The 70,621-nt window shown below is 34.2% G+C and overlaps 9 protein-coding genes across 15 annotated transcripts; 4 read left to right on the top strand and 5 right to left on the bottom strand.

Annotated features, from left to right (window-relative positions):
- Window positions 1-13,045: 13,045 nt before the first annotated feature.
- LOC139900144 (uncharacterized) lies at window positions 13,046-13,860 on the bottom strand. The gene is made up of 2 exons (XM_071882942.1): window positions 13,789-13,860; window positions 13,046-13,672 (listed from the first exon to the last, which is right to left on the bottom strand). Exons 1-2 carry the CDS (start codon window positions 13,858-13,860, stop codon window positions 13,046-13,048), a joined length of 699 nt encoding a protein of 232 aa, XP_071739043.1.
- Window positions 13,861-19,661: 5,801 nt separating this feature from the next.
- LOC139896411 (probable disease resistance protein At5g66900) lies at window positions 19,662-23,442 on the bottom strand. The gene is made up of 5 exons (XM_071879047.1): window positions 22,436-23,442; window positions 21,699-22,099; window positions 21,122-21,483; window positions 20,664-20,875; window positions 19,662-20,587 (listed from the first exon to the last, which is right to left on the bottom strand). Exons 1-5 carry the CDS (start codon window positions 23,067-23,069, stop codon window positions 19,758-19,760), a joined length of 2,439 nt encoding a protein of 812 aa, XP_071735148.1. The 5' UTR covers window positions 23,070-23,442; the 3' UTR covers window positions 19,662-19,757.
- An 833-nt stretch (window positions 23,443-24,275) lies between these two features.
- LOC139900608 (probable disease resistance protein At5g66900) lies at window positions 24,276-29,176 on the bottom strand. Of its 5 annotated transcripts, XR_011777642.1 has the most exons (5): window positions 28,414-29,175; window positions 28,117-28,322; window positions 27,418-27,650; window positions 26,693-27,041; window positions 24,276-26,216 (listed from the first exon to the last, which is right to left on the bottom strand). XR_011777642.1 is itself a non-coding variant. In XM_071883374.1 (3 exons), exons 1-2 carry the CDS (start codon window positions 28,997-28,999, stop codon window positions 28,126-28,128), a joined length of 783 nt encoding a protein of 260 aa, XP_071739475.1. In that variant the 5' UTR covers window positions 29,000-29,175; the 3' UTR covers window positions 27,073-27,650; window positions 28,117-28,125. The 5 variants fall into 5 exon arrangements, 3 of the variants coding, with proteins under 3 accessions (XP_071739475.1, XP_071739476.1, XP_071739474.1); XR_011777643.1 differs by lacking the exon at window positions 24,276-26,216 and having other exon boundaries at window positions 27,030-27,044; XM_071883374.1 differs by lacking the exons at window positions 24,276-26,216; window positions 26,693-27,041 and having other exon boundaries at window positions 27,073-27,650.
- On the top strand, window positions 24,277-26,442 carry LOC139900607 (pentatricopeptide repeat-containing protein At4g37170). Its single transcript, XM_071883372.1, has one exon. It carries the CDS (start codon window positions 24,311-24,313, stop codon window positions 26,378-26,380), a length of 2,070 nt encoding a protein of 689 aa, XP_071739473.1. The 5' UTR covers window positions 24,277-24,310; the 3' UTR covers window positions 26,381-26,442.
- Window positions 29,177-48,429: 19,253 nt separating the features above from the next.
- LOC139896410 (autophagy-related protein 101-like) lies at window positions 48,430-52,570 on the top strand. 3 transcript variants are annotated; one of them, XM_071879045.1, is made up of 7 exons: window positions 48,430-48,559; window positions 48,718-48,754; window positions 49,170-49,255; window positions 51,524-51,619; window positions 51,741-51,903; window positions 51,998-52,148; window positions 52,251-52,570. In XM_071879045.1, exons 1-7 carry the CDS (start codon window positions 48,527-48,529, stop codon window positions 52,324-52,326), a joined length of 642 nt encoding a protein of 213 aa, XP_071735146.1. In that variant the 5' UTR covers window positions 48,430-48,526; the 3' UTR covers window positions 52,327-52,570. The 3 variants fall into 3 exon arrangements, with proteins under 3 accessions (XP_071735146.1, XP_071735147.1, XP_071735145.1); XM_071879046.1 differs by having other exon boundaries at window positions 51,995-52,148; window positions 52,259-52,570; XM_071879044.1 differs by having other exon boundaries at window positions 51,995-52,148.
- A 367-nt stretch (window positions 52,571-52,937) lies between these two features.
- Window positions 52,938-54,499, bottom strand: LOC139900143 (GDSL esterase/lipase At2g23540-like). Its single transcript, XM_071882941.1, has 5 exons — window positions 54,217-54,499; window positions 53,930-54,060; window positions 53,596-53,844; window positions 53,257-53,512; window positions 52,938-53,174 (listed from the first exon to the last, which is right to left on the bottom strand). The coding sequence occupies exons 1-5, from the start codon at window positions 54,497-54,499 to the stop codon at window positions 52,951-52,953; spliced, it is 1,143 nt and encodes a 380-aa protein (XP_071739042.1). The 3' UTR covers window positions 52,938-52,950.
- Window positions 54,500-57,390: 2,891 nt separating this feature from the next.
- On the top strand, window positions 57,391-59,827 carry LOC139896409 (uncharacterized). Its single transcript, XM_071879042.1, has one exon. It carries the CDS (start codon window positions 57,399-57,401, stop codon window positions 59,730-59,732), a length of 2,334 nt encoding a protein of 777 aa, XP_071735143.1. The 5' UTR covers window positions 57,391-57,398; the 3' UTR covers window positions 59,733-59,827.
- A 1,364-nt stretch (window positions 59,828-61,191) lies between these two features.
- On the top strand, window positions 61,192-62,584 carry LOC139896408 (B3 domain-containing transcription factor VRN1-like). Its single transcript, XM_071879041.1, has 4 exons — window positions 61,192-61,313; window positions 61,400-61,790; window positions 61,882-62,006; window positions 62,199-62,584. The coding sequence occupies exons 1-4, from the start codon at window positions 61,227-61,229 to the stop codon at window positions 62,445-62,447; spliced, it is 852 nt and encodes a 283-aa protein (XP_071735142.1). The 5' UTR covers window positions 61,192-61,226; the 3' UTR covers window positions 62,448-62,584.
- A 138-nt stretch (window positions 62,585-62,722) lies between these two features.
- Window positions 62,723-66,791, bottom strand: LOC139896407 (extra-large guanine nucleotide-binding protein 1-like). The gene is made up of 8 exons (XM_071879040.1): window positions 65,268-66,791; window positions 65,029-65,166; window positions 64,779-64,883; window positions 64,510-64,695; window positions 64,233-64,395; window positions 63,904-64,145; window positions 63,643-63,806; window positions 62,723-63,562 (listed from the first exon to the last, which is right to left on the bottom strand). Exons 1-8 carry the CDS (start codon window positions 66,582-66,584, stop codon window positions 62,962-62,964), a joined length of 2,916 nt encoding a protein of 971 aa, XP_071735141.1. The 5' UTR covers window positions 66,585-66,791; the 3' UTR covers window positions 62,723-62,961.
- Between the last annotated feature and the right edge of the window lie 3,830 nt (window positions 66,792-70,621).

Below are 70,621 nucleotides of genomic sequence, written 5' to 3'. Positions count from 1 at the left end.
GAATAAACTCCTAGAAAAGGATGCGCCATTCATCTTTTCAGATGAGTGTATCAAATCTTTTAATATTCTTAAAGAGAAACTCACTAATGCACCGATCATGATAACACCAAATTGGAATCTACCATTTGAACTAATGTGCGATGCAAGTGATTTTGCAATGGGAGCCGTTTTAGGACAAAGGATTGAAAAACGATTTCAACCTATATATTATGCTAGTAAGACGTTACAAGGAGCACAAACAAACTATACAACTACTGAAAAAGAACTCCTTGCTATTGTCTTTGCTTTTGACAAATTTCGATCATATCTCGTTCTAGCAAAAACGGTGGTCTATACCGACCATTCTGCTCTTAGATACCTATTTTCAAAACAAGATGCTAAACCAAGATTAATCCGTTGGATCTTACTCTTACAAGAGTTTGATATTGAAATCCGAGATAAAAGAGGAGCAGAAAATCTCGCCGCTGATCATCTTTCTCGTCTTGAAAATCCCGAATTAGAAGTTCTAAATGAATCAGCCATACAAGACAACTTTCCTGATGAATATCTATTGAAGAAAGATTATAAAGAAATCCCATGGTTTGCAGACTATGCAAACTACTTAGTTTGTGGATTCCTTGAAAAAGGATTATCGTACCAAAGACGAAAGAAATTCTTCAGTGATATAAAACACTATTTCTGGGAAGATCCACATCTGTTTAAAAGTTGTCCCGATGGAATAATACGCCGATGTGTATTTGGAGATGAAGCTAGTAAAATTTTAAACCATTGTCACACAGGACCAACAGGAGGGCATTATGGGCCTCAACTAACAGCAAGAAAAGTTTATGAAGCTGGATTCTATTGGCCTACAATTTACAAAGACGCACACCTTCTTTGCAAATCCTGTGATGCATGTCAAAGGGCCGGAAAAATAAGCCAACGTGATGAAATGCCACAAAATGTCATCCAAGTATGTGAAGTATTTGACATTTGGGGTATTGACTTTATGGGTCCATTTCCAAAATCTCATAATAATCTATATATACTCGTAGCCATTGATTATGTATCTAAATGGGCGGAAGCACAAGCTCTCCCAACTAATGATGCACGAGTTGTAGTCAACTTTTTAAAACGTCTTTTTGCAAGGTTTGGAACACCGAAAGCTTTAATAAGTGATCGGGGTACTCATTTCTGTAATAATCAACTTGAGAAAGTTCTTAAAAGATATGGAGTAACTCATAAAATCTCCACCGCATATCATCCACAAACAAGTGGACAAGTTGAAAATACCAACCGAGCTTTAAAACGTATTTTAGAGAAAACCGTAGGATCAAATCCGAAGGAATGGTCCATTAAATTGGAGGATGCACTCTGGGCTTTTAGAATAGCCTACAAAACTCCAATTGGAACCACACCTTTTAGACTTGTTTATGGAAAAGCATGTCATCTTCCAGTAGAAATTGAACACAAAGCATTTTGGGCTTTGAAGACATGTAATCTTGATTTACATGAAGCCGGACGTCTACGATTAAGTCAACTAAACGAATTAGAAGAATTAAGACATGAAGCATACGAAAATTCGTTAATCTATAAAGAAAGAACGAAGAAATGGCATGATAAAAGAATCAGAAGTTCAAAAGAATTTAAAGAAGGAGACAGAGTTCTTCTTTTCAATTCACGATTCAAGCTATTTCCTGGAAAATTGAAATCAAGATGGTCTGGACCATTCATAGTCAAAAGAGTTTTCCCATACGGAACGATAGAATTAATAAATTCAAATGGGATTGAATTTAAAGTTAATGGTCACAGAGTTAAACACTACATAGATAGTCCGATGGAATTCGACAATGAAGTTAATCACAATTTCGATACCACAACTAACTAAGTGTGGGGAGAATCAAGTCTTTAAAGGATAATATGTATTTCTGTTAGAGTTAGATTGTCTGTTTTCGTGTAGTTCTCGAAAATGGAACCCGAATGGTCTTTCCCTAGCAGACCCTAAAGAACTAGTCTTCTCCCCCCATTCTGAATTTTTATTTTTTTTTAGGTTTTTACAAAATGAAGACTGCCTGTGAACTAAACCATGGTCTAATGCTACACGCTTTGATCACTAAAAGAAATAATGACATACTCCCAAGTGAAATAGTATCAGTAATCAGAGAAAGAATGGACGGAGTTAGAAAAGAATCCAGATGCGAAGATAATAAGTTACAATTTGGTAAAGGAAAATCAAAATCCGCAGCGAAAAGAAGAGCACGACACCTAGAAAGATGTCACAAATGCGGAAAATGGTCACATGGAGGTAAATGTTCAAATAATCAAACCTATTCAAATACCGAATTTGTTACTTTATGCAGAGACGGACCGTTCATATGTTTAGAAGAAAAGATACTGAATGCTCGAGGTTACGCCTATGTAGCCATGGAAAACCAATTAAACCGACTATCTTATGAATGGGATAGATCATATAACTAAGAAATCTATTTCACAGGTATGTCTGTACAGTTTTTATTTTTTATTTTTATTTTTAACCTTTTGATAATAAACGCTAATTTGTTCGCTAAAAAGTATTAAATTGGTATTGAATAAAATTAGGTTTGGCGACCGAAATTATTGATATCATTCAAAAATTTATTACATCACTGCGAAATTTAACGTTTATTCTTAAGGTATAAATATCTTTAAACAATCAACCCAAAATATTTCAAAAATTCGTCATGAGTTAAATTAGGTCTTGGAACCGAAATTACTTTACCGAAAAGAGGGGCGCATATTTTTGATAATATTTGATTGATTAAAGTGGGATAAAAAGACAAAAAGATTTTTAAATTTATTTTTACCATGTTTTTAAAATTAATATTTAAATCTTAAATTAATATTGTAAACTTTGTAAAAACAATATTTTTAAAATTATAATTATTTGATTTTTTAAATTAAGTTTGGTGTGAACTTTTAATTTTTAAAATATAAATTCTTAATTTTATGCATTTTAAATTTTAAGTTTGGTGTGAATTTTTAATATTAATTTTGAATTTTATATTTAAGTTGTGTGAATTTAAAAACAAAAATTTACTTTATCTCATTAAGTTAAGAATATGATTTTTAAAATTCATCGTAAGTTGAAGACTAGGTCTTTGAACCGAAATTGCTTTACCCGAGGGAGGGACGAGAACTTTTATTATCATTATTTTTAATCTTATTGAATTAAAGTATGCCAAAAACATTGAAAAAACCCAAAAATCTTAGCTTTTAAAACAATCGCTACAAAAAGACAAATTTTAAAATTTTGTCGAAGGACGGACTAGGACATCGATCCGAAACGACCTCGTCCTAAATAACAAGGGAAACAAAATTTTAAAATTAATTACTTAATTGTTTTAATAAGTTAATGATTATAAAAAAAAAAAAAAATACCAAACTCCGCGAGTCGCGGAGTTTGGAGGGTAAATCCCCGCGACTCGCGGAGGGGTCGGAAATCATAAAAAAAAATAAAGAGCTGAACGATCAGTTTCAGTCCCCAACCCAAAACTCAAAAAACTGCTGCGAAAATAGCTCCGGAAATACACCCAAAACACCACAAAAATCCCAATTTTTAACCGTTAATCACCAAATCTTTTGCTAAAATCATGTTGAGAAGGATGCTATCTAAGAATTACTCAAGAAAAACGGTAAATTTCTACACCTAAACACCATTTAATCCGAAATTTGGTGTTCTTGAGCAAATTTTTCCCCAATTTGATTTTGATGCTTTTTAGTGTAATTAGGCTTAAATTGTTTATGTATTATGCTTGTATAACCTAGATTGATGCTGTTTAACATGATTAGAAGCCTTAAACTTCAAATTTTGAATAATCTAGGGTTTGTGTTCTTGAGCAAATTTGGAGCTTTTTGATATAAACAGGTTATGGCCGATTTTTGTCATGAATTGTTGCTAAATTGAGTAGTGTAACATGTCTAGGTAGTTAAATGATCCAAACTTTGAGCCTAAACATGATTTTGAGAATTAAAGTGGACTTTTTCAAGTCTAAAATTCATGAACTTGATTTTTGAAAGATAATGCCATTTAAGACTTGTTTGATTGCTAGTAATGATTATTTTGACATGTTATTTGAGTTGAATGCTTATGAACTTGGCGAAAATTTTTGTATATGCTTATTTGAAAAAATGTAGATTTGATAAAAATGTGAAAATAAGCTTAAGTTTGATATAAATTGATAATGTCATTGTAATTATTTTGATTGATGATTTTGCTGACACTAATGCATATTTGAATGCACAAAAATTGTGTTTGATGTGTTTTGCAGAATGAAAGGGGTGAATCTTCATCCCAAGCCCGCAATGCTCCTGCTGAGAATTTGGAACAACAGGAGGTGGATAACTACTACAAGCAGGATATACCTCATCCAGTCATGACCTTTTCCGATATGCACTTGGAAGAGTTGCACCCGAACCTGAGATTTGACAGACTTTGGATAGATTATCCAAAATATCAAAGGGGTTTGCATACTCTTCATTCTAAGGTTGTTGAGGTACTGAGGGTCATAGAATGGGGACCCTTAGAAGCTGTAGAATTGGCCGGGCCAATTAGGGAATTACTTGTACAGAGGTATGGTAATTCTTCTTTTAATGACTGGATATGTTTATTCACCATACGTAGACCTGTATATAAAGTATGGTGTGAAGAATTGTTATGTAGTATAGAGTTGAATGATCGGGTAGCTAGTTTAACCGATCGTTCTTTTATTAGATTTTTGTTAGGCGGTTCGATGCGCCACATGTCTTTACTGGACATGGCTCAGGCTTTACGTATATATACGCCTGAGGAGTTAGCGTCTGCCGATTGTAGAGGATTGATACTAAACGGTAGAAAGATAGATGAGAATTTTGATACACACGGTGTGTGGAGTCAAATGACAAGCCATCACCGTTTCAAAGGGGGAAATTACTCTTATTTGGATATAGATAGAGCCGAATTAAGAGTGATACATAGGTTTTTAGCTAATTCGATTACACAAAGGGGTAAGAACAAAGAAAAAGTAAATGAACAGGATTTGTTTTACCATATGTGTATTCGAGACCCACAAAGCGCTGTAAGTATACCATATTGTGTGGGTTATTATTTATCAGCTATGGTTCGGGGGATGCGACCACATAGCATAATAGGAGGTGGTATTTTTATTACTTTGATTGGTGAATATCTCGATGTGGATATAAGTCGGGGGGGATTATTAGTAGAAGAGCCGGAACCCCGCGATACTATAGGTTTAAATGTATACCATGGTGCGAAAGTTTTGAAGAGGCGAAATAACGCCGCAGTACGATACCATGGTAGACATCCACAGGTGGAGAGAAACCAGCAGCAAGGTAATGTAGGAGGGGGGAATGAGATGCAAGAAATGCATAGGTTTATAGCTTCTCAGGAATACGAAAATGCTAGACAGAGAGCATTTGAAGATTGGCAAGTTCATCAGAACCAGATCATAGCTCATTGCCAACATATAGGTAGAAACTATATTCCTACACCGAAACCCATCTTCCCTCCTTGGTCTATAGAGATGCAGCCACCATATCCTACGTATGACCCTGCCGAAGCATTCTATAGCACTTATGGTTATGCCTGGAACCCCTATTGGTACCAATATCATCCTTAGTTTACTTATTATTTTTTTTTTTATTTTGTAATTTGTAATTATTGATACGTTTAATACTTTTGTTAATATTGTAATCATTTTTATAATTGTCTAACTTTTATTCTTAGATTTTAATAATTTTTGAATGTGGGGTAATATACCAAACTTCAAAAATATGTATATATGTTTGGAGTTTATCTTATGTACACAACAGGGTAAAACAACGCATTTTCAATGACTGGCATTAAGTTCAGCAAAAGCAACTAATTTTGACGACAAGATGCAAAATATATGTGAAATAACAACAAGACGGAATGAACAAATGATGTGCACCATTTATCATTCAGCAAACAAACGCCAATATATTTGGAAACTTTGGTAAAATTTAATCATTTTCACACTAATCACCCTCAATAATTTAAATTGTTACTGATTTCTTGCAAATGAGGGCATTGCAAGATCTTAAGTGTGAGAAGGGGTTAAATTCTTTCGGATTTTAAAAATTTTTATCTTAAACACTTGGTTACCATTAAAAATACTAGTAAAGCAGTAGTTGTATTAGAATCTAGTGCTCTCTGATAATAAAGAACAGCCCTAGTCTTATATACTGACTACCCAATTCTAGTAAAATTTTTCAAAATTTTCAATTAAATGAATTCAAAATCATGTTTATACATATTTATGAACGATAAAACTAGGTTTTAACACCGAAATTATTGTTACCTCGGAAAGGACATAAATTAAGAAACAAACTAAAATGTTAAAATTCATTTAAAATGGAATAGAGGACGATAAAAAGGAAAATAAAAGCCAAGTGTGGGAAAATTTACCAAGTTATCTTAAACATATGTCACATATATCTGTAACAAATAACTGAAAATACTTTTGCTTTGGACTAAACTAAACTGTTTTACCCGATGAAAGAAAAGAAGAGATGGATCTACACGATGAATCAATTCCATCATTAAAAGGAAGTAAAGTCTTCCGAAAAAGACACGCGCTTCTTGATTTAGGTCATGAAGTTGTCGTCCAGACCAGCTGTAGGTTGACGAAAAATCTAGAAAAGTCATCACTAAAATCAGCAGGAAATCCACGGACCTCAGCATTAAACAGGGTCGCCATGTGGTCAGATTTATCCTAACCATGAGAAGGATTTATCTCGTACAATGGGGGGGCACCGTGCAAATTAGCTTGATAAGACTAATGAATCAGATCCCCAAAAAGGATAATCTCCTTAAAGATTAAAAATCAGCTTTTAAGACTGATATTACTCAATCCTAGAGATTGACCTTAAAGATTGAGAATTACAAACTCATGGAATTCAATGATATCTAAACTCGAGCTTAAACGAGAAAATATTTTGATCAAAATTACAAACCGATTTGTTTTCTGAAAGCCCTATTTTCAATACGTTCATTACCATTGAACATAAAATCCTAGGAATTCACCTGGAATTCATTAGGTCACCTGAACCAAATCGGGTGTCAACCGTAAGAACGGTGGTTGCATAGTGGTCAAAGACAGGACCTTGTGCCAGACCGAAAAATTATAAGGGTGAGCTTTACTATTGCTCCTACCAAGGATAGTAATTGCGTCCGACACGTTATAGACCATAATCAAAAGCATGTCACGGGACATTGCCTTAACAGTTGCTTGTTCAACGCTTTCCTTTACAACCGGACGGTAGTTTGCCGAAAGGTAATATACGAAACAAGTAAACTGGACGTGTTGCTTTCCTAATACAAGGTTAGCAAGTGGGTGACACAAAACAGCAAGTTTTGAGCTAAAATTTTCAATTCTGAACCCCACCAAACCCACAAAAATATTTTGCAAACACCGGTAAAGGGTTATCCCGGAAAACTTATCTAGGGTAAAAACTAGATTTAATTTTCAAAAGATCAAATGTTTTCATAAAGATCCAATTTCCTTAATGGATCTAAATTTTTATAGTCATGTGGGACTGTAAACCATATCGTTACTACCATTGTTTATACCGCCGTATAGAAATCACTGATGTACAAAGAGTGAAGAATAAAGAAGTGATTCTAGTATTTCAAGACAATATTGCTTGAGGACAAGCAACGCTCAAGTGTGGGAATATTTGATAATGCTAAAAACGAACATATATTTCATAGCATTATTCCTCAAGAAAGACAAGCTTTTAGTTGCAATTGTTCTATTTACAAGTGATATTCGTTTAAATAATAAAAGGTGAAGACAAAAGACAGATTCGACGAATTGAAGACGCAAACGACCAAAAAGCTCAAAAGTACAAAAGACAATCAAAAAGGTTCCAATTATTGATAAGAAACGTCTCGAAATTACAAGAGTACAAGATTCAAAACGCAAAGTACAAAATATAAAATTGTACGCAAGGACGTTCGAAAATCCGGAACCGGGACCAGAGTCAACTCTTAACGCTCGACGCAACGGACTAAAAATTACAAGTTAACTATGTATATAAATATAATATAATATATAATTAATTATATTAATTATATATATATTATATATATATTATAAAACCGTCGGCAGAGAAAGACTCCAAGGGTGTGAGCTGTAAATTCATTCTCCGCGACTCGCGGAGTTTGAAGAGGATTTTGCCGCGAGTCGCGGAGCCCCAAAAATCGACTCTGCCTATAAAGCAAACCGAATTCTGATCATTTTTGATAATCTATTTCTCTCTTCTCTCATATATACGATATATATATATATATATAATTTATATTTTAATTTTAATTCTAATAATAAGGGTATGTTAGCGAATGTTGTAAGGGTGTAAGTCGAAATTCTGTCCGTGTAACGCTACGCTATTTTTAATCATTGTAAGTTATGTTCAACCTTTTTACATTAATGTCTCGTAGCTAAATTATTATTATGCTTATTTAATCCGAAGTAATCATGATGTTGGGCTAATTACTAAAATTGGGTAATTGGGCTTTGTACCATAATTGGGGTTTGGACAAAAGAACGACACTTGTGGAAATTAGACTATGGGCTATTAATGGGCTTTATATTTGTTTAACTAAATGATAGTTTGTTAATGTTAATATAAAGATTTACAATTGGGCGTCCCTATAAATTACCATATACACTCGATCGGACACGATGGGCGGGGTATTTATATGTACGAATAATCGTTCATTTAACCTGTGATGACCCGAAAATTTTTGACTTATTTAAGCCAATTCTCTATACGATTTATTATTTTAACACGCTAAACAAAGTCTGTTAGATTGAGTCTCAAAATTTTAGAACTGTTTCATATATACAATTACCTTTGATTACTCTCGACGATTCATGAACAATTATATGTAAGTATATATATATGTACAAGTAAAAACGACTTTCCTACAGTAAAACCCTATTTGCTACAGTAAAAATTACTTTGCTACAGTAAAACACAATTTGCTACAGTAAAACACTATTTGCTACAGTGAAACCGTATTTTGCTACAGTGCTACAGTGAAGAAAAAGCAAAGGGTTAGAAAAACAACTTGAAGAAAAAGCCGATGGAACCCTGTATTTTGCTGGTAGGATATGGGTACCAAAACATGGTAACCTAAGGCAACTAGTACTGGATGAAGCACACAAAACGAGGTACTCAATTCACCCAGGAAACGGAAAAATGTACCACGATCTCAAGAAGTTTTATTGGTGGCCTAATATGAAAATAGAAATTGCTACTTATGTAAGCAAATGTTTAACGTGTGCAAAGGTCAAAGCTGAGCACCAAAAGTCTTCAGGATTACTGCAACAACCAGAAATTCCGCAGTGGAAATGGGAAAGAATAACCATGGATTTCATTACGAAATTGCCAAGGACTGCAAGTAGTCATGATACTATTTGGGTGATAGTTGATCGTCTAACTAAATCAGCTCACTTTCTACCAATAAAGGAGACAGACAGTATGGAGAAATTAGCACGCCTATATTTGAAGGAAGTAGTTTCCAGGCATGGTGTACCCATCTCTATCATATCTGATCGCGACACCCGATTCACATCACGTTTTTGGCAATCATTACAAAAAGCATTGGGAACTCGATTAGATATGAGCACCGCTTATCACCCACAGACAGATGGTCAAAGTGAAAGAACAATACAAACATTGGAAGACATGTTACGGGCATGCGTGATTGACTTTGGAACCAGTTGGGATCGACACTTACCGTTGGCAGAATTTTCATACAATAACAGCTATCATACGAGCATCAACGCAGCGCCATTTGAAGCACTTTACGGTAGAAAGTGCAGATCTCCTATCTGTTGGAGTGAAGTAGGAGAAAGACAACTTACTGGACCAGAAATTATTCATGAAACCACCGAAAAGATCATTCAAATACAACAGCGATTGAAAACGGCCATGAGTCGCCAAAAGAGTTATGCTGATGTAAGAAGAAAACCACTAGAATTTCAAGTGGGCGACAAAGTCATGTTGAAAGTGTCACCCTGGAAAGGCGTTGTACGATTCGGTAAACGAGGAAAGCTAAGTCCTAGGTACGTAGGACCCTTTGAAATCACCGAAAGAATTGGAGCAGTTGCTTATCGATTAAAGCTACCGCAAGAACTTAGTAGTGTTCACAACACATTTCACGTGTCAAATTTGAAGAAATGTTTAGCTGAAGAGGATGTCGTAATTCCTCTTGACGAAATACGAATCAATGATAAACTCCATTTTATCGAAGAACCTGTTGAAATCATGGACCGTGAGGTCAAACAATTAAAACAAAGCAAAATACCGATAGTTAGGGTTCGTTGGAACGCAAGACGAGGACCCGAGTTTACTTGGGAACGTGAAGATCAGATGAAGCAAAAGTATCCACATTTGTTCACTGATATCGCTCATGAAACAGGTACTACTCAAAATTTCGGGACGAAATTTTCTTTAAGGGGGAGGTACTGTGATGACCCGAAAATTTTTGACTTATTTAAGCCAATTCTCTATACGATTTATTATTTTAACACGCTAAACAAAGTCTGTTAGATTGAGTCTCAAAATTTTAGAACTGTTTCATATATACAATTACCTTTGATTACTCTCGACGATTCATGAACAATTATATGTAAGTATATATATATGTACAAGTAAAAACGACTTTCCTACAGTAAAACCCTATTTGCTACAGTAAAAATTACTTTGCTACAGTAAAACACAATTTGCTACAGTAAAACACTATTTGCTACAGTGAAACCGTATTTTGCTACAGTGCTACAGTGAAAACGAGTTTGCTACAGTGAAACACTATTTGCTACAGTAAACACTATTTGCTACAGTAAACACTATTTGCTACAGTAACACTATTTGCTACAGTGAACACTATTTGATGTCGACGAACTAGCAAACAAAAACAAAAAAGGCGGCCATGCGATCGCATGGCAAAAACACTGAAAACTCATGCGATCGCATGAGCTACAGTAAATCGAAAAGTACTATAAAAGGTCAGTTTTGCTCGACGATATTTTTCATAAATATATCTGTAATAAGTTTTAATTTATAATTATAATTATAATTTAAGTTTAATAATAATAAAGTATATTCGAGGGTGTTTTAATTCGGGTTTCAAACCGCTTTAAGCTAAGGAAATATTGGGTATTGTTCGGGGTATTGTTCTTGAATCCAAGGCCAACCATACAGTCGTCTACCATCATTACGTCTACGCAATTTGCCAACAATATTGAGTCTCAATATTGAACTGTGAGTTTATAGTCCCCCTTTTTAAATACTTTAAATATTTTTGGGCTGAGAATACATGCAATTTATTTTAAACGCAATAAGACACAAGTACATACAAAATTCTACACTGAGTTAAACCGGAAATCCCTTAGCTTTGGTAATTAGTAGCTGCCAGTACATAGGATATGGACTGGTGGGCGCGAATAATTGTATATGGATCCATAGGGCTTGACATCCCCGTCCGAGCTAGAGCACTAGCCTTTTAACGGACGTATGTTATTTGAGTTTAAGACACGTTGGTTTGCGTGTATTAAAACGAATGGGGTAATTATCACTATAGCGTTAAGTTTAGTTACCAGGGTGCTCTGTTACGTAGAATCTATTGATAAACTTTTGATGAAATCTTGTGGTCTATCTTTATATATGTTTATGACTCGAGCAATTAAACCTATAACTCACCAACATTCGTGTTGACTTTTTAGCATGTTTTATTCTCAGGTCCTTAGAATGCTTCCGCTGTGATGTGCTTGTTGCCTGCATGGAGTCTCTCATGCTTTGTACAAAGTTTATTGCATTCAAAATAAAACTGCGTTGTGTAATAAATAATTGGACTGTGATGTCAACCTGTAAATTAAAGACTTATGTATTTCGGGGTTTTGCTTATACCTAAGCACTCGCCCACATGTTTATAACTTTCTATGTTTAGAAAGTCACTTATTTTAATGAATGCAATATTTTATCAAAACGTATCATATAGAGGTCAAAACCTCACTGTGGAATCAATGATTAACGTGCCGCGTCAATAGCGATTTTGACGGGTCGTTACATAACCGGATACGGGAATGGATTAATAGCCACTAGAATAATTAAAACAGGGGTGAAATTACATTCAAGGGTAATTGGTGTAATTGTTAACAAAGTAGTAAAACCTTGGTTTACACGCAGTCGATAACCTGGTGTATTCATTAAACAAAGTATTAAAACCTTGTTACAATTCGAATCCCCAATTAGTTGGAATATTTAACTTCGGGTATAATAATAATTTGACGAGGACACTCGCACTTTATATTTATGACTGATGGACTGTTATGGACAAAAACCAGACGGACAGATTAAATAATCCAGGACAAAGGACAATTAACCCATGGGCATAAAACTAAAATCAACACGTCAAACATCATGATTACGGAAGTTTAAATAAGCATAATTCTTTTATTTCATATTTAATTTCCTTTATTTCATATTTAATTGCACTTCTAATTATCGCATTTTTATTTATTGTTATTTAATCGCACTTTTAATTATCGTACTTTTTAATTATCGCAAGTTTATTTTATCGCACTTTTATTATTCGCAATTTCATTATCATTATTTACTTTACGCTTTAAATTAAGTCTTTTATTTATTTTATATTTTACATTAGGTTTTAACTGCGACTAAAGTCTTAAAATCGACAAACCGGTCATTAAACGGTAAAAACCCCCCTTTATAATAATAATATTACTTATATATATGTTTGTATTTTTATAAAAGTAAACTAATATAGCGTTGAGCTTTGTTTAAAGATTTCCCTGTGGAACGAACCGGACTTACTAAAAACTACACTACTGTACGATTAGGTACACTGCCTATAAGTGTTGTAGCAAGGTTTAAGTATATCCATTCTAAAAATAAATAAATATCTTGTGTAAAATTGTATCGTATTTAATAATATTTCCTCACCAAAAATAATACTATTTCGTACCCTCACGCTACATCATCAGTGACACCATTCAACAGCTTGCCACAATTTAGCACTAATACCGCATAACTGAGAATCGCTATTTCCTTTAAAGGTTTCGTTGATGCTTAAATTCGTAACACTACCGAGGCCCCACCATTTGTAGACCCTTTCCCATACGTCCATAACAAATTTACAGAATATAAATGTGTGATCCAGGGATTCTAAATTGTCATCACAAAGGAGACAACACACGGAATGGAGGTCGATACCCCTTTTGTCCAACTCAACTCGAACCGGTAAACGTCTTTTAAGTAACCTCCATACGAGCACCTCCACTTTTAATGGAACAAAGTTGTTTCTCAACGTTTCTTGAAAAGGTCTGCTACTGGTGCGTAGATCGTGATCATCAATTAATCTAGATAAGATTTTTGGATAATAAATACCATCACTTGACAGCTTCCACGACCAAGTATCGAAGGACCTGTTGGATTTAATAAAAACGGATAATAAGTTAGAAAGATCAGCAAGGTCAGCAGCAACTCTCCCACTAGGCTCACGTCTCCAGTTCCACGACACGGTTGTTTGTTGATTTGACCAGTTGGCTCGATCCCCAACAGCAGCAGCTTCAGCTTCCTCAAGGTGGAACAACCGCGAGAAAAGAGTCTTTAAAGGAACTTCAGTCAGCCATGGGTCGTGCCAGAAGGAAGTGGTTGTGCCATCTCATATGTCTTTAGTAAATGATCTGTGAAAATTAGGAACTAGCTTCTCGATATCCCAACCTGTACGGACAATATTAATCCAAACACCTTTGCCTTTTGGTCTAGTAACCTCCGAAGAAGCCACCAGCCCATTAGGCCCGTGAATAGACGAAATAATGTTTGCCCACAAGGTGTTGGGCTCCGATTTGAAGCGCCACCACCACTTTGCAATTAAGGATAAATTAGTTGCTTTTAGAGACCCGATGTTTAACCCCCCATCCCCGTACGTAGGTCATGTATTATATATTTTGGTCATTCAATAAGTGATTTATTTTTGTGCTATATTATTCGTCTATATAATTACCCTTTTACATTTAGTATATTTGCTTAACTATCCTTATCAGGAAGTCGTATGCAATCTTTTGCAATTAATTATCCGTATAAGAGTGTCACTAATTTCAGGTGCTGTTCATGGTATTAGACGAACCATACACAACTACCTTTTTGATTTAGTTGAAACTCTACTCATAGTTCAACTACCTTCTCTTTTTAGTTGAAACCATACACAAGTGCATCAACTACTACTCAAATGTGATCAAGCAAGAGAAGATTCTATGATCTTATAGATATAGTATTGGGTTGTTGTAAACTTACTAATCAAAATCATTTATCTTGTGAGTTTACTTAATGTAATGTGTGTCCTAATATTATGTTAGGATCATCATTGCAGAGTGTATAAGTCTTGTAACTTCAATTAGTGGAAGCATAGGCTAGCTTAGTGATCTACTTCCTTAAAGGGACTTAGGAAGTTGATTAATCTTATTTGGAGATTAATACTTGTTCAAGGTGAAGACAAGTTGATCTAGGTTGGAGTTGATCTTTCAAAGGGATATAAAGATTAGGTTTGTTGTCTACTAAAGAAGATTGAAGACTTGTAAATCGGATCTCCACCGGGTTTGGAGAAAAGTGCTTAGTGAAGCAACAAATCCCGATTAGTGTAATCGGGGAGTGGATTAAGGTGGATTAGTTAACATCCACCCGAACTACTATAAATCTTTGTGTCTATGTTCTTTACATTACTTCATTTATCATTTTGAACATATACACCACACACATCAAGTTTGAGTTGAGTTGGTTGATCAAAGTAAAATCGAATTTGGTGATCAATCGAAAAATTGTTAAAAATGTATTAAGTAACTATTCACCCCCCTCTAGTTACTTATAAATTTGGTCGGAAATTTCCGGGTCGTCACATAATATACCTCTTGGATAACGTGTGTAAATCGGTTATACATAGTGTACCTCTTGGATAACCTGTCCTCTAAGCTCATAAAGATGAGTATTTTTTTTTCAATAAGGTAAATGTTGATTTGACCGTTCATTGGATTGGAAAGGTGATCATATTAATATTTTGGAAGATGTTTATGTAACTTTTGTTTATGTGAAAGTGCAGATTAAACGTAACATATCGACCATGAACCTAATTAGACACTCGAGTGTGATTCGCATGTATGAGGTTAGTTAGTTTGTTTACCACTTGAATGTAATTAAACGTGTATTTATTAACGTCTACTGATACCCAGATTGATATACCTGATTTTGTGGTTTAACTTTTTTTAAAGTATAAATGACTGTAAATTGGTCTGTTATGTTTTCCTATATTGACCCGTATCGTGAGTTGATGCTCGAAACTTTCATGCCCTTTACAATTAGCGACTAATAAAAAGTTTTGCCGTTTATTATTTTCAGGTAAGCATAGGCACACTTAAAGAAGATGAAGCTAGGCTCTATCTCTAATTGTTGGTGTATTTATCTCTTTGTTTTTTAGTATTTGTTTATGATTATTGTAAATTGAGATTTAATTTAATATAAGTTTATTTTGATGAATGTTAATTTTGATTGCACACTAAGTGTTTGATAAAGTGATTGAATGACAAAAGAGAAAAAAGCTTCAAGGTGTTCTTATCTTGTCTAAGGTTCCAAATAGGTTCCTTCTATTGAATTGATGAAAGTAGGGTTCCACCAGTGTTTCTACATTTTAGACGTTATATTTGAGAGAGCTTAATGAGAGAAGGGGAATGTAAAGAGAAACCAACAACAGAAGCAAAGCAGGAAGCTGGTAAAGTATAGTTTAGATGCTCTTGCTAAGGTAGATGAGTTTTAGAAAGGCACAATACACTGCAAAGAAACAAATGAAAAGTTACCAAAATATATTTTCCTTGTGTTTTCTTTATATGAAATTTGAATTAATAAGAAAACTACATTCATTCTTATTTATGTGAGAAAATAATTGAACTCTTGGCATGTCCTTAACCGTATTTTTGTATAAGATGGTTGCAATCATATGTATGCATATGCATATATATTATTTGGTTTCTAGATATTAGGACTTTCTTTTTGTTTATAATTCATTTTTTAAAGCGAATATATGTTAGTATGGTTAATATCTTACTTATCCTAATAATATCATGCATGTCCCATATTATTTCTTCGTTTTTATTTATGTTACTGATTGGAGTCACAATTTATTCTGATTGCTGATGTACCACAAGTTAAACTCAACTTCGCTTGGTGGCGAGTTTGGCTATGGTCTTTATTTCTATGGACTCACCATCAATTGTGATTACTTGGGTTAGGTCGGGCTCACCATCGTTTGTTTTTACTTTTGCTCATGATGATATTATCTTTTTACAGCGATCTGATATAAAGCATCTCGACGTAACATTCAAAAATTTCCAAGTCAATTACAACACTGCAACTAGGATGAAATGATCGACACTTTCCCATGATGGCTAATGAAACTTGTGTTGAGAAGTGTACAACGCAGATGGCTGGTTGGTTGTGGGTTGGGATGGCGATCATATAGTGAATAGCTTAGAAAGACAAAGAATATTTCGTCTACACAAGTTACGATTACAACTTTCATTGTACACGTGTGAGGTACATATCCTTCAACCATAACTACATTGTAATGTTTTTTAATAGTCGTGTAACGCACTAGCTTTAGAACCTACACGTAATAGCACGATTATATAGTCAGCTGATGCATTGTTGAGCGGGGTTGTATCAACAGGGAGACATTGTTGTACAGTAAACTTAGCGCGGTAGCATCTTGAAAATGATGTACTTGACTACGAACTATCGAAAACTTCATTGTAATTGTATTCGAATATTATTTTTTAGAGCTGCCGTGCAACGCATGAGCTCTTAAATCTAGTTATATTATATACCATAACTCTCATATTTATTTATCTTCAGCCGACAAAAGTCACACAATTAGCTCATGTTTGAATAACAAGTTTTTTTTGGAGATTTGGAAGCTTTTAAGTTTTATGAAAAAGCTCATATAAAATAAGTTTCGTTTGGTTGCAAGAACTTAAAGTTTTTTAAGGGAGGAAAAAGCTTAAAAGTTTTTATCTTCTAGCTTTTTCTTATTTTACTCTTTATTTTTACAGTTTCAGCTACTCCGTCAAACAACTAAATACATATATAAAGCTACCAGCTATCAACTAAAAACTACCAACTAGTTTAGCAATAAAGCTATCAACATATTTTACAGATTTAAAGCTAAAACAACTAAATACATATATAAATCTAAACCTTACCAGTTACTAACATATTTTACAGTTTTACCTTTTATTTTTTATCCACATTTCTGTTTCACACTTTTACATCATAAAAAAATTATTATTCTTATATATTTATCAAAAGTGGACAATTAATTTAAGAAAAATTCAAAAGAAAATAATGAAAAAAAAAGAGATATATGGAGTAATAAATTAGATTTATGGTCCCTATGATTTATACTAACTCATATCAATGATCCTTACTTTTTGATAATTATATTTAATTATCACGGACTATATAAGAATTGTAGCACGAAAGTAGTCCTTGTTGCTATTTGATAACTTCCGTTGCATCATTTAGTTAAAACTTTCATTTGAAATATAATAAAATGACATTTAAGACCTTATGGTAGAGTTACCGTTCATGACCCTACCGGTCTACCGTTTAGAAAAAGGGGGAATATAGTCATTTCAGCATTCTTTCTTCCACCCCAACTACCTACATTTTTCTCTTATGGATTGGAGTAGTTGGAAACTTGATCTGTTATTAATTTTGCTTATCAACACATCATGTTCAAGTACATGTTATATAACTAGATTTTTGTTAGACAGACAATCGAAAATATTGTGGGAACTCTCCAAATGTCGACAATTAACATGTACCAAAGGACTTCCGGTTTAACGGTTTCAAAGTAACTTATCAACTTTGAGGATGTGAGTTCGGGTTAGTTGTGGGGATTGTTCTGGATTTCGATTATCGGATTGGGTTCATTGATAAAGCGAAAACCAAATAACCTAATAAATTGATTAGCTTTTCAAATCCAATCTGCATGTACATACATAAGGTACATTACATAGCTATCATGTTCATTCCAAGAAGACCAATATTACATGTTAACAATGAAACTTTTATTGCAGCCTACAACTTTGGGTCAGGACAAATTTGTAAACTTTTACAAGTTTAATTGACTGGTTGTGTTGGTGTTAATATTTAGTACCATAAATGGTGTGACTTAGTTTTCTTGGTGCATTTGATCATTTTGATGAATCCTAATGTATTCTTCGTATGTATTTTTACAACCACATAAACTGGCCTCTTTTCTTCTTTACACTCGATAACACCAAAACATGAACCTTCCCTCCCGAGCCTGCAATTTAACTAATTAACTTCAAGCAGGTTGTACCCTCTAACCACCACTCGGCTTTGTTCAGAGCCACCAGCAACAACAGTCAAACCATTACGATTATGCAGTTTTTGACATTTGAAACCAGGGCCGGTCCTGACATTTTTAGTGCTCCGTGCGAGTCGAAAAAAAGGCCCTTAGTAGGTCGATTCGAGACTTTCAAAGAACAATAAATTAAGGAAGTGATATGTACACAACCATTTTTTATATGTACACAACCAATTATGTTTTAAAGTTTTGTACAATACAATGCTGTAAAGCATCATTGATTGTGTGCATATAAAAAATAGTTGTGTACATATCATCACTCATAGATTAAGAAGAGTAGAAAAATCAAATAGCAATAATTAAGAAAAAGTAGTACTATACGTAAACATCAAATAGCAATACATGCTAAACAAAACAGCATCTGTAGCAAAAGCATCCACATGAACAATTTATACATAGTTGATAATAAATAAATACAATTTCTACATATTAACCTTCCCACATCAATAAATTATAAAGGTAATTTACTCTATTAAATCCAAAGCCCTTGGAAGTATCACAAATTGAAAGGGCACTTCTGCCAGATCTTCTTGGGCCTCAAATCTTTGTTGGGTTTATTTTGATTTAGTATATTTATAGGGCCCGCGTTAGTATATGGATATGGGCCTCTAAAATCTTTGGGCCCTGTGCGGGTGAACACCTTGAACCCCTCTCGGGCCGGCCTGTTTGGAACCTCCGAATGAGATAAACGTGAATACATACTAAATTGGCTAGGATCGAATGCATGTGTATATTAGCCAGAGTAGGAAGATATCATTTGCCCGTCGAATGGGACATTGCAAAGTCAACCCTTCCAAGTCAAACAAACAAGCAAACATCAGATAGAAATCTCATACAACTAGAAATTTCATACAACTCCTTTTACAAGAAGCCAAAAAAAAGGGTGGACATTTTTTCAGGTACTGGCGAATTCTCCTTCATGACCCTGAACATTGCTGCCGGTTGCATTAGAGCAACCAGACAATAAAAGCAATGAATAACTTCCCATTTATATTCCGATTACGGGCATATATAACCACAAGGTTGTAAATTTCTCTAGTCGGGGATTAGTATGTTGGGACCTTGTAGGGATTAATTGGTAAAGTTGGGGACTAGTCGAACGTTAGACCAACTTTGACTTTGACTTTTGACAGATTTTTACCGAATAAAATGACAAAAGAAATTAGTTAATTAAAAAAACGCGAGAATACAACGATTACATCGTTCATCGTATATACAATCATGATCCATTACAAAATAGTCTGAACATAAATTAGTGTAATATTTTGTTAAAGCTTCCAACTCTGTCTTCTTCAACAATGTTGATCTTCACATTACATATATCATCACTTTCAAAAGCATTCCACAAATACGATGTCTCTTCGTCGCATATCACATCTTTTAGCTGCTGCAATTTTCTCATCGAGACCGGTAACTCTTGCAGTCCTCGACAACCACTCATAATAAGCACTCCCAAACGGCTAAGCTCACCCATCTGTTCAGGCAATGCACTTATATTCAAACAGTCAGAAATATCAAGTAAGCTCAGATCATGTAGGCTTCCAATTGATTCAGGCAATTCTTGTAGTTTTGTGCAGCAATGAAGCCTCAAATTTTTAAGTTTTAACAGTTTTGATAACTCCGTAGGAAGAACTTGCAGCTCGTGGCAGTTGGTGACTGTTAACTTCAGAAGATTAACAAGTTTACCTAAGCCTGTTGGAAGTTGTTTTAGATCATAACAACTGTCGATTTCGAGATCTGTTATGTAAGGAGACTGGATGATACCACTTTGCAGAACATTATCTAGCTCACACATAACAAAGCTGAGTTTTATGAGATTTTGTGTTGTGAATTTGTGTTGATCGGGGGATGAAAATGAAACGTGCTTGAATCTGATTCGTTTTAGGTTCGGTAAAGAACCTATTAATGAAAGATTGTGTAGCTGAGTAGGATAATTTCCGTATCCTGTGACAATTAAGATCTTAAGTTGGCTCATTTTCTCAATGAACTTGGGCAGGGTGAACTTTTTACTCCTTATGTTCAGTATTACTACTTCAACATTTGGCACATTCAGATCGTACCAAGTAGAGTTGAATGATTCGTCTGCATTTAAGGGTTATTCAAGACATGAGACACACATTATTTTAACATACAAAATGTTTAAGACAAAAAAAGAGACCTGTTGAAATAGACAAGATACGTGCGTTGATGGGTTGTTCTGTTTGTTGAGACCACCAAATTGGGAAACTGTTGCTATCGATTTCTATGAACAATCGTTCCCTTTGCGGAACAGGCTCTTGGCTGCTCAAGTGGATGGCCAACTCTCTTAGTAAATCATGTTGTGTGACATAATGCTCACTACAATATCCTTCTATTTCACCCGTAGTTCTCCTATAAACTTTTATGACGTTAGAAATAACATGCAAGTTTGATGCAAAAATCTTAATTACGAAATATTTATGCAACGTTTGTGTTATATAATTATTGATGAAAGTAATATCAATGAAAACACATTTTAAAACCGAATTCATTCATATAATTTTCATCAAATATTATATAGCACTATTTAAAGTCAGAATTAGAAAGAAAAAAAATGAAAAGTCAAGCGGGACAGTTATTTTGGGACGAATGGAGTACCTGACTGGAACAAGATTGACAAGATTCCTCGATGAGAGTTCAAGAAGATTTTCGCTGGCATACATGCCCTCATTGTCAAGATTGTACAACTCCACCCACATATCCATAAGAGTAGTGCCTGTAATCTGGTCATCTTCAGGAAACGAACCAAGATCCAAGAAACATTTCTTGACAATCGGCAGCTCATCCAGTGCATCGATACTGGTCTGGAGTCTAAGCAGAAGGTCTTCGTTTGACTCGAAAACGGATTGACCATCTGACCATCTCTTTAGAGTAGTTTGCCACTTGAGCGCAGGTTGCCCGCATAGTGATGCGCCAATAACTTTTAGGGCTAATGGAAGTCCCTTGCAGACTTTCACCATCTACATCAAGAAAAACACATTAATTTACTAGCCATACATATTACTATGCTCGTATTTTCAAATTAAATAAAAAAAAAATGTAGAAGGTTTTTCACTGTTCGAGCTACCCGGGAGGGCGAGTAATCCGACCCCATACTCTGATGTACGCATCTCAATAGGATTACTCCCTGACTGTTTCAAATTAATTAAGAACATGTATTTTCTTAGTTTCATACCTTGTTCACAAGGTCATCTCGCACATTAACTGAAACACCATCATCTGGAAATGCAGAGTAGCAGAACAGAGTCTTTGCATGATCATCGTTCAACAAGGTCAAATCATACGATGAAAATCTTTTAAACGAGAATCTTGATGTGACCAAAATCTTGAATCCTCGTATTTTGAAGTTAAGATCCTCAACGAGGGATTCAGATTCTGGCCATACATCATCTAGCACCAGCAACATTTTCCCTGATCCCAGATGCCGAAACAAGCTCTCAAGTTGATTCTTGGCTTCCTCATCATTTTGAAACGAGCTACGTTTTATTCCATGATGTTCAAATATTTTTTGTACAATCATCTTAAGACTAGATGGTCTTGAGACGGTTATATATAGTATGTTTTTACCAAATATTCCTGTCATAATACAAAGGAACTTCAAGTTTTAAGATGAAACTCATGCTACAACCAGAAACTACCCATCTAATCTAATTCTAATAATAACATCATTCAAATAACACAAACAACCATACCAATATAGCCTAGTGTTGGGTTTTTGATCATGTTTAGAATATCACGGGGGCCAAGAAAAGGGTCAATAATGGTCACAAGATAACCCAGTTAAACCGCATAGTAAAAATACTTCCCCACTCCGGGTGGCCTGAGCATAAAAACCTTATCCGTTTACCCGTTTATTCAAATCACTCAAACAAAAAATAGCAAAACATACACAAGATTTAGATTTTTTCGTACCTGTTATTTCTTTGTCATGACAAAGAGTCTTGGCTAAAGTAGTCTTGCCACTCCCTCCGGTAGCCGAAATCACCAAAACACGCGTGTCATCCTTGAGTAGCTCATTCTTTAAACTATAAAGATGATGATCTAAGCCAATTACGAGCTCCGGTAAGCCTGGAACTCCACACAACCCTATAAATCCGCCTGCACGAATAGTAGCAGTAGAAAGTACATCCATTTTGTCTGTCAGATCTTCCATAATAACCAAAGTCTTCATACTATTGCTCATTAGTTTAATCGGAACATCTATCTGAAACACCCTCAAGAGCTCGTTATCCAAACGAATAAGCTTATTTGCATAAACATATTTGTCCAACACATTCCAAAACTTGATCTTGGGGCACTTGAGGATGAGCTCTTTTCCTTTGGTCAAATAATCAATGAACATTCTCATTTGTTCTTCAGGATGGTTCAATTCGTCACTCGACTTCTTGATATCGTCAATAACCGGCTTGATTCTCTCTAAGGTTGCAACAAGGCGTTTGAAATGAGTTTTGAATTTGGCAGTTTTTTTAGTTTGTTGTACAACTACTTTTAATATTTCACCGAAAGGCGCACCCAGCATAGCTCCTCCGACTAATGCCCCTGCCATGATTCGATTTACTGCAAGTTTTTTTGTTTATTTTATTTGGTTTTACAAATGAGGAATGAATTGTTCAGAAAACAAATAATTGAGGATTGAGGATAGCAGCTTTTACGTAGTTGCAGCTACATTTCCAGTTGACTTTTAAGGAATTAGTCAATGGGGATCAATACCTTCCAACTTCGTGGAAGTTTCTTTGTAATTTGGCTCTACACATTATCTAATTTTTTTTTATCGATAATCAATAATGTGAATAGAATAAAACTATATGAATAAATACGTCGTAACAATGACAGATAATAGTTTTTCGTTAACTTGTTAACATCAACTAGTTTACGTAATGTATAGTTTAGGTAATGCATACTAACTAGTGTAAGGTACTCGCTACTCGCGGACTGATGCAAGCTTGCCTTTTAAAAAAAAAAGGTACTCGCTACTCGCGGAATTTGTGAATCGTCGATAGTTTAATTTATCAGTTCAGTCCTCAAGTTTAACTTTATAAAAGTTATTAATCATTTCAGCAATATACGGATACTTCGGGAGGTATTCATGTATATTTAATTCTACACTGATTATATTTGTATGTTCATAAATAATGTATAAACCTAAAATGTAAATGCAATTCACTTTTATGTTTATACTAAAAAACAAAGTTTTGTTGTTAGTGCGTAGAATCTCCGTTGCAAACATAATTTGTTGCGTTTAGTTCGTAAAATTATTTCAAGTTTAATGGTTATGGCGGTGAAACTTAATTCGAGCCGAATGAAAAGAGAAATCCCGTAAAAAATTTAAGTGGGTTTTAATTGATTGGTTTTTTATTAAATTAAAAAATTTGGTCCCCGGAATTCAACCTTTATACCTCAGGGAAGTTACGATTTTCCACTAAAAAGTTACATGTGTTGCCCTTGAAGTTAGTCAAGAGTGACAATTTGTAGTTGATGGTACAAGTTTAGGAGCATTTAGTACAAGTTTTTATACAAAAAATGGGACACTGTTCATGATTTTTGATGCAGAATATGGGACGCTCTTCATGTTTTTTGACATTTAGAAAATGGGAGAATGCTAAATTGCTAATGAATATATTCGAAAAGCCAGCTATAGTTTGGACTCAAACTATCAGGGGTGAATTGCACAAATGATTATACATGAGGGAATCATGTTGTAAATTATTAAACACAAACTATTGAACACGGTTTCGCAGTTCTCCGACTACACATCACCAGTTCAGCCAACTTTTTGAACGCGAAATCATGATATTAGTCAAACGCAATTATCGATCTCTCAACCTTCATTGCCAACCAGCTATCTCTTTTTCTACATTTTCATCTGAAATCCCTAAACTTAAGAAAACTTTTTTCAAACCCTTAAACGATGAACAAAATCTCATTAAACGATTATGCAGAGAAAACAAACATGAAGAAGCTATCATCACTTTATGTGACCGACACCGTTTAGATGAAGCAATTCAACTACTTAATCGTATCAAACGCCCATCTCCGTTAGTGTATTCTAATCTTCTTCAGCTGTGTCTTCAACAGAAAGCCCTCGAAAGCACCAAAATGGTCCATGCTCATATAAAAACATCTGATTTTTCGCCAGGGGTATCGAGTTATAATCGAATGATCGATGTTTACTGCAAGTGTGGGAGCTTAGCTGATGCCCAGGTTGTGTTCGATGAAATGCAAGATAAGGATTTGTGCTCTTGGAATACTATGGTGTCTGGCTATGCAAAAGCTGGACGGGTGAAAGATGCACGGAAGCTGTTTGATGAAATGCCTGAAAAAGATAACTTTTCGTGGACTGCGATTATATCAGGATATGTTCGCTGTAACCTGCCGAATGATGCCTTACTGTTGTGTAGAACAATGATGAACGAGTGTAACGTAAGGTGTAATAAGTTTACGGTCTGTAGTGCGCTTGCAGCTTCTACTGCGACTCAATGTTTAAATATTGGCAAGGAAATTCATGGTCATATTGTGCGTACAGGTATGGATTCTGATGCAGTTGTTTGGAGTGCTTTATCTGATATGTATGGAAAATGTGGGAGTTTAGATGAAGCTAGACATATATTTGATAAAACATTAGATAAAGATGTTGTTACGTGGACAGCAATGATTGATCGGTATTTTAAACATGGGAGGAAAGAAGAAGGGTTTATCCTGTTTTCAGAGTTGCTGAAATCAGGGAACAGGCCTAATGAATTCACTTTTGCTGGTATATTAAATGCATGTGCACATCATAACACCGAAAGTATAGGTAAACAAGTACATGGGTATATGACACGTGTTGGTTTTAATCAATCTTCTTTTGCAGCAAGTGCTCTTGTTCATATGTATTGTAAGTGTGGGAATGTACAAGTTGCAGATAAGGTTTTTAAATGGATGTCAATAGCAGATTTAGCTTCATGGACTTCTTTGATCAATGGTTATGCTCAAAATGGTCAACCTAATGAAGCTATAAAGTTATTCGAATCACTACTCGAGTCAGGAACTAAGCCTGATCATATAACGTTTGTTGGAGTTCTTTCTGCTTGTACACATTCAGGCTTGGTTGATAAAGGGCTTGAATATTTTTATTCCATTAAAGAAAAACATGGGTTGTCTTATACTGTTGATCACTATGCATGTGTTGTGGATTTGCTTAGTCGATCTGGTAGATTTAGTGAAGCGGAAGACATTATCAAGAAAATGGAAATGAAACCGGAGAAGTATTTGTGGGCTTCATTACTTGCTGGTTGTAGAACTCATGGAAATCTTGATTTGGCAAAACGGGCAGCAAAAGAATTATTCAAAATCGAGCCTGAAAATGCAGCCACTTATGTTACGCTCTCCAACATATACGCAGCTGCTGGTAAATGGGGTGAGGTGGCAAAAGTTAGAAACATGATGGATATTAATGGAGTTGTGAAGAAACCTGGAAAAAGTTGGACTGAAATAAAGAGAAAAGTTTATACTTTCTTGATGGGAGATCCATCACACACAAGATCAAAGGAGATTTATGAGTTGTTAATGGAGTTGCAGAAAAAAATGAGGGAAGAAGGTTATGTACCAAAGACAGATTATGTGCTTCATGATGTGGAAGAGGAGCAAAAGGAGCAAAATTTGTCGTTTCACAGTGAGAAACTTGCTATTGCGTTTGCTATACTTGCTACTCCACCTGGGACACCGATAAAAGTGTTTAAGAATTTGAGGACTTGTGTTGATTGTCATACATTCATTAAATATGTCTCTAAACTTGTTAGTAGGAAAATTATTGTTAGAGATTCAAGTAGATTTCACTGTTTTGAAGACGGAAATTGTTCATGCAACGACTATTGGTGAGGATGCACAATTCATCAATGTGAGTAGGCTTGAGTTTAGTAATGGTATCATGATTTAAAACTTTAAAATGAGATAGTTTAGTAATTAGTTGTAACGTACTAGCATTCAATCAGGGCCGTCTCAACAATTTAAAGGCCCTAGACGAAAGGGTCCACATATACATTAATTTTTTTTACTACGCATAAAACAATAATACTCCAATTTATCTATTTAATTACTTACATTGTATTTAATTATTAAAAACAAGGTATTTTAACTTTAATTGACAATTTTTTATTTGATTTAATTAAATATATTGAGAAAAATACTTACATAATCAAAATTTTGGGCCCTTCGAAATTTTGGGCCCTAGACGGTTGCCTATCTTGCCTATGCTCAAAGACACCTCTGCATTCAATCTCATTCTTATTTGTGGTATATTGATTCTTTTTCAGACATGATTTCGGGCAAAGATGAAGTGTTTCGTCATATTACTGCCGGACGTACATGTATCTAATGACTAAGATACTGGACCAGGATACCCTCTTAACATGGTATCTTATTCCTTTTTTTTTTTTTTTTTTTTTTTTTTTTTTTTGCATCTTATCTGTCTTCAACTTCTTTTTATTCCTCATACATCATCCAGCTTTCGGCCTCATGTTATTTTAAGCTCCTTTTCCACCTACTTCAAACATATAAAATTTTAAAAGTTCATCCGAATAGGGCACAACTTAGCTTAAATGGGAAAGATATCGCCGTAAAAAGATTTGTAAAACATGTACTCTCTCGCCCATGTTAATAGTCCATCTTTCCTTTTTGATCTGTCCCATATTAATAAATAGTCCACTTCCATAAATATATAAGAATAATTGATTAAAGTACTTGTATACCCTTACTTTATTTAAGTAAGACAAAAATATAGGTAAAAGGTTAGGGGTAAAACTGGAAATTAGATAAAAAAAATACATGTGACAGTCACTTTTTCTAAAACTGTGTATTTTTTGTGATTATTAAATTGGGACAGAGGGAGTATAAAATAGATGATATCAAAAGAGAACCTTGATGTGACCAAGATCTTGAATCCTTTTATTTTGAAATTAAGATCCTCAACGAAGGATGCAGATTCTGGCCCAGCTGTCGAAACAGATTCTCGAGTTGATTCTTGGCTTCCTCGTCACTTTAAAACAAGCTATGTTTGTTTCCATGATGTTCTAATATTTTTTTTGCACAATCATCTTAAGACTGAACGGTCTTGAGATGGTAACATACATTATGTTATTACCAAATATTCCTGTCATAATTCAAAGGAAATTGGCTCGGGTACACTTTTTTCAAATTTTTATTATAAAATACTTTTTTTTTTTAAAGTTTGCACTCATACATTGCTAGTTCGAACGGTATGTTGTTCGAATGCAGTTTATGATGTTCGAACATCCCTAGTGATGATGTGTCCCAGAAAAATACTTTGTGCTTGAACATGATACACTGTGCGCGAACAGTTTATCGTTCGAACAAGTTCAGTTGTGTTCGAACGAAAATCTGTACTCGTTCGAGTACAATAAACTTTTAATTTAATGAAGCTGAAATCAAGATTTTTACACACAACGATTTATTGCATATCACATAACAATAGAAACACGCACATAAAGTCTAAAAGCATAAGATTATTACATAACAGTAGAAACACACATAAAGTTTTAAAACATAAGATTATTACATGACAAATTACACAACAAACACACAATGAAATAACTCACCTTTAATCATCACTTGAATTGGCCAATTGGGGGTGTCGTAATATTGGGCTGGAGTTCAAGTTGACGCTTTTTGTTTACCCTTCTTGTTTGTGCTCTGTAAGATGTTATTTTCTCTTCTCCTTTCGAGGGAATACGCTTATTCTCCTTTGGCTTGCTCCGAGATTGTCTTTTGGCAAGTATTGGGGCATTACAAATTTGAAGATTCCCTTAATCCACCAATTAGATCTATGTTATCACATCATTAAAATTATACTACAAACAAAAATATAGTAAAACATAGAGATGAATTGTTGGTACCTTTTTTTTCTTTGTCATGACAAATCATCTCGACTGAATTGCCTCCAGGAGCCAAAATCAGGACAATACACGTGTCATCATTGAGTAGCCCATGCTTCAATCCGTCTATAAGAACCTTTAGGTCCAGAACACCACACAACCTCTTAACTCCGCGAGCAACGTTAATAAGTACATCTAATTTTTTTTTTAAAACACCAATTTCAACCAAAAGCGTCTTTTTGTCACTCAATAGTTTCGCCGGAACATCAATCTGAAATATCCTCAAGAGATCTTTATCCAAACGAATTAGCTTATACGCATAAACATATTTTTCCAACAGATTCCAAGACTTGATCTCGGAGCACTTGAGGACGAGCTTTTTTCCTTTCGTCAAACAATTAGTGAACTCTTTTATTTCTTCTTCACTGTAGTTCAATTGCTCACGCGATTTCTTGATATCGTCAATAATTGGCTGGATTCTGTTTAGAGTTTTTTTAAGGCGTTTGAGCAGGGTTTCGAATTTGCCATGGTTTTTAGCAAGTTGTACAGTGACTTTCAGCATTTCACCGAAAACTAGATGCAGAGCTACTACAAGTAATGATTCCATGATTTGATTCCGCAGTGTAAGTTTTTTATTTTAGGTTTGTATACAAGGAATCAATTGTTGTAATGGGTTAGGTCTTAAGGTGAAAATGGCATGGAGTCTTGTTAGTCCGGCGACAATTTAGGCAATTTGGTTGGTTAGGATTGAGTGGGGATTAGTGCCTCATAATTGTGTTGTTGGGCTTATATAATGGCTTGAATTAGGTTATAGATATTCCAATGGTAAATGGTCCCGAAGGCGTGCGATAGTCATCAGCTTCATATATGTTGTTAAGTTTGTGGATGCTTCTTTGCTTCTAGATAATTATTATTATTTGTTATAATTTTCAACTTATAACTACCAAATACAATTATATATTTGTTTATAAATTATTAGTAAAGAGAGAATAAGTGTGTATTTCATATAATTCTATAAAATTGTGCAAGTTTACAAGCATATCATCATGGTGTATTTATACTACTAAGAAATATTATGCAAGTGGTACAAAATTGACTAAAAGTTTGTACAAATTTGACTATCCATATATGCATTATTATTTTAATTATCATAACACTTCCCCTTGGATAGAAATTTTGTTTTGGAGATCAACTATAAGTTACTGCCTCGTTAAAAACCTTTGCTAAAGAAAACCCAGTGGGAAAAAACTTTAGCTAAGGAAAAAAGAGTGCAGTATAGAGTTGTCTCCCCCTCAAGTAGACATCTTTGATCTTTTACATCTTTTGAACATGTCTCATTCCAATATTGTGAACGTGTGTTCTGAAAATAGCAGTTGGGAGTGCTTTGGTGAAAAGATCAGCAGAGTTTTTGCTGGATTGAACATATCTCATTTCAATTTGGTTGTTCTTAATGAGATATTGAGTGTATGAGAAGAATCTAGGAGGTATGTGTTTTGTTCGGTCACTTTTGATATACCCTTCTTTCATCTGTGCTATGCAAGCTGCATTATCTTCATAGATAGTTGTTGGACTTTTATCGCGTTCTAGTCCACAAGAATCAGTATTGAGTTGTGTCATTGATCTCAACCAAAAACATTCCCGAGTAGCTTCATGTAATGCAATCACTTCGGCATGATTTGATGATGTTGCAACAAGTATTTGTTTTTGAGAACGCCATGATATTGCGGTACCTCCATTTAGGAATACATATCCATTTTGAGATTTAGCTTTATGTGGATCAGATAAATAACCTGCATCTGCATAACCAACCAAATCTTGTTTTGATTCGTTAGAATAAAATAATCCTAAATCAGTAGTTCCTCGAAGGTATCGAAATATGTGTTTGATCCCATTTCAGTGTCTTTTGGTAGGAGATGAGCTGAACCTTGCCAACAAATTAACTGCAAAAGAAATGTCAGGTCTTGTACAATTTGTAAGATACATAAGAGCTCCAATTGCACTAAGATATGGTACTTCTGGTCCCAGGATATCTTCATGATCTTCACAGGGACGAAATGGATCAGTGTCAACATTAAGTGATCTAACAACCATAGGAGTACTTAATGGTTTTGCCTTGTCCATATTGAAACGTTTTAAAATCTTTTCCCTATAAGTTGTTTGATGTACAAGTAAACCATTAGGCATATGCTCAATCTGCAAACCAAGGCAATACTTGGTTTTTCCGAGATCTTTCATTTCAAATTCTTTCTTTAGAAGTTGAATGACTTCATTGATCTCTTTATTTGTACCTATGATGTTAAGATCATCGACATAAACGGCTATGATCACATATCCGGATGTTGTTTTCTTAATGAATACACATGGGCAAATAAGATTATTGGTATACCCTTTGCTTATCAAGCAATCACTTAATCGTTTATACCACATGCGACCCGATTGTTTCAACCCATATAAAGACCTTTGTAACTTGATTGAGTACATTTCTTTGGGTTTTTCATTGGTTGCTTCTGATACCTTAAATCCTTCAGGTATCTTCATATATATATCACTATCAAGTGATCCATATAGATAAGCAGTCACAACATCCATGAGATGCATTTCTAAATTTTTAGAAACTACTAGGCTGATTAAGTATCTAAAAGTAATTGCATCCATAACAGGAGAATAAGTTTCCTCATAATCAATTCCTGGTCTTTGAGAAAAACCTTGAGCTACAAGTCTAGCTTTATACCTTGTAACTTCATTTTTCTCATTTCTTTTTCGCACAAAAACCCATCTATATCCCACAGGTTTCACATTTTTAGGTGTGAGAATGATAGATCCGAAAACTTTTCTTTTATTGAGCGATTCAAATTCGGCTCGTATTGCTCCTTTCCAATGATCCCAATCATGTCTATTTTGACATTTCATGACATATTTTGGTTCTGGATCATCATCATCATTCATGATGGCATATGCAACATTATATGAAAATATCTCATCAAGATTTTTCATTTCATTTCGGTTCCATAATATTTTTGAATGTGCATAATTAATTGAAAATTCCGTGTTGACATCATCAATCTCCTCTGCAGAAGGAGTATTGATTTGTGGTTCTTCTTGAACACTTTCTTTTACCTCATTATCAGCTGGTTTTCTTTTTCGAGAATTTTTATCTTTGGAACCAATTGGTCTCCCACGTTTCCGGCGTCGCAAAGACTCAAGAGTGACATTATTGCCAGCTTTTAGAATTTCAATTCGAGCTGGAGCATTTGCTGCTGGTATATATGATTTAGTCACTCTTTTTGTATCTGTAAATGCATCAGGTAATTTATTCGCAAGTTCTTGCATATGCATTATTTTTTGAACTTCGGTCTCGCATTCTTTTGTGCGAGGATCAAGATACATTAATTGATGTTCACACCATGAAACATCATTTTCTTTATTTTTTATTTCTCCCCCTAATCTAGGGAACAATGTTTCATTAAAGTGACAATCAGCAAAACGTGCTGTAAAAACATCACCCGTCATGGGTTCAATATATCTTATGATTGAAGATGTTTCATATCCAATATATATTCCCATCCTTTATTGAGGACCCATTTTAGTGCGTTGTGGTGGTGCGGTAGGAACATAAACCGCACAACCAAATGTTCTAAGGTGGGAAATATTTGGCTGATGGCCAAAAGCAAGTTGCAAGGGAGAATATGAATGACTTGCACTTGGTCTAATGCGAATTAATGATGCAGCATGTAAAATTACATGATCCCATACAGATACTGGGAGTTTTGTTCTCATTATCAATGGTCTAGCTATTAACTGCAATCGTTTAATTAGTGATTCAGCTAAACCATTTTGTGTATGCACATGAGCAACAGGATGTTCAACAACAATCCCAATAGACATACAAAAATCATTAAATGCTTGAGATGTAAACTCACCAGCATTATCCAATCTCACCCTTTTAATAGTATAATCAGGAAAATATGCTTTCAATTTAATAATTTGAGCAAGAAATTTTGCAAATGCCATGTTTCGACTTGATAATAGACAAACATGAGACCATCTACTAGATGCGTCTATTAGGACCATGAAATATCTAAATGGTCCACATGGTGGATGAATTGGTCCACATATATCACCTTGAATTCTTTCAAGAAACATTGGTGATTCTTTTCAACCTTAAGAGGTGATGGTCTTATTATTAATTTTCCAAGTGAGCATGATGTACATGGGATAATTGCATCATGAGGGATCTTTTGATCCGTCAATGGATGTTCATATGTATTTTGAATTATTCTTTTCATCATTGTTGATCCTGGGTGGCCTAATCTTTCATGCCACAGATTGATCATTACAGGATCACATGCCTTTTCATTAACTACCATGTGTGTTTCTGGTACATTTATATATGTATAATGTAAACCAGAACTAAGTCTTGGTAGTTTTTCAATCACATGCTTCTTGTCAGTGATACTTAAATATTTATCATTTTCTGTAGTCACTGACTGATAATCATATCCATTTTGGTATATGTCAGAGAAGCTTAACAAATTTCTCTTTGACATGAGAGAAAATAAGGCATTTTTTATCAGAAAATTTGTACCATTTGGTAACATAAATTTTGTCTTTCCCATTCATTTTATTAAATTCGCAGGACCTGATATATTATGTACCGATCCTTCTGTTGCTTTAAAATCAGTGAAATATTTTTTAGATTTGAGTATAGTGTGTGTGGTACCACTGTCTGCAATACAAAGATCCCCACCATTTGACTGATTTTGCACTCCAGTAGTGTACATCATGAACTTCAAAATATGAGAAACAAATAATGAGTACATAATTCATCAATATATTACATTCAAAGATATGTTATAAACGAAAGTACATAATAAGGAAACATATAGTAAAGTAGATATGGTATAGATCGTAAATCTACATCCATTTATTTGACATGGACATATAATAGGAAATTTATTCATTAAAGTAGTCACTTATTGGCTCAGTGATTTTTGTATCAAGGTCATCCACAAGGTTTGCCTCTTTTTCTTTTTCCTTTTAGGGATTCCTGATATTGATTAACGGAATATTGATTTGTTCGACAGTTTTTAGACCAATGTCCAATTTTACCACATCGATAACAAGAATCTTCAATATTCTTTGAAGAGCTTCCTTCAACATTATGATTTGTGGGATTGTATGGTGGTTGAAATTTATAATTTTGTGGATTATTATTTCTTTGTCCACGACCACGACCACCGTAACCATTACGACCACGACCACCACCACGATCATTACCATAAGGATGATTTCGAACATAGTTATGATTTTTATTATTGTTATGGTAATTTCCATGATGATGGTTTTGACCAATATGACCACGACCTCGCCCACGTCCTCGTCCAGGTGCATTTCTTTTTTTATTATTATTGTCAATAGCATTAGCTTCAGGAAATGCTAGCGCACCTGTAGGACGAGACTCTTGATTCTTCATCAGTAATTTTTTATTCACTTCTGCAACTAAGAGATAAGTTTGAAGTTTGGAAAAAGTTTTGTAATTCTGCAATCTTAAATTTTCTTGTATAGTAATGTTTGCAGAATGCATTGTGGAGAAAGTTTTCTCCATCGTATCAGCATCACTTATTTCTTGACCACAGAATTGAAGCTTTGAACGGATCTTGAACATGGCCGAGCTGTATTCATTTACCTTTTTAAAGTCTTGGAACTTTAGATTTCTCTATTCTTCCCTCGCAGCTGGGAGTAATATTTCCTTTTGATTATCGAATCTACTCTTGATACTTTCCCATAAAACATGTGGATCTTTGATAGTGAGATACATATGTTTTAAGGTGATATCAATATGTTTGCGAATAAAAGCAATTGATTTTAATTTATCTTGATCAGAATAAGTATTGTTTTCTTTTAAAGTTTCTAGAATACCCAATGATTCAAGATTTATTTCTACATCCATGACCCATGATGTGTAGTTTGTTCCCGATACGTCTAGGGCATCAAACTCAAGCTTTGATAAGTTTGACATTTTCTTGATTAGTGACGTGTGCTTGCTTAGATAAACTTTGATTATACGGAGCACTTCGTGCTGATAACGTGTTATAATTTTCAACTTATAACTACCAAATACAATTATATTTGTTTATGAAATATTAGTAAAGAGAGAACAAGTGTGTATTTCATATAATTTTATGAAATGGTGCAAGTTTACAAGCATATCATCATGGTGTATTTATACTACTAAGAAATACTATGCAAGTGGTACAAAATTGACTAAAAGTTTGTACAAATTTGACTATCCATATATGCATTATTATTTTAATTATCATAACATTATTATTATTATTATTATTATTATTATTACTCCTCTATACTAAAAAACACCCCAAAATTTGTAGTTTTAGTTGTTTTTAATGTACTTTTGCGTTTCCGTTGACACTACAACCGGTCCCTTAAGTTTGGCTCAATTTACACCACGATCCCTTATGTTTACACTTTTTCAGGGGTAGAAACTGTAAATACACAATTTTATTAAAATAAAAGAAACTCATTCCACCCGATTTTTTAACGAGTCCTATCTTCTCGCTCGGTGCGAGTTAAATTTTTCCGAGACTACCGTTCAATTCGAAAAAATCTAACGAACCCAACGGGACTAACTATACGCGAAACAGACATCGTTAAAAAAACTAAATATTTCGGGCTATATTTCATTCATATATATACATGTACAACACACAACCAAACCTATTAGATATATTAAGTACCAAACAACGTATATCCAAATTCGGCCGCGCGTTGAATACAACCGCAGCAACGCGCGGTCAAATTTTTTTCTAGTTGATATAGTTAAGCTTGTAATGTATCTTTGTAATGTATCTTTTAAGACCGAACCCAATGGTTGTGTCTTTGGCCACGTCTCTTTCCAATATTGAATACCGCCTATTAAATTAGGACCACAGAATACTAATCGTTGCTGATTACTCTATATATCTAAATGATATAGAGCAAATGAATAGTAGCCCTTAATAGTTTCACAAACATAACTCAAACTTTTTATATTTTCTCAATTCAATCCCGCCCTTTATAACACTTAACTTTATAGCTTTTACAAACTTACCACATAGTTTTCACATTTTATACTTTAACCATTACACTTCTCATTCATTATAAATCAATCCCATAATTTTTACTAACTAACAACTATTCATTATTATTATTATTATTATTATTATTATTATTATTATTATTATTATTAAATCAACCACATAATTTTTTAATTTATTATTGTTTAACTTTTTTTCTTATTATAAATTAACTACGTAACTCATTATATATATATATATATATATCTCTCTCTAAAAGACAAAGACTTTATGAATAGTTCTTCCCCATGCTTTAATCGTTTATATGTCGTGCAAAAATGTTGTACTCACAATAACACCACACTAAACATTGAGAACTATTATAAACTTTTGGGCGCCAAATGTATATTCCCAGGGTAAAAAATGTAAACTCCATAGGGGTCTAAAGTTAAAGTTCAAGGGCCAAATCGTAACTTCTTTATTTTCCATAAAACTCCCCAACAAATTCACCTAAAATTTTAACCGCCTTTAAATTTTCGTACAACTTGGGATAGGTTTAACCGACATAACCATTAAACACGAAATAATTTTACGAACCAAACACAACAAATTATATCCGAAACGGAGTCCCGACACGGAGGGAGGGCTCCTCCACTAGTTAGATACACATGGGATGTGCAGAAATCTACAGTACTCCCAAAGTCTATGATATCTATATAGTCTAATAAACCTCTAAAATGATGATGTCATCATTTAACTAATCTATATAGTCATATAAATCTCTAAAATGGTGATGTCATCATTAAGCTAATTACCCTTTAATTTTCATAATGATGATGTCATACTTTTATATTAATTTAATTAAAAAAATAATACAAAATCTTTTATAAAAGGAAATACTAATCTATCTTAAATTGTAAAATCTTCTACATAACACCCAAATTTTAAAGCATATTATATAATAAATGTATTTTAATTTTCTAAAAAAATTTAAAAGGCATTACTGTTACTAATAATTATTATTATTATTAAAAATATAAATACTAAACTTTGAACGAACTTTATTATTATTATTATTATTTACTTTTAATATAATAATATAATTATAATTATTATATTATTAATATTCAAATATGGATTTTTTTTACGAAATTAATTACGTTACATATGTATGCGAAAATACATATTTATATATTTGTAAAAACAACGACAAGTTTCTTAGTCAAACGGGTCATTAAAATAAATGACTTTAGCATTTACATTCACTTAATACCTAAAACATGTCATTAAATTATTTCGTTTAAACAAACCCGTGATTTCACGGGTTATTTCACTAGTACTTATATAAAGGTAAAATAAAAATTTGAGTCAAAAGATATTAAACTATAAATAAGTAGTTGCTTCATTTTCTTACTTTTATTTATTTATATTAGACAAAATTACACGAAAGTCCATATGGTTTGTTCAAGGTCAAAAAACTTTTTTTTACTGGAAGAACCCCCGTAAGTTACCATAGTTATATGGGGAGTCCAAATCATTGACTGGCATTTTTATTTTCACTAAGTTCTGTCATGTTTAACACACGGGATGGTAAAGTAGACACTTCAAATGTTTCTCTTCCTTTTCCTTCTAATTTCTCCTTATTTACAAACAAACACAACACACCTGCAACTTTTAGGAATTATCGCTTAAATGCTTACTTTTTTTTATACCTTTTTTGCCTCATAACTCATAATTTTTTAGACAATTTACCCTCTCAAGGCGCAAGGGCGCAATGTGCTTCTTTGTGACCTTGCTCCCCGGTGGAAGCAAGGACGTAAAGTGCCTCTTGTTCCGGCCTGCATATCATAATCAACGTTTTCTTTCAGACATTTCATCAAACACCTTACGTGTACATTAGATGCTTAATGACATTGTCGAACCATGTACAAAAATGACCCGATTTTAGTTTTGTTATAGTTTTTGCACGTGTTAGATCCAAAAAATTATGTTAAAAGGGTTGAATGTCATTCAAGATATATTCCCAATACAAGATAAATATTGTATAATTTTGTTAAAGCTCCCAACTCTGCCCTCTTCAACAATGATGATCTTTACATCAGATAAATCATCACTTCCAAAAGCATTCTACAAATATGGTGTCTCATCATCGCATATCACATCTTCTAGCTACCTCAATTTGCTCGTCGTGACTTGTAACTCTTGCAATCCTCGACAACCGCTCATAATAAGCACTCTCAAACTATAACAAAGGCCATTTTTTTAAAACACGGTGGAAGACTTTATTATATAAACCACAACAACAATTACGTTAATACATAAAATCCATGTCATACTATTATCATTTACAAATGGTGTTACATTATTACAAAACACATGTCACAAATGTCACATCAGAGTCCGTTCGTCAAACATGTCTTCATCACTGTTGTTCTATACTGTGGCAAGATCACATTCATAAAATGTTGAATCCTTGATACTTCATCTGGTACCTACTGAGATACAAACCTCAACTTATCCATGAACTGTTCAATCACTTCGTCGATTGTCATATGAGGCATCATTTTCATATCTAAAAACTCAGTCTTCAATCGATTAAGTCAAAAGAGGTACAATATTGTTCACAAACTTTCCCTTGGTATTGTTCCCAAATAATCTGATTTACGTACTCCTTTGGGATACTTGACACCAATGCATTCCACCAAACCATAGCTCTATTCTTTAACAATCTGCTGGCATACATAACCCTCAACTACGGTTCACATTGACAAGCCTCCAAAGCTCTTTCTACTTCCATCAACCAATTAAGAGTTATAGTTGGATGAGAACTTCCCGAATACTCTAGGGGTTTGCAATCTAAGAACAGTTTATACGTACAATGCTTATGAGGTTGAACAACTCCATTTTGTTGAGGAACTTGTCGAGATTATGGATCGAGAGGTTAAGAAACTTAAGCAAAGTAAGATTCCTATCGTTCGAGTTAGATGGAACGCTAGACGCAGGCCCGAGTTCACTTAGGAACGTGATGATCAGATGAGGCAGAAATACCCGCATTGTTCTCAAATGGCGAGTCAACCCCTGCACCTGCTTAAATTTCGGGACGAAATTTCCGTAATGGGAAGGTACTGTCACGACCCTAGTTTTTCCGTTATTTTTTCCGTTTATATTTAACCTCTGTTAATTGACATTCGTGCCACGTCATTTCTATGACTTATATTATTATTTTAATAATAATATATTCCTTATTATATGTTATGTGAATGTATGTGTTCGTAGAATTGTACGTTTCTACGTATCGTGGATTTCTATCTGGTGAATCGTTTTGGTTTTCAAACCAATAATTAGACTTTTGTGATTTTCAAATTCAAATTATTTTATTTATGATAATTTTATATCATATGAGTTTATAAGATATTTCTATATTTTATTTTTCGCGTGTGCGTGTTTCCTCCGAAGATTTAATCGCGTAATGGCGTTTTCGCGAATCGGGCTTCGTCCGGGTTTGCGGGCCTCAAGTCTTCTTCCATTTTATCAAAGTGGGCCATGTGGGGCCCACCCCATGAAAATTTCGCCCGAACACCCCCCCCCCCACCCCCCACACCCATTTTCATTTTCCAAATTCATTTCATTTCATCACATTTTTATTTCTAAACCTAAATTCTATCAAGACTTTCTCTATTCCTCTTTTTCTCCCTTTGTGGCCGTCGCCTAGCTCCACAACATCATCATCATCTTCATCAAATACTAGCTTGAATCAAGGGGCTTTCAACATAATCGGATTCCTCTTTTCATTCTCTACGCGTCTATATCAATTGATTATTGATTAGGGTATAAACACAAACTCTAGCTTTTTCATTTTCATCTTATTTTATTTATTTTACATGTATGTTGATGTATTAGTGCTTGTATGCTGTTGTATTGTGATATTATGCTTAGAAATGTTAAATTACGTATGTTTTCGATTGTTCAATTTATGGACAGCAGCTTTATTGATATAATCAGTGTATTTGGCTCATGTTTTTGGTTAATTAGAGTGTCTCAATGACTTCCTCTCTTTGAGTACATAATTTTAGGCTGGATTCATCTCGTTTCGAGTTACGGATCAAAAAATATGCTTGATTTAAGGTTTTGTAAAGATTGAAATGTAATGACTTTTGAAACCAGTTTTTGGTCCGACTTTGGGACCATAATCTGATATTTTAGGGTGTACCATTGGGTTAGGAATGATGATTGGATGAACTTTCATGTTCGGATCATCAAAATCCGAGCCACGGATCACTCGGAATGACTAAAACAAGTTTTAAAATGGATTAATGAAATGTTTGGTTCATGGCTGGTCATCACGGCCATATGAATTGATTTTGAGGTGTTCTTGAGTGTTCTAAGGTTTCGGGATGGTTTGTTAGACGGGGATATATATAAGACTCGTCAAAAACCGACACCTGATGCTCAAGTTATGACCCGATGAAATTTAAATGAAACTTATGGTTATAAAATTTAACTTAGGTTATGTAAATGATGATTTTTATTATTATTAAATTACTTATGTTATAAAAGTAAGTATTATTAATGAATACTTATGATATATATTTATTATATCATTTAATAATTATATTATGGTTTAATTATTCCTATACTTAAACTTATGATTCAATAATACAATTATTATTAATGGAAAACTTATGATAAATATAAAACTTATGATATAAGATTATTATATCAAGACTTATAATAATGTAAGACCCTAATAATAATTGTACAGCAGTGTAATTATGGTACAAGAAGTGTGGGTGACTTTGTATATTAAAACAGAGGTCAGAGAACGAACTGGGCTGGGTGCGCTCAGAGCACACTTAGGGGTGCGCCTGGCGCACTCCTCAATGTAGCTGGGTTCTGTTTGTTTTATTCAGATATTTTGATGGGCATTTTGGTAATTTCACTTGTGGACGAGTTGGAGGCCAGTAGGTCAGATCTTGGGGTATCATTAACTCCATTTTCAACAACCTTATCTTCTTCACTTTAATTTTAGAGAGAGAGTGTGATTTCTTGAGTGAGAAAGCTTAAATCCAAGAGGAAGAAGTTGTTCTCGGGCTAAAGTGCGGGTATTAAAGTCGTTCATCTACTCACTAGCTACGTTGTGGTTGTAGTGGTAAGCTCTAATCTTATTTTCCTTACTTTGATTTTGTGTAAGGGTTCGGGTTTGGGTAAATGAAGAACATAAAACCCATATTTGTTGATTTTTGATGTTCTTGGGTAAGATGGAGTCATGAAGACTAAATGGTAACTAACCTAGGGTTTCAAAGTGTTAATTGATGTTTATGAGTCCTAATTGGTTAGTTAATTACTAGCACACCTAGCTAATTGGTAAATGGGTGTTAGTTGGGTTAGTGGATGACCCGAAATGGGTGTGTTGACTTTAAATGAGTCAAAGGGGTTAATGATTGACCTAGTTTGGGATTATGGGTATGAATTACCCTAATTGTGTTATAGTTAGTGTTGATAGACCTTAATCACTAGCTTTTAAGTGATTGACGATGGTCTTGACCTTTAAGGGGCGGTTTTGGTGAAAATGGGGCATTTAATGCATTTAAGTCATTAAATGCACTTGAGTGAATTGTTGGTGTTTAGCCCAACAAGTTTGTTTGTTGATTGAGTACTTATTGTATTAGGTACTCGGCTTTGAAGCATTCGGAAGTATAAAATCATCACCAAATCGTTGAGGTGAGTGGAATAATTATATATGTATGTATATGATTTATTTACTTGTGGGGTATGGGTTAAAGTTCGATGTTGACGATACCATATCCTAGAGTATATTGTTGGTTCGTTTTGATGAGGGTTTAAGTTCGATGTTGACGGTACCTCATGTATGGATTTAAAGTTCGATGTTGACGAAGCCATATCGCTATTGTAGTGATATTCGATGAGGGTTTAAGTTTGATGTTGACGATACCTCATATGTGGGTTTAAGTTCGATGTTGACGATACCACATTTATTAGGACGAATGGGAATTAAGTTCGATGTTGACGATACCATTCGTTGAGCTAGCCTTGAGATTCGAATACTAATGGATGTTGTGAACATCAACGCTTATGTATTGTGTTGTAACATATTGTATTTTTGCGTTATATGATATTGTTATACTAGCTTATGTTATCGAAGAGTTAGCGTTATACATTGTAAAGGTATGCTAATTATGTTGCTAGTATGTATGCGGATTTGTTGTAAGTGTTTGCAAGTAAGCAAGTTATATATGTATATGTATAATTATTGCATTCACTAAGCTTTAGCTTACCCTCTCGTTGTTTATCTTTTTATAGGCTCGGGCGTTGACAAGGGTGAGGGGGTACGGTTGGATTAGAGATTCCCACTTGTTTGATAGGGGACGCTTTTGGATGTGATAGCTTTTGGAGTTTGACCGAAATTTGGGTAGTTTAACCCCAAACACCATGCTCTTAGTGTCGTTTAGAATTTAAACTAATGTGGTCGAAACTCGTGTTTTGTATGAAACTCGTAAAACGGCCGATGTGGGCCCTGTTTTGTAAAACTCATTTTATTATTGAATCGTGTGAGTTTTAACTATTATGACATGTTGTGAAAAGCGTTTCGTCTAAATATGTCGGGAAGTGGGAGATCTTTATTTGAAAAATTGCAAAACCGGACAGAACTGAAAACTGACTTGTGCGCGCCGCGCACCCTGAGGTGGTGCGCGTGGCGCACTCCACTGTTATAAAAAAAAAAAACTTTGTTTCACGTAAACGGTTGGTTATTGGTTTGAGTCGTTACAAATAAAGATTAATTATTTATTTATTTATTATAAGACTTAGTTATTAATTATTTATGATACAATTTAATTATTAAATACTTATGGTTTAATAATTATAACAAAATACTTATGATATGTGTAACATTCATAATTAATTTAAGATACTTATATTATGATTAATAATTCATTATTAATTAATAATACTTATTATATGACTAATGTTTTATTATTAACTAGTAAAATGACCCGTGAAATCACGGGTTTGTTTAAACGTATAATTTAATGACATGTTTTAGGTATTAAGTAAATGAAAATGTTGAATTCATTTATTTTAAGGACCCGTTTGGCTAAGAAACTTGCCGTTATTTTTACAAATATATAGAGACGTGTATTTTCGCATACATATGTAACGTAATTAATTTCGTAAAAACAATTCATACTTGAATATTAATAATATAATAATTATAATTATTATATTAAAAGTAAATAATAATAATAAATTTTGCTCAAAGTTGTGTATGTATATTTTTAATAATAATAATGATTATTAGTAATAATAAATGCCTTTTAATTTTTTTTAGAGAATTAAAATTACAATTTAGGAGAGATTAATATTTCTTTTATAAAAAATTTCTATTATTTTTTAATTAATTTAATATATAATTATGAAATCATCGTTATGATAATTAAAAGGTAATTAGCTTAATGATGACATCATTATTTTAAAGCTTTATACGACTATATAGATTAATTAAATACTTATGTTATATCTATTATGTTAATTAAACTTATATTAACTTTATAATTCAATTTAATTTAATTAAACTTATGATATCACTGGTTTATGCAAATATTATTTTAAATAATATTATAACTTATATTATTTATATGATTTACACTTTAAACTTTAAGGTTGACTAAGTTTGACCAAGGTCGACTTGAGTTGACTTTGACTTTCAGTTGACTTTTGTTGACTTTTCTAAATAAGGAAACAATCTATTTAAGGGAACAATCTAAATGAGGAAACTTTCCAAATGATGAAACTTTCTAAAGGATGAAACTTTCTAATTATAGAAACTTTCTAAAAATAGAAACTTTTCAAAATTAGAAACTTTCTAAATATGAAAACTTGCTAAAAATAGAAACTTTCTACAAATGGAAACTTACTAAAAATAGAAAGTACGTGTTATACGCTGTACTGATCATATCGAATCATACCGATTGTTGTTCTTTGCTTTACTACAACAAGCACTATGGTTAACATACTAAGACTTGACCTAAGTTAGTTATTTATATCGACCTGCTTTATTTTTAGGTCGGAGTTGTGATCATTCTTGATCATTTGCCTTTGCTGTCCGCATACTTGTTTCCTTTTTGCTTCATTTGCTTAAGGTGAGTTATAGTCCCGTTTTCATGCTATTTTAAAGTATTTTTAGGATGAGATTACATGCAACTTTTGTTTTACATTTTAGACACAAGTGGAAATTAATTTATATTATTCATTATGAGTTGAACAAAAATATTCACTAATCTGGTAATTGTAATCACTAGTTTCTACTGGTGAACGCGAATCCTATGGATAGATCTATCAGGCTTGACAGCCCCATTTCGTGCTAGTCGCGCTAGCAATTTATAATCGGAATGTATTAGTACTTCGTAATTTTTGAAGATACAGTTGTTCAGTGTATATTGTTGTTTGGTAAGGCTACGGAATGGTTAAGTGGTCACCAGGTGGCTCACAGTTTAATGAAATAATGTTTTTATGTTTTCTAACATTTGAAATCTTGTGGTCTAAATCTTATACGTTATTAAATCTATAATTCACTCAACATTTTTGTTGACAGTTTACTCGCATGTTTTCTTAGGTACTTGATTGATTGCTTCCGCTGTGCTTAGAGAGTCTGCATGCATGTTGACAACTTTTGATAAACATTAAACTTGCATTCTATTTTGGTTACATTAAATTGTGGGTGTTTGTTGACTTGGCTTTGGTCAACTTTTAGTTAATTATATATGTTAGTTTTTTTTGAACTTACATATTATGGTAGGTTTCCTTTAGAGGAAATCATTTTTAAATAAAGAATGCAATGTTATTTACTTAAATTCATTTAGAGTTATGATCAAGCTGTGAGACCAAGTGACGGAGCCGTTAAGGGTACTTGACGGGTCGTCTCAATATATATATATATATATATATATATATATATATATATATATATATATATATATATAATATATATATATATATATATATATATATATATATATATATATATATATATATATATATATATATATATATTGTTGTGTTGTAGCTAATCTTGCAGTTTTGGCATGGTGGTACGTATTGTATATCTTGCTAGTTATACTTGGATGCGATATGTGTTTATTATTTGTGTTGGTGATACGTATTCATTTTATGCATATGTATGTATATAGTATGTTTATCCTCACTAAGCTTTATAGCTTACCCTCTCGTTGCTTACATTTTTATAGATTCGCGTGAAAGAGGTGGCAAGAGTAAGCGCGGGGATTAGTGGACTATTGCGGGTTGCTTTAGAAGACTTGCTTTTAGATTGGACTTAGGATTGGGTAGTGACGAAATCCCAATCACAATGCTCGGTTTTATGTAGAATTTAAATGCTTTGGGTCGAAAGTGTCTTTTGGGTTATGTTAAAAAGAGTCATTGTGTTCCCGGGGTCGTCGTGCCCGTCGTTGATTTGGAGTGTGTTTGGCGTGTAGCTTATTGGAGCTTATGGAAGCTTATGAGAGCTTGAGCTTATGATTTTAATAAGCTCCAAGTCATAAGCTTTGTTTGGTAGACAAAAAAAATAGAGCTTATGAAAATCATAAGCTCTGAAAAAATAAGCTACTTGTAGTAGCTTATGGGTGTGTTTGGGTGACGAGCTTGTTGGAGCTTATGGGAGCTTATAGGAGCTTGAGCTTATGATTTTAATAAGCTCCAAGTCATAAGCTTCGTTTGCTAGAGAAAAAAAGTAGAGCTTATGAAAATCATAAGCTCTGAAAAAATAAGCTACTTTTAGTAGCTTATTGAAAAAAGTAGAGCTTATGAACTGTAAAATAAGCTCCAGCTAGTTTACCAAACACTTATAAAAAATAATAAGCTCCAGCTACCAGCTTAAAAAATAAGCTACAGCTCCAGCTCTATTTCATAAGCTCCAGCTCCAGCTACAAGCTCCAGCTCCAGCTACTTTCATCCAAACACACCCTATGAAAAAAAGTAGAGCTTATGAACTGAAAAATAAGCTCCAGCTAGTTTTACAAACACTTATAAAAAATAATAAGCTCCAGCTACCACCTTCAAAAATAAGCTCCAGCTCCAGCTCCTGCTCATAAGCTCCAGCTCCAGTTATAAGCTCCAGCTCCAGCTACTTTCGTTCAAACACACCCTTAAAGTAACTTAAATTATGTATTTATGTTTTTCTTTTTGTGATATGTGATACTTTCTGGATACCTTCTCTTATTTGCAGAGGCGGAGCTATGTAGAAGGTAGTGTGGGCACGAGACACCACTGAAATACGCGATATAGTGAAAATTCTTTTAGATTTTTAGCTGGTGACACTAGCGGATAGTGTAATTTTTTTTTAGTGACACCACTGAAATAAGACATTTAGTAGAAATTTTGTTGAGTTTTAACCGGTGACACCACTGACCACCAATCCTGGCTCCGCCCCTGCTTATTTGCATGATATGCTATTTGTTGATGAAGCTTCACATGCAAAAGTCTTCAACTGGAGATTTACCTACACATATCACATCTATGTGAACAAAGGAACAAATCACAGCCATTTTCTATGACTAATTATTCCACTTGCATGTGAAACATATCACAATTGACAAAACTATTTACCAATAGTTCTTCGTGTTTTCAATGCAAATAATAAACGGTGACTTCTAAATGTGAGTCACCAAACGTGGGCTACCGTCCAACAGAGTATTTTTTTTTTTTTTTTTTATGAGTTACGAGGGTGTAACTTTGTTTTAAGAAGAGGATTGAACTGATTAGCGCAAAAGGCTGTTACAATAATTGTTTGTTTACGAAATTAACACGAGTGTTTCACCTTCCTTTCATTGTTTAACATTTTTCACCCCGAACAAAAGTAAATTATACTCGTATTAAATAAGAAATTATCCAAAATAATTATCTCATTTTAACTTTTAATATTCAAAACACTTTTTTTTTTTAACTTTGACATTATATATTTTTATTTGTACTATATAGTATATTTGAATTTGAATTATTTGATTATATAAATGAAGTGAATTTTAAACGTGTTTTCATATAACATAGACAAAAATGTTAAAAAAGTAAAAAGAAAGACTATTAAAAGTCAAAATTGAACAATTATTATGAAATAGATTGAGTACTTTCGAGTAATTATACATTCTCTTACCAACGAACGTTTGCTTCAACGGTATCAATCCTCAGTATGAAAGTGGCCGCGATTAGTTGCCAAGCAACCCGAGTTCAATTTCTGGGGGCGAAAGGTTTTCTCTCCAATTTTCCGCGATTAGTTGCCAAGCAACCCAGGTCTCACGATTAGTTGCCAAACAACCCGGGTAGGAGTTTCCTTCTAGCGTGTATGGGTGCAAATGATGAGGGTCGTTGAAATAAATGATCCAATGATGCAAATTCGCCGTTCAAAAAAAAAAAAAAAATACATTCTCCTACCCGTTTAGACTAATTATCATTTTATATACTTGACATTACTAACAAATCATGAGAGGAGATAGGATAACTACATGTCATATGTCTTAAACTTATGTAGTAAGGAGAATTGGTGGTCGAGAAGCTTAGATAGGACAATAAATATCATTTCATGTTCTAAATTGCGTAAATTTAAACAAAGTAGTACGAAAGTAGGATTTACGAAATATCCAATAATATTGATGTGTTATCAAGTTATATTTTGAGAAGAAAAGAAAGTTTATGAAAAAAAAAACTTATGTTCACAAGTTTTTGTTTCGGAAGAAATGTAAGGAAGATATGAAGAATTGTCTAATTTCCACTCATTACTCTTCTTTCATTTTGGTATAATTCAATTTTTTTTCACTTCATTCCTTTAATTCCATTTCATTTATTTGTTTACAAAACTATGTAACAGTCGACTCTTTTGAGGCAAGTTAAACCCAAAAAACTAAACTAATTTGAATTAACGTTTTTAAATGACTTTGACTCTTATGAATTGTTTATTTATTTATTTTATTTTTTATGAATTGTTTATTGACTCCTTTGAGTTATATGTGACTCTTGTAAATCGTTTATTGACTTTATTTAGGTGTTGTGATTTAACAAGTTTTCAATAGTAATTTACAGGAATCGAGTCGAATTGTTGGAGGTTTTATTAAAATTTCGTGTAAGGTAAAATAATCGATAGCCGGATAAATCACTGAATCGTGGTATCACTTTCCGAAAGTAATTATTCGACCCTTATTGCCTGGGTTACACGAATATCACTTTGGGATAAGACAGAGATTAGTTATTGTTATTGGCAGTAAACAAGAACTCTTTTGCATAAGAGTATTAAGGTGTTTTTGTATCTATTTTTTTCTCATGAATGATAGTCCTTATTTATAGGCACCCAAAAACAAGTATTATTCCACGATGGAGATGTTTCACTAACTAATTTCCTTTTCAAATCTAAAACAAATCCTTTTCATAAAGTTGTTTGTTTTATTTCCAACAACCAAATCAAGGAAATCGATTAAATCCTTTTCATAAAGTTGTTTGTTTTATTTCCAACAACCAAATCAAGTAAATCGATTAAATCATAGTGCAGGAATAATACTTTCGTAATCACTCAAATTTGTGATAATGGAAAACCACTTTCGGGTCCGGTTAATCTATCACTTAATGAGTGTACACTCCGTACCTCCTAACCCATTTACAAGTGTAGATTAAATCCCTCAATTACACTAAATTTCCGACACGAATTACAAGCCATGAGTTATAAATATATGTGGATGTAGTTTGTTTTATATACTTCAAAAAATTAGCTAATTTGAATATTAAGTACTGTATTTTTAGTATATTTTTTTTTTGAAAACGTTGTTTCCAAATATTACCGAACTCTCATACGTTAAGGGAAATACTTGACTATTCATATTTCTTCAGGGGTTTATAACGACGCGTTTACGTAATCTGTAAACTTCGATTAAAAACTCCATTTTTTTTGCTACTTCACAAAACATAAAATTAGGGTTTTTTTCATCACTTGAGCTGAATCAAGTTATCGATTATATACAATTGTTTTTAAATCCAACAGATTTGAAATGAACTGCGAAGTTTGCCAACTCAAAGAATTGGTATTTAATTGCATACATTATTTAACTGTAATTCCACTATATATTTCGTATTATTAATTGATGATAAATGATAACTTTCGTCTTCTACTTACCTTCTGTTTATTGTACTCCTGTTCTACAAATTTTGTATTTTTAAAGTAAATTTCTGTTTATTGTAGGATGTAGAGTACTTTGAGATACGTGAAGTTCTTCGCTGTAAGTTGATTGTGTTAATTTGATCTCTTTTATTTTCACAAATTTTGAAGTTGTATTTTAATTTTGAAGTTCCAATTAAAATCCATCAGTTTGAGACACGTATTATTATTAGGTTAAATCCATCAGTTTATTTTAATTTTGAAGTTGTATTTTGTTTATCACAATTCTACATATCACCATTTTATAGCATAATTGAGTCCAGGTCATGCTTAATTTATTGGATACAAATCTACAATATCTAATTATACGAACAAGTTTTTTTGTTTCGCCTTTATGTTTATCAGTTTATGGAGTATATGATATATGATTAGGATCATATTCGGATGATTATTAGTTAATTATTAACCTTGTGACTCTCAATATTGTTTGTATGTTACATAACAAGTAATCTGTCATCCTACTATAATGCTTTCAGGCATCCTGCACACAATTTTCTTTCATAGAGCATTAGGTCTGGTGCGGCCCAAAGATGTTGACTTGGAACTTTTTGAAATTACATATGTAAGTAGTATTTGCATCCTTGGATCATATTTGTTATAATTCCCTTATAAGTTAGTTGAGTATATCATATATGTGTAAGCTTGTGTTATCTCTCAATCATAAACTATATAGTTGGGTTGCTACTGATGAAGACCATTGAAACAAGCTAATATGATGCTTTTATGTTCTCATAAGATTCTTATATTGCAAGTTTTTTTTGCTATAGAGATGATTGATTCTTGCTTACCAATTCTGAACAAACAATTAATGTTTCATCTGATTAATATGCCACAAAATATGTCACCACTTGTACTAAGATATACCTCTATGTTGTGATTAGACCTAGCAACAAGACCCAAAGCTTCAAAAATGAGTCCATTGGGTTTACTTGAAGACCCAAATGGGTCCAAATCACATAATATCAAAAACTACTTTTAAGACCCAAATGGGTCCAAAATCACATAATAGTAAATTACTTGAAGACCCAAATGGGTCCAAATGAGTTTACTTCAAAAGATTCTATTTCGAGATGCGATTTCGAGGCGTGTATTTCGAAGCATGCCCACTTTCAACGCCCGGTTTCGACCCGGCTTTTCGGCGCGCGTTTTCAGCGTCTGTTTTGGGGGCGCGTTTTCGGCGCCCGGTTTCGGCGCGCTTTTTCAACGCCCGGTTTTGACCTGCTTTTTCAGCGTCTGTTTTCGGCGCGCTTTTTCAACGCCCGGTTTCGAGGAGCTTTTTCGACGCCCGGTTTCGAGGCGCTTTTTCGACGCCCGGTTTCGAGGCTCTTTTTCGACGCCCGATTTCGGGGCGCGCGTTTTCGACTCTAGGTTTTGACGCACGTTTTAGACGCCCCCTTTCAATGCCCAATTTCGAGGCGCGTTTTCGACGCGCGTTTTAGACTCCCGGTTTTGACACACGTTTTAGACGCACGCTTTCGACTCCCGGTTTCGACCCGCCTCTTCGGCGGGTGTTTTCCGCGTGCATTTTCAGCGTTTGGTTTGGGCGCACGTTTTCGGTGCCCGGTTTCGGGGCGCTTTTTCGACGCCCGGTTTCAGTGCTTTTTCAACGCCCGGTTTCGAGCGCTTTTTCGACGCCCAGTTTTGAGGCGAGTTTTCGGCACGCGTTTTCGACTCTTGGTTTTGACGCGCGTTTTGGACGCCCGGTTTCGACCTGCCTTTTCGGCAAGCGTTTTCCGCGCGCGTTTCCGACGTCTGGTTTGGGCGCACATTTTCTCTGCCCGGTTTCAGCACGCTTATTCGAAGCCCGGTTTCGGCGCACTCTTTCGACGCCCGGTTTCAGCGCTTTTTCGACGACCGGTTTCGAAGCGCTTTTTCGACGTCCAGTTTCGAGGCGCGTTTTCGGCGCGAGTTTTTTAGGGCGCGTTTTTGACTCCCGGTTTCGACCCCCCTTTTTGGCGGGCGTTTTCCGCGCGCGTTTTCAGCGCCTTTTTTTGCCGCCCAGTTTCAGCGCCCTTTTTCGACGCTCGGTTTCGGCGCGCTTTTTCGACGCTCGGTTTCGAGGCGCGCTTTTTCAACGCGCGTTTTCGACAGTCTTTTTTCGGCGCGCTTTTCAACTCCCAGTTTCGACGTGCGTTTCCGACGCCCGTTTTTGAGGCCCACTTTCGACGACGGGTTTCGACCCGTGTTATCGGCGCGCGGGTTCGGCAACCGTTTTCGACGCCCGGTTTCGCAGCGCGTATTCGAGACGCTTTTTCGACTCCCGTTTTCGAGGCGCGTTTTCGACCCGCCGTTTTCGACTCGCGTTTTTGCCGCACATTTTCAACACTCGGTTTCGATGCCCGGTTTCGACCCATATTTTTGGCGCGCGTTTTCGGCGCCCGAATTCGAAGCGCGTTTTCGAGGCGCTTTTTCGACGCGCGTTTTCGTTTCATGTTTTTTATGCACGTTTTTCACCGCATTTTCGACGCGTCTTTTTCGGGGCACGTGTTCGGAAGAGATGAATCAAAAAATACAAATAAGAACAATTTTACTAGCCCGACCCAACCGACCCGGGTCTCGACCCAACCCATTCGACCCATTTTAATTTTGACCCATTTCGACCCATGACCTGTTTCGATCCAAACCCATTTGATCTTTGACCCAACCCAACCCATCTCGGCCCGTTTGCTGCCTATAGTTGTGATATTGTAATGCCTATGAGCATACGAGTGGCTAAAATATACTGAAAGGTTAAAACTTTATGTTGATTATAGACATAATCCTTGATTGTATTTGGGTTTATAATTATTCTTGTTAGGGTCCATATTACTTGATGTTGGAAACGTTTTAGGTGCAATGTGGTGATGCAGAGCTTGAGAAGAAAGTAGACGAGAAGATCGATATGTTCATAGACAGGGTGGAAAAACACCCAAACAAGAAAAACCAGGTTTCAAAATCAACCTTAATCTTTCTTGTGTATTCTGATCAATCACTGTTGGTGTCTTTTAACCATATAGGCCGACCCGTGTAACTATGTCTCTTTTTGATGTATTTTTTATTTTATACAGATATGTTTATCTTTCTTTGAAGTAAAGAACAAACAAGCAACATGGTTCACACACAAAGTTGAACACTTATACTGGGAGCAGTGGTATATAAACTTAAACGTTGCCCAACATCCTAAACCACATTCTGGAAAATCGCATCATTCCAAATTAGTTCTAGACCCTGGTATTATGATGGCTGGTCGTTAAATACTGAATATAAAGTTTATGTTTGTAACGAGCTTTTAATTATCTAACAAAACATATATTATGTACAGAAGAAGAGAGAAATGCTCGACGGGCAACACTCGAGTCTACTCTACATGAAGTTATGTTTCAGATAATTAAATTTGTAAATGAGAAGAAAGATCATATTCCCCCAATACCGAATATGGAGGGAGTCTCATTTCCCTATGAAATTACTATTTCAAGGTTAGGCTTAAATTATGAATTACTTTTTTGTTGTGTCGCGTGCGCTCAGTATGTTGTTAAGTTGGTCGTTAGCTAATCTTTAGGCTGCTGCCTTAATTTTAGTTCATCAGATTCAGCGTTCGGGATGGACATGTTTAAGAGGATGCTCCAAACTGGGCATCCTACGATGCTCAGCTGATTTTTTAAGCTATGGGAGCCACTGATGTTTGTTTTGCACACGTAAGTTGGTAATTATGTAAAATTTAGTAGTTGTGTAAACGATAATTTGGCTATAAGTTGCTTTATTTAATATGTTCATATGTACAAATTGGTTCACAGTTTTTCATTTCTTTTGTAATTTATGTCTGTACGATGGAATAGAATCCAGCTTCATGGCTTAATGTGTGTTGGTTACTTTTTCATTTTAAAATTTGGGATTGCTTTTTTTTTCTCAATAAAAGTGGGTTGAAGTTTATTGCACCTGTTGATACCTTTCGAAGTACTTTCTAGTGTGCGCTTTAGTTTTCAAATGTCTCGGTCAGCGTCACGGGTCTGTGTGTTCTAATGGGCCATAAGCCCACAAATGCAATTCATGGGCTATGGTGGCTAGGGGAAATAATATGGATGGATTTGTTAGTTAACAACTGACAATTGATTATGCTTTAGTGAATAATAATCCAGTAATGCGGTTATTTTTGCATTAGAACACATGCTTCAATTCACATACATGCATAAAATCAACTACAAATTACATAATAAACATAAATATTGAAACATCAAGATTCACAATACAAAACAAAAGCACTCGTTAATCGAATAGCAACTAAAGATCTCGGAGTTCCTTAAGAGTAATCGGTGACACATATTTCGGGTCACCTGCAAGCAATTGCTTAGATATGAGCAAATTCGCAGCTTCACTCGGGTGATAAGGATCCCAAAACACGTGTTTATCTCTATCCGTACACAAAGTAGACGTTGGACCACAAGGAATTATCCCTGCATACTGACCTCCATTGCCACAACACGCTTTGCTCGCGGTTTTAAACCCTACAAACATTAAACGACAAGATTTGAACTTAACTTGAATAAGCTGATTAGATAAAAAAATGTGATGGATTTGATTTATTACCATATTTGGCATAGTTGGTGATGAGCTCCATGACTAAATCGTAGACGTTGGCATGAACGAAAGTAGCTCCTGGAAGATCGTCATTCAATTGCGCGACCAAGTCTTTCAATTTAGCATTGTATTGAAGCGCAAGTTGATTAGGTAGCGCTACACATTCATCCTCGTTCAGTTGATTGATCGTTCTCTGGTATGGAATGCATCCGATCGGCCCTACATTTCCCAATATGAATTTTCGTGCGTCTAATTGATAAAGTCTCTGCAAATCATTTCAAACACGATTAATCTTAAGGTTCTGTTATAGTACTTATACATAAGTTCAAGTTCCATAAGGGTGCTTACAGTAAGCTGAGATTTGAGCTGATCAATGAGAGTATCGACAAATGATTCGGGCGTTTGTGAAACCCTTTCTCCGATCGAGAGAACTGGCATCAAATAATTATTAAGGAAATCGTTAGAACCAATCGTGACTGAGAAGATTGATCTCTTCATGATGTGTTCTTTCGCATTTGAAGTACCAATAAGTTTATCAATCTGTTTTCTTGTAATGTTGAAATAATCAATCTGAATGTCCATTGATAATCGATTCACCTATACCAAAAACACATCATATTAGCATCATCAAAACGATAAGTCGATAATTATATCTAGCGATTATATGAAGCTTAAAACTTACGAAAATTCGCCCTGTTGCGTTCATGATCCCTCCACCACCAGAAGCATAATTTACACCGTATAACAAAGTTTGTCCAGTGGTATTTGGATCAAGAAACGGTACCGCATAATGTTGTTGCCCTAGTTCCTCCCCTATTAAAAAGTTACATATAATTAGTAAATCAATGGGTCATTGACCTAGCAGTACGTACAAAATCTCATAAAAAAATCATGCAAGTATATATTCGACGTAAAAAAAAAGAAAATGAACAACCAAAAAGAATGTTGTTTAGGATGCATGATATATACCAATGATGTCACCAATGGTTCTACCATTGGTGTATCGACCGGTAGGATTTCCACCGGATGGTTTAAAATCGATTCCATTAGGTTTAATGTTTGCTTTAGATAAAGTTGGCAAAAAGTTATTATTTCCAGCGTCCACCAATGAATCGCCGAAAATATAAGAAGCTCCCAAAGCTTCACCTCCATTAGTATCTGTAACAGCAGCAGCAACTGAAACTAGAGTGATAGCAATTAAAATGGAAGCCATATGGTTAAAAGGAGCATAAGCATGATCCTTAAAAGCCATTAGATTAATTGTAGAGAAAAGGTGATGCGTGAGGTATTATATATAAAAATAAGGTTGATTGATGTTGATGAATGTGAATTGTGTTTGGTAAGACCAGATGGGAAGAGTTTGTTGATCAACTTTAGGAATGGTTATTAATGTCTTTACCTGTTTTGACTAACTATAAACTGCAACAGAACATATATTTCATCTCTCTTATTACATAATTCATTCTACAGTAATATTTTTATAAAAAAAATCATGTTAAAATCTCACTAATAATATCCCAGTACTTTTATACATAATTTTTGCTTAAAATCTTACGAATAACGCTTCTTTAGTTTATTGACAATGTGTGATTTTTTCTATTTTTCTACATATATGATCTGCATTTTGTCGTTCAACTAAATCATATACAATGTACATGTTCCAATTGATGCATATATACATGACACGTGGAGAATTTATGTACACAAATGATATAATAATCTTTTTGAAGTTTTTTCAAGCATAGCCTTTAGAACTGTAGAAGATGCAATATGCGATTGAAACTAAACTTGAGATTGCGAGCTATAAATAATCTGGAAAATTTTCGATTTGCGAATTGTGTTGTTCATTCAAATTGATTGAGGAGTTTTGTGTACTTTTAGTCAAGATTGGTGATAAATTTAAATGATAACAAATTAGAATTTTCTATAGGAAGTTATTTGCGGTCAAAGTATGTTTCAAAGTCAAAATCAATGAAAACGTCGAAATTGAAGGTCTTCGAAGTCTTATTTCAAAAAAATAATTGGGACAAACAGCCTACACCGGAATGAGGGCATGGATCAAATGATATAACCATTCAAAAAGATATAACCATTCAAAGTTGGGTTGCAACTAAAAAACTTTTATATATATATTTGGTGCGTGTTGCGATGAAAATAGTTTGTCTCGATGTTATCTCGACAACACGCATATGCACGTGTCATCACATATCGTGCATGGTGCGTAGTGCTGAAGATGAAACATTTTTGTTGTTATGATTTTTTTAATTATGATTTTTCTATGGCATATTACTACTCGTATTACTTTACTAATATAACTAATAGATAAAATTTTCTTATTAGTTATGAATAGTACTATTTAATATTTCATTTTTCACACATCCAACCCCCTAACTTTCATTAAAATACAAATCGAACCCCCCATTTTATAGTACTATTTATTATTTCATTTTTCACACACTCAACCCCAAAACTTTCATTAAAATACAAATCGAACCCCCCCATTTTATACCTATATTCTAAAATATTATTTATCCCATCACTAACACAAAAAATATTGAATAATAACACTCACCACGCTACTACTGTGCTACTTTTTTTTTTGTCTCAAACGATAAAAAAACAACTTTAATAAAAGGAACAACCCTTGAATGCTACCAAAAGATGTCGAAAAATATTTTTTTATACAAAATAGATCAACTAACTTTAAAAAAAAAAAAACTCGAACGCTAAAAGAAGCAACTTTCACAAAGGAACAACACTTCAATGTTAGATGTCGAAATATTTTTTTTTTTTACAAAATATATCAACACTTTTTTTTAACTCGCATTCAAAACGGAACACCCGGCACGAAGCGAGGACTCCACAACTAGTTATTAACAATTTATAGAATAGCTAGGGGCATTTTGACCAATTTTCGCTAGAAAATGGTCTAAGCCCAATAGGCCCATTAATCAAGAGCCCAGAACGAACCTACATACTCTGGAAAGTTCTACTCCGTAATAAACTTTTTTATAATAAATAAAAAGCAGTTGTAATACTCATTTACTTCCCCTACAAGCAAAAGAAAAAGGGAGAACACTCGCAAAATATCACAACTTCCATATCTGTTTTTGGTTGGAAAAGATATTGAATATTGAGGCTACAAAGATAAAGAAAAGAGGAGAACTATTGGAATGGACATGTGAGCACCGATTGCCTTTCTTTTATTTTTATTGATTAATTGATTAGTGCTCATGGACAATGATGTTAGTACAAATGTACAATCTTTTTATTGATAAAATTTAAAAAGATAATGATAAATATCTATTAAAATATATTAAGACAAGTCAATTCAATTTTATAGATGAGCTCGGTTCATTAGAATTTATCTAGAATTTATGTATCTATGTTGATCAATGAAACATAACACCTCACCGGGTTTTCTATTATTCAACATAAACCTATTATTCCACATAAACCTAAACCTGGCTAAATACTAATGGACGAGTCCATCTATACAATTGGTTGGCTCTCCTAATATATTTTAATAATATCTAATGTAGGATAAAAGTGGTAGAAAGTGAGTACACTCATGCTACGTTTTTTTATAATTTGCATGTTGTTTGCATTTATCAGTCATGGTTCATGATGTTAATAATGAAGTAATGAAATAATGATGATGATTTAGAATGCAATAAGTATAGTGTACTTCTTTATATACTTTAAACACCTTCTATTTGTTTTTTCCCTACATTCATATTCATATATTCTTTATATATACTTTAAACACCTTCCTATATTTACTTTTTTCCTACACACACATATATGAATTTTTAATGGGAATATTCATTATTCAAGGTCATTTACATGTGTGAGTGTGACTCTATGTGCATTCTTTTCTTCTATACAAAGCAAACCTTCTAAGTTCCAAGTGTGTATAATATTTTTCCATCATACTTTGGGTCCTAAAGTTTCAATAGAAATGTTCCATTCCAAAACCTATTTATTGCTTTTGCTTTTTCAATCAAAGGTTTATATATAAATCTTTTGTTTAAAAAAATTTTAATAGTTGAAAGCTAACACAAGTACACAACAAGCATACACACCACCCTTTCTTTTTCTACTTCAATTTCACACTTTCTTTGAATCTTCAAGATTCATAAATCATAATCATGCATATTTCACTTCGATGCGCTTTACTAATGTTTGATAAGAAGATAAGAAGAAAACATGAATCGAACCGGTCCAAAACTGTGATCAAAAGTGACCCATCAGAAGCTAAAAAATTGCAAGAAACTAAACTCAAAGCTGCTCTTCAACAAGCATCTGAATATGGGTCACTTGTTAAACCCCAAAGTACCGATTTATCGGAAGTAATCGACATCGAACACACAGGTTTTGAAAGATCAAGATCACTTGCAAGATTACAAGCTCAAAAAGAGTTCTTAAAAGCAACATCTTTAGCTGCAGACACAACATATGAAACAGAGGACTCTATAACTGATCTGAATGAAGCCTTCTTGAAGTTCATAACAATGTATCCAAATTACAAATTGTCCGAAAAGATCGATCAGTTGAGAAGTGAAGAGTATGCACACTTGGCTGATAATAATGATTCTAAGGTCTGTCTTGATTATTGTGGATTTGGGTTGTTTTCATTTCTTCAAGTTGTTCATTATATGGAATCATGTGCAGTAAGTTTATCTGAAATAACTACAAATTTAACCAATCATGCATTATATGGTGGTATGGAGATAGGTACAGTTGAACATGATATTAAAACTAGGATCATGGATTACTTAAACATCCCTGAAAATGAATATGGTTTAGTTTTTACAGTTAGTAGAGGTTCAGCATTTAAACTTTTAGCCGAATCGTACCCTTTTCATACGAATAAAAACTTGTTAACTATGTTTGATCATGAGAGTCAGTCGGTTAATTGGATGGCTCAAACGGCTAGACGAAAAGGCGCAAAGGTTCATAGTGCTTGGTTCAAATGGCCTACACTTAAACCATGTTCAACTCATTTAAGAAATCAGATTTTAAACAAGAAAAAGAAGAAGAAAAAAGATTCATCAAAAGGACTTTTTGTGTTTCCAGTTCAATCAAGAGTTACTGGTGCTAAGTATTCATATCAATGGATGTCATTTGCACAACAGAACAATTGGCATGTGTTGCTTGATGCAGGTGCATTGGGCCCATTAGATATGGATTCACTTGGGCTTTCTTTATTTCGACCCGATTTCATTATCACCTCTTTTTACAGAGTTTTCGGGTATGACCCGTCGGGATTCGGATGCCTTCTTATCAAGAAATCGGTTACGAAAATCCTTCAGAAACAATCAAGTCATTCTGGTATAGTCAAAATTAGCCCTGTTTTTCCTTCGTTATATAGCGAGTCGACAACTGGATTACCTCAATTCGAAACGACCAAATTTGATGACGTTATACCTGAAAACAACACTGCAGTTCAACTACCTGCATTTTCTGGTGTACTCAGTCCTCATCTAATGAGCAATGTATTCGAAACCGAGATCCAACATGGAAGTAATAGCCCTGTTTATGAAGAAAATGAAATCTTTTCTGTTATGAAAAGTCCTGTTTTGACTGAAGATGAATCGCCTGAGGACTCGATGTGGATCGATTTGGGTCAGAGTCCATTAGGGTCACAATCACAACATGTGGTGCCTTTACCACCACCCTTATGGTTCACAAGAAAAAAGATAACCAATTCGAAACCTCAAAAAAGGACTAATGTTGAAAAAGTTGACAACTTTATGGTAAAAACTCGTAGTCCCGAAATACAAGAAGAATCTGAAATCGAAAGTTCTGTCATACGTAGAGAAACCGAGGGTAATTTTAGGTTGTTTGGGACACGGGTATCGTTTGGTTATGAAAATAAAAGTGACGAAGAACAATATGAATCGGATAGAATGGAACCCGAAGTAACATGTAGGCATCTTGATCATGTAAACATGTTGGGACTTAGCAAGACTACGTTTAGGCTTCGGTTTTTGATCAATTGGCTTGTGGCTAATTTGATTCAATTGAGATTTCGTTGTTCGGATACTGAAGATTTCGTTCCGTTGGTTCACATTTATGGTCCTAAAATTAAGTATGAAAGAGGTGCATCTGTTGCGTTTAATGTTAGGGACAGAACGATGGGACTAATTAGTCCTGAGATCGTTCAAAAAATGGCGGAAATAAATGGGATTTCGCTTGGTGTTGGTATTTTAAGTCATGTAAAGATTATACAAAGTACGAAGAAGGATTGTAGAGGTATTGATGTTGCTGATACGAAGATTTGGAGACCGATGGATGATGAAAATAATGAGGGGGGTGGATTTGTTAAAGCTGAAGTTGTTACTGCTTCACTCGGTTTTTTAACTAACTTTGAAGATGTTTATAGATTATGGAGTTTCGTTGCGAAATTTCTTAATCCGAATTTCGTTAGAGATTATGGACTTTCAACTGTTAAGGAAGGTGAAGAGTCATCAACTCGGTAACGTTTTTCCCACTAGAAATAGGATTTACTTGTAGAAAAGATTAATGTTATATGCTTATTGCGTTACGATGCTCATGTAAACAGAAATAAAAATAAAATCATGGTGGATTTGAATGTTTTACATGCTGCATAGTACAAGTTTTTTTAGAGGGTTTGAACTTTTGAATGTTTTAAAAAATCAAGTATCAAAATTAGTATGCATCATTTCTAGAAATTTGTAAAACAGATGATGTAACTTTTCATGCCAGACAATCCAAGAATTCATAAACAGATTATGCAAACAAAAAATCGGCAGGGTAATCTGATTTCACTACAGAGCAAACACTGCGCGCAAGTTAAAATCTTTAACTGAAAAAGTTTAGCGAGTTTATTTCCGCCATGTGTCATATGGAGATGTTTGCCAAGTCGACTTTGCCAAACGTCTCCATTTGACACTTTTAGTGTCACACTCCCAAACAGATCCTTTCTATGCTTCTTAGAATACTCCGTATAACATTACTATTATATATATATATATATATATATATATATATATATATATATATATATATATATATAAGAAGCAAATGATTATTCGTGTTAAAAGAATTGTAAGATACAGTAATATCATCCACTATTTGATTCATATTGAAATAGTATACAACTCAACCAAACAGTTGCTGAATTGATGTTAACATACATAAATGTTGTAATTGCTACAAGTTTCACAATGTTTAGATATAGTAAGTTTTTTCATTAGGGTTAAGTTTGTTACAGTGAAACAAGCTCTGGTATGATGCTTGAGTTCAGGTCATTGGGAAGTATCTTACGGTGCGTTTGATTGCTTCTTAATTGAATCGTTCATTACTGAACATGCATTTAACGTGTTTGTTATTACACATGAATGACAGATGATGTTGAACTGTTATTAACACATGAGTGACAAATATAATATATACTCACAGCCAAGGGCGGACCTACCCTTTACCAAGTGGTAGCATGAGATACCACTGAAATACACAATGTAGTAAAAAAAATTAAACTTTTAATTAGTGATACTACTGGATAGTGTAAATTTTTTTGTGTAGCACCATTGGATAGTGTATTTTTTTGAGATTTTAACTAGTAACACCAGTGATTATGATTTCTAGATCTGTCACTGCTCACAGCAAGCTTAATGAAATGCATGATATCCACCACTTTAAAATACAAAAATTATGTTGAACTCCATAGCCATCGAGTCTATAGGTTACTATTTACAATAATCATAATCATTATATTGATAATACTAATACCTGCCCACCTGAGTCCTGATCCCAACATTTAATAGCGCCATGCGGTTCTCTAAATAAGTCAATAAATTGATTAAACTCCATAGCCAGTGAGTCTATATATTCATCATTAACATACAGTTCATTTCTTCCTTCTAAACAACAACAAGGAGTTAGGATTCTGAGAACAGTATTATCCTATACCTTCATATTTTCAAAACTTGATCAAGCTGCAAAGTCAAAGTATGAAACCACACGGCCGTTTGACTTTGCCGGAGAATCCAGTCAACTTCCTAATAGTCATTCTTGAAGATACCTTATCTACTGGCATTGTAAGTACTAATTCTCTTTAAAAGTACATATATAATTTGTATTGGTAAAATTTATATGAATATTTGTAAATGTTATATATGAGCAGAGGATACCAGAGAAGTTCACAGAGAAGCATGAAAAAGCTCTTTCAAATAAGGTGACACTCAAGGTACCAAACGGTGACGTTTGGGAAGTAAAGTTAAAGAAGTCAAACGGTGACGTTTGGCTCAAAAAGGGGTGGGGTGAATTTGCTAAGTATTATGGTGTTAAGTTTGGGCACTTTTTGATGTTCAAATATGAAGGTTTGTCCAAGTTTGATGTGGTTATATTCAAGCCGAATGCAACTGAGATAGAATACCCTAATAATAATAAAAAGGATGATCATGTCAAAAATAATGTGGATAAAGATGCAACAAAAGATCCAGTCTCTTGTTCTGGATTGAAAACTGTTAAGTCAGAAGATGAAACAGATGAAGAACATGAGATCAAGAAAACTGGTTTGTGGAATACTAAATACCATATGAACTTTTATTTAAACATATTTTATGAAGTAAGATTTTAATATTTTATATTTGACTGTAAGTGTAGGAAAAAAACAAATCATGGAGGAAGCCACAAGGGCACTTGAAAAAGTGAAAGCTGATTTCAAATGTGATAAGCCTTTCTTCATGGTGTATATTTATAGAGCAAGTGTTAGCCACCAAAGAGGAGTGGTAAGTTCTCTATATCTGGAATTTATATTCTTGATAGTCAATATAAGTCAATTGAAATTATCATAAGTTTTGGCCTAAACGCCTAAAATATTCATACTTTTAAATGGTCTTGGCTAATTAAGAGAAAAACAATAAAACAATTCTTATTGAAGCAACAATATAACACTTCATGAATCTTTCTCATACATGCAGTTAATACCAGCCGAATCCAGAAAATTACTGAGTCGTCACGAAACTTTTTTGCTTCAACTTGAAGATGATGATGATGATGATGGACAAAAGACATGGGAGGTTGATTATAGTAACAATTATTTAGGAGATGCTGATTGGCTGATGTTTGTGAAAGACAATGGGATTAAAGCTGGGGATGTCTGTGTTTTTAAGTTAATTGACAAACGCCAAAATGTTCTTGCCGTTGCCATCTTTAGATCTGCAGCTTAAAACGTCTTATGTTTTACTCCGTATCTATTTCCTTTTGACCAGAAAATGCAAGTGCTTTCATGACCATTAATGATGAATACGAACTAGTATTAAGCAGGAAGAAATTTTACTGTTTTGTTGTTTTACCGTATGTTGTATGTTGCAGTTGTTGGTTAGGGCTAGATTTTCTCCTGTTGTATCGGTTTGTACTATGTTGATCATCAGATCCGTTTTTATATACTGTAATATTTATCTTTTATTGCCAAAAAAAAGCAAATTACTCTTTTACTTGCATGCTTAATTTGCTGCCTATGAAAACAAGGAAAAGAAAGTCATACAAGCAAATACAAACATCATATAAATACACTTGTATCATCTAAAAATTGATTCATTTTGGAATTATATAATACAACTCAATCAAACAGCTACCAAATTCAAGTGGGATCATAACAAAACATGTCTCATTCTTGTCGTACTTGTCGCTCTGTTCACGTGGGGCGAGGCTTTTATATACATTCGTGAGTTTTTGGTATGATCATTGGGAATCGGAACTTGCATCGGAGCTATACATTGTGTATTCATTGAAGTTAAAGTTCGGTTTCTCTTCATCCCACTTAACTATCTCCCTTGCATACTTAAGCGCTTGATCCACACTATTAGGATCTAATCCCTTAACCACTGAAACAAACAACTTACGATCGGTAGTAAGCGATGAATACAACTTCTTAAACTTGACAGCAACATAATGTGAAGCCATTTGTCCCATTGAAGGACTATGGTTAATGTTGTTGCTACTGATGTTTTTGTTGTGACTGTTTCGGCTCACTATTGGTTGGAAATCAGAGAACCAATCGCAGCAAGTTAACGGGACCCGTTCAAGTTTTTCCTCGAATATGTCAAACTTGTTTAGTACGAGAAGAAACTCCATTTGATCGTAGGTCGGGTGTGTTACGATACTGTTAAAAAGTTTCTTGTTTAGTAACATCTTGTTTACCAAGTTCCCATCTGCATCTGTAACGTATTGATCGAAATCACTTAACGAAACACAAAAGATTACTACTCGGACGTCTTCAAACATCTCTAGCCATTTGCAATTTTCACCAAAGCCTCTTGCTTGTACTCTTATTAGTTGGAACCTATATGAAGGGCGGGTAAATGTTATTATCATAAAAAGATTAATACTTTTAGAACCAGAGTCATAGTTAATCTTACAAACCTGAGTATAGAACTATGTTGATCAGTGATGTCATTGCTTTCATCATCTGGTAATTGTGGGAATGAGAAATCGACACTAGAGAGCCCGTTTGAAGACGTAACATGTTCAGCATACAATATATCAACATCTGAAGGCGTATAGTCTGCTCTTGATATGGTGACCGCCTGATATTTCATACGTATACTTAGAAACTAAAGCTTTGTCATTAACATTAAGAATTAAAAAAAAAAAAATACGCTTTTTTCAATTATACACTTATACCTGTTCCAGAAAATAACTAGACACGCCAGGGAGTGTTTCAAGTTCGTTACGCCGCTTGTACGTGGCCTGCATGGCGGGATGATTCCATAGTTCTTCAACTACTGGTGCGTATTCACGTGTGGCGGCTGGGAATATGTCTTCCAAATTACCAGCCACCATAGTTTTAAGAAGCCAGTCAGAAAATGATTTCAATCTTGGGGGGATGGAATAGATAGTTTTCTCATCATCTGTAACCTCATTTCCTGATTAAAATCAGAAATTATTATGTATTTGTCAATCAAAATCAAAATATCATAAGTACAGTATGATTAACAACCATATATATCTACCTATAGATACAATTCTCTTCATTTCATTCAATGCTTCATCTTCAAAACGCTCACGGCCTTCAAGGAGAATCCCAAGGTAACCATAAACGTTAGTCTGAATTATAAACTTGATACTTTCACGTTCTTCTTCACTGAAAGGTATCTCTTTGTACAAGATCTTTGCCTAATGAATAACAAAAACATAATACCATTCCATTCCATCATCATATAATATAAATAATAATTAATCATAACCTATTCAGCAGAAATTAGAAAACTTGGATGGAATTAAAATTACCTGCTTGAAAATGGTACTTGTACCAGATCCACAACATCCAATTAAAAGCAGTTTGTGAGGTGCAATCAGGTCAAAATAGTCCGGCACCGATTGACCAAGTGCGTTACTCGATTGCTCTCCAGTGGGATACACCGTCTTAGATGGAACCGGAAGCGACAACACAGCACAAACCAGCTTTGTTCCAGCCTAAAAACATATGTGTTTAACAAGCAGTTGAATGAAATAAACAAACAAGAAACAGAACACGAAAATCTTGATATAAAACTCACTTTTCCCCATATATATCCTCTTGTATTTTTCTGTCCCTCTTCTTGATATGAACCGTCATCATTCACCCAAAAGTGTGGATTACCAGCACATTGTACTCCAGATAACTAAAACATTCAACATTGAACATGATCAATGCTTTTACATATGTTGTTCGGGTAACAAATTTTTAACATATGTTGTTAAATCATATATACATCTATCTATTATTTCTGTTATTAATAAACATATAAGGCAGATTTAGGGATAAACCTGTAACATTCTTAGTTCAACTTTTGTTATCTCACGACCATTAATGAAAACACCTGTGTTTCCATTACTAGCATCGGGTAAAATTGGTGCCCCAACATTTAGATGGGGACTAATTATCTTCGAAGGCTTCTCGCCCTCCTGTATTAAACATAGATCAAAATTAAACCTTTTTTTTTTTAATTCAATTAACACAAGAAATAGCTAAGTGTACAAGTTCTTTCAAAAGATTAAATCTTTACCTTTCCCCAGAGACCAGACACCTTATCATACCAATAATTCCCAGGTTTAAGCTTTTTTGGAGGATTAGGACAGCTTTGCAGTATGCTGAGCTCATCATGACAAAGCGGTTTTCCATTTACACAAACGTATTCTGAAGGTAATTGATTAACAGCACACAGTTTTTCAGCCTTCATTACTTGTCTAACTTCTAAACTATTAAGAAGTCGTTTCAACATCCTAGAACATTTTCCCAATTTACCCCTCTTTGATTCATCGATCGAGTACCCAATGCAAGTAACACACTTTCTTCCCTCGGGCATCGACCCCATTGCTCTAAGCACACAATTAACACAATACTTTGCATTACAAACTATACAAACTTCCTTCTCTGTAAACCTATTTCCTTTACAACATCGATAACATGCACCTTTTCGTGTCTTCGCGTCTGGTTCTTTTTTAACGCGTACAACCTCAGGTTGCGCCTGATCAAGCTCATCGATACAACCCTCGTCCTCAGACTCGATATCACGAGACGTAATCAACGAATTCTTCCTCAAATCACAACCAGATTCATCCTTAAACTCACCCGTCTGCCATGAAGACACGCGCGAAGAAGGATACTCAAAACTCAACCCGGACCCGTTTGAAACCCAATCAGGATGGTTCAATTCGTTAAATTCCGAACTCTCTTTACAAGCATTCAACGCCCGAAAAGCTAACGAATTTCCCGAAAACTCCCCAGACTTACCGAAACTATCCGAAAACCCTAACGTGCCCGAACTCTCACCTCTACCTGATAACTCATACGAATGATCATGACTTGAACCTACACCCATAGTACTACTACTATTAATCATATCCAAAAACTCACCTGAACTCCTTTCCTCAAACCCACCTTCATGAGCAGGAGACACAGTGGTTTCAGTTTCGGTTTGGGTTTCAATACCTAATCCTAAATCTTTGGAATGGGTATCATTCCCATTCCCATTATCTCCGTTCACATTACAAATACAATTTTTATCATTATCTGAAAATGAGATAACAGAAGTAGGAGAAATAATAATAGTTTCGGTAGTACCTACTTTGGTGAAGTTGGTCGTGACGTCAGATGGAAATATAGGTTGTACAATAGGCATAGAAGATAGTTTATTACTTTTAATTTTATTATTATTATTATTATTACCAGAAGAGTTGTGTGAAGCAACAACTGAAGCAACAGGGATGTTGTGGATATTGATTGGAACAGCTCGAGGTAGTCCATGGTGTGAAATCGGAGGGCCTTCGTATTCTAAAGCAAACGAGTACGGCGGTGGCGGTGGTTTGTTGTCGAAAACCATTGTTGTTTAGTAGTAACTGAAAGAGCAAACCCTAATTTGAAAGAATCGGTAGAATTAGAAGATTAAGAGTGGAATTGAAATGAAATTGAAATTAGGGGTGGAATTGAAAGCGTGAAGGAGCGTGAAGGAATCAGGATGTGGTGGATTGAAGGGCGTTCAGATTAGGTTAATTTGGAGTAAGGAAAGGAGATGAAGATTGGGGTTTTGGGAAAGTAAAGAAAGAATGGAAATAAAGTGAGAGAGAAGAATAAGCATATGATATGATATCAGTGAGAGGGTGACAAGAGAATTTTGTCTTTTTTCCATGGCCATCGGAATTTTATTTTTTATATTATTTTTCCATTTATAATTATTTTTATACAGTACTAATTTATTTTATGTTTATGTTTTCACTGTAGAAATCCTGACTATTTTTGAGTTTATAGTTGCGAATTTTTGGCAATTCTATACAAAACTCAAAATCTATTTTAAAGCTTGTAATGCGTTAATATCCCTAAGATCTAATTTTCTGTTTCTTTCACTCGATTCTTTTATTGTGAAGTCAGTTATGCCTCATAGGGCTAGATTCAAACAGAAATTACCAAAGATACATAATTTAAAAAATGAATTATTTAATTTTGATACATGTGTAAATAACAAACATAGATATAAATATTAAATTTTACATTGTTGGCAAACAAAAATTAATATATGTAAATGCATTTTAAATGATCCATTATATATAAAGTAATCAAATGTATTCACATACTAAATGTGCACATATCAAAGAATTATTGATATAATGCTAATGCAAAAATCCTCTATTAAAAAGGTGGTGAACAGTGAACTCAAGTCTAGAGATGAATAACTTGTAAATCTTTATGAAAAAAAAAATTATGTAGTTTGTGAGATTGTTTTTGAAAACTCAATAAAATTTTAAAACAAAATGTGCACATGAGAAACAATTAATGTAAATTTGTTTTATCTTTCTCAAACTAATTTGCTTTTAACTTTAATCTATTTTTGATATTGACATGTGACTTAATCTGCTCACATGTAAAAAATTTAACATTTAAATCCTCGTATCTATTTATATTTCTAAAATATCCGTTTAAACTTTTGAATATTGTAACAACCCAAACCAAACCACCATCGAACCCGCGGAAAATATCAAAAAAAAAAAAAATTTGTTTGTTCAGGTACTGGCGCGGCGCGCCAGTACCCCGCGCGGCGCGCCGATCTGGTCTGTCCAAAAAGTCTTGAAACGTGAAAAAGATTGGCCACTTCCCGACATAATTAGACAAAACGCTTTTAACAACATGTTCAATTATGTACAACTAACACTTTTCAAACATAAAATAAGTTTTACAAAGCGGGGCCCACATCGGTCGTTTTACGAGTTTAATACATAATGAGAGTTTCGACCGCAAAAGTTTAAATACCAAACGACCCTACGAGAATGGTGTTTGGGGTTAAACTACCCAAGTCTCGGTCAAACCCCAAAAGCTAATATCTCCAAAAGCGTCCCCTAACACGACGGGATCTCTACTCCAAACAACGAGAGGGTAAGCAATGCTTAGTGAATGCAATAATTACACATACATATATATAACTCATCTATTTGCAATCACAATCACCAAATACCTCATACGAACTTGTAACTCAATTAGCATGACATCGTACCCAAAACACTTAACAAGTCGTACATTAACACAAAACCGCATTAGCATATACTCAACACAATGTATATATGTATATAAACAATATGCTAAATAATCGACAATCTCAATATGGTTAACCATAAATGCTATGGTGCTACCGGCTCGTGGTTCACACCATACGCAATTGAGTCATACTCTTTTATAGTGCTACCGGCTCGTGGTTCACACTCGATGCTACCGGCTTGATGTCGTAGCGTGGGGGTACGAAATAGTACTATATTTTACTACGAAATACGTTACAAATTACACAAGTTTTAATTATTTATTTACAAATGGGATATACCTAAACCTTGCTACAACACTATAGGCAGTGTACCTAATCGTAGAGTAGTATAGTTTTTAGTAAGTCCGGTTCGTTCCACAGGGAGCGGGCTTATTGCACACTATATTTTTAAACAACTATATTTATACAAATATATATAATTATATATAATAATATATAAAAGGGGGTTTACCGTTTAATGACCGGTTTGTCGATTTATATTTTAAGCGAAGCGTATAGTAAATGACTATATTTAACCAATATAAAATAAATAACAATAATTAAAATGACAATAAATAAAAGTACGAGGAAATATGAAATAAAATATATTATGCTTATTTAAACTTCCGTAACTATGATGTTTGACGTTTTGATTTTAATTTATTGTCCTGGGTTAATTGTCCTTTGTCCTGGATGTATTTGAAACCTATCTGGTTTTTGTCCACAATAGTTCATCGATCATAATTATAAAATGCTCGGCAAATTTAACCTTATGCCCGAAGTCAAATATTTCAACTAACTGGGGATTCGAACTGTAACAAGGTCTTAATACTTTGTTTAATGAATACACCAGGTTATCGACTGTGTGTAATACAAGGTTTTAATACTTTGTTAACAATTACACCAATTACCCTTGAATGTAATCCACCCCTGTTTTAATGAGTCCATTGACTATTAATCCATCCCCGTGTCCGGTCAAATGAACAATTATTAGTATTTATAGATATCCCGCCCATCGTGTCCGATCGAGCGTATGTGGTTATTTATATCTACGTCAAATTGTAAATCTCTATATTAATTTAATGAGGTATCATTTAGTTAATATAAATCCCATTAATAGCCCATAGTCTAATTTCCACAAGTGTCGTTCTTTTGTCCAAACCCCAATTATGGTACAAAGCCCAATAACCCCATCTTTAATATTTAGCCCAACATCATAATTACTTCGGCTCAAATAAGCATAATAATAACTTAGTTACGAGACATTAATTTAAAAAGGAGAACATAACTTACATTGAGTATTTATCGCGTAGTGTTACACGGACAGAATTTCGACTTCAAAAACCCGTAAAATAACCTTTACATAACCCGAACTAATCTAATATAACACTAATCTATACTATATATATATATATATATATATATATATATTATATATTTATTTATTTATTATCTTATGGAGTATTATTATTATTATTATTATTTCTTTTACATGCAGAACTCGAGAGCTTTTATAGCCAGAACTGAAATTCACTGCTCCGCGAGTCGCGGCCATTTTGGCCTTCCAGCTCCGCAAGTCGCGGAGGTTCCAAAACCAGCCCACAAGTTCAAGATCCAAGGCTGCCGACGGTTTAAATATATATAATATATAAATAATTTTTATAATTATTTATATATTATATTATATTTATATACATAGTAGACTCGTAATTTTTTTTCCGTTGCGTCGAGCGTTGAGAGTTGGTTCATGTACCGGTTCCGGATTTTCGAACGTCCTTGCGTACGCTGAGATATTTTGTACTTTGCGTTTCGTAACTTGTACTCTTGTCATTTTTAGACGTTCCTTATCAATAAATTGAACCTTTTTAGTTGTATCTTGTACTTTTGAGCTTTTTGGACCTTTGCGTCTTCAATTCGTTGTTTTCGCCTTTTGTCTTCGCACTTATTTAATATAAATGAATATTACATGAAAATGGAACAATTGCAACTGAAATCTTTACATATCGGAGGGATATTGATACTAAATATATGTTCATTTGGAGCACTATCAAATATCCCCACACTTGAACGTTGCTTGTCCTCAAGCAATACAGTCTTGAAATAAAACACACTAGAATCACTTCTTTATTCTTCACACTTTGTACATCAGTGATTTTGATACGGCGGTATAAACAATGATAGTAGCATTTGTGGTTTACAGTCCCACATGACTATGAAAATTTAGATCCGTTAGGAAATTGGATCTTTATAAAAACATTTGATCTTTTGAAAATTCATGCTAGATTTTACCCTAGACAGGTTTTCCGGAATAACCCTTCACCGGTGTTTGCAAAATATTTTTGTGGGTTGGTGGG

The sequence above is a fragment of the Rutidosis leptorrhynchoides genome, chromosome 3, assembly GCF_046630445.1.
Source record: "Rutidosis leptorrhynchoides isolate AG116_Rl617_1_P2 chromosome 3, CSIRO_AGI_Rlap_v1, whole genome shotgun sequence".
NCBI classification, from domain to species: domain Eukaryota; kingdom Viridiplantae; phylum Streptophyta; class Magnoliopsida; order Asterales; family Asteraceae; genus Rutidosis; species Rutidosis leptorrhynchoides.
This window is presented reverse-complemented; position numbering and strand designations above follow the sequence as displayed.

Excerpts from the sequence above, each read along its gene's own strand:
- LOC139900144 (XM_071882942.1), bottom strand. The coding sequence starts at position 13,860 with ATGGGCTGGTGGCTTCTTCGGAGGTTACTAGACCAAAAGGCAAAGGTG. Across the intron at positions 13,673-13,788 it reads GATTAATATTGTCCGTACAG|ACTCTTTTCTCGCGGTTGTT; the intron begins GTTGGGATATCG and ends GTTCCTTTAAAG.
- LOC139896411 (XM_071879047.1), bottom strand. The coding sequence starts at position 23,069 with ATGGCAGGGGCATTAGTCGGAGGAGCTATGCTGGGTGCGCCTTTCGGT. Across the intron at positions 21,484-21,698 it reads GAGATGACCTTGTGAACAAG|ATGGTGAAAGTCTGCAAGGG; the intron begins GTATGAAACTAA and ends TTCTTGATGTAG. Across the intron at positions 20,876-21,121 it reads GTCAATCTTGTTCCAGTCAG|GAGAACTACGGGTGAAATAG; the intron begins GTACTCCATTCG and ends AAAAGTTTATAG.
- LOC139900607 (XM_071883372.1), top strand. The coding sequence starts at position 24,311 with ATGATATTAGTCAAACGCAATTATCGATCTCTCAACCTTCATTGCCAA.
- LOC139900608 (XM_071883374.1), bottom strand. The coding sequence starts at position 28,999 with ATGGAATCATTACTTGTAGTAGCTCTGCATCTAGTTTTCGGTGAAATG. Across the intron at positions 28,323-28,413 it reads TCATGACAAAGAAAAAAAAG|GGAATCTTCAAATTTGTAAT; the intron begins GTACCAACAATT and ends TGGTGGATTAAG.
- LOC139896410 (XM_071879044.1), top strand. The coding sequence starts at position 48,527 with ATGAACTGCGAAGTTTGCCAACTCAAAGAATTG. Across the intron at positions 51,620-51,740 it reads ACCCAAACAAGAAAAACCAG|ATATGTTTATCTTTCTTTGA; the intron begins GTTTCAAAATCA and ends TATTTTATACAG. Across the intron at positions 51,904-51,994 it reads CAAATTAGTTCTAGACCCTG|AAGAAGAGAGAAATGCTCGA; the intron begins GTATTATGATGG and ends TATTATGTACAG.
- LOC139900143 (XM_071882941.1), bottom strand. The coding sequence starts at position 54,499 with ATGGCTTTTAAGGATCATGCTTATGCTCCTTTTAACCATATGGCTTCC. Across the intron at positions 54,061-54,216 it reads AACCATTGGTGACATCATTG|GGGAGGAACTAGGGCAACAA; the intron begins GTATATATCATG and ends ACTTTTTAATAG. Across the intron at positions 53,845-53,929 it reads ACGCAACAGGGCGAATTTTC|GTGAATCGATTATCAATGGA; the intron begins GTAAGTTTTAAG and ends TTTTTGGTATAG.
- LOC139896409 (XM_071879042.1), top strand. The coding sequence starts at position 57,399 with ATGCATATTTCACTTCGATGCGCTTTACTAATGTTTGATAAGAAGATA.
- LOC139896408 (XM_071879041.1), top strand. The coding sequence starts at position 61,227 with ATGAAACCACACGGCCGTTTGACTTTGCCGGAGAATCCAGTCAACTTC. Across the intron at positions 61,314-61,399 it reads ATACCTTATCTACTGGCATT|AGGATACCAGAGAAGTTCAC; the intron begins GTAAGTACTAAT and ends ATATATGAGCAG. Across the intron at positions 61,791-61,881 it reads ACATGAGATCAAGAAAACTG|GAAAAAAACAAATCATGGAG; the intron begins GTTTGTGGAATA and ends CTGTAAGTGTAG.
- LOC139896407 (XM_071879040.1), bottom strand. The coding sequence starts at position 66,584 with ATGGTTTTCGACAACAAACCACCGCCACCGCCGTACTCGTTTGCTTTA. Across the intron at positions 65,167-65,267 it reads TGTCTGGTCTCTGGGGAAAG|GAGGGCGAGAAGCCTTCGAA; the intron begins GTAAAGATTTAA and ends TGTTTAATACAG. Across the intron at positions 63,563-63,642 it reads CAACATAGTTCTATACTCAG|GTTCCAACTAATAAGAGTAC; the intron begins GTTTGTAAGATT and ends CCCTTCATATAG.